Genomic DNA, 72,089 nt, shown 5'->3' with positions numbered 1-72,089 from the left:
GGCCAGAACCAACATCCACGCAGGGAGTTTTGTTAGTGCTGTGGGGAGGGTTTTAACTAGCTTGGCAGGGGAATGGGAACCTGAGAGTAGATTCAGAAGGGAGAGAAGAAAAGCTGAAAATGGAATTCAGAAAATTAGGGCAGAGGAAACAAAGGGTAGAAAATGGACAACAAGAGAGTTTGGCAGTGTTAAATGGCAGAAATTATAATGCAAGAAATCTAGGGAATAAGGCAGATGAGCTCAGAGCACAGATTGACACATAGGAGTGCAATATTATAGCTATTACTGAGACATGGATGAAAGAAGGGCAGGAATGGCAGCTCAACATTCCTGGTTACAGAGTTTTCAGACGAGATAGAGAGAGGGATAAAAAAAAGGAGGGGCCGTCTCAATGAGGAGGGATGATAAGATTGAAGGATCCTCAAATGAGGTCATAAAAGATGAACTGAAGAACAAAAATGGGGCAATCTCGCTACTGGGAATGTACAATAGACTCTGTAAGCCGGTCACACGTTTACCCCAGGTACCTTTCCCCCAAATATTGTGGAATCTTGCCTTGCTATTGAGATCAATGGCACATAACAAGGACACATAAAGTATTTGCTCTCCCAAATTACTTTATTTACCTTCTACCCAAACTATACAGATATACTCACTGTACTAGTTCAGAAGAAGGAATTTTCCTCCACACAAGATCAGGGGGCAGGTTGTTCAACCTTGCCCGTCTAAGAGGAATGTCCTCATCAGGGAGCTCCTCTCTGCTGACCATGCTGCTTTAACATCTCACACTGAAGAGTGTCTGCAGAGTCTCATCGACAGGTTTGCGGCTGCCTGCAACGAATTTGGCCTAACCATCAGCCTCAAGAAAACGAACATCATGGGACAGGACGTCAGAAATGCTCCATCCATCAATATTGGCGACCACACTCTGGAAGTGGTTCAAGAGTTCACCTACCTAGGCTCAACTATCACCAGTAACCTGTCTCTAGATGCAGAAATCAGCAAGCGCATGGGAAAGGCTTCCACTGCTATGTCCAGACTGGCCAAGAGAATGTGGGAAAATAGCATACTGACACGGAACACAAAAGTCCGAGTGTATCAAGCCTGTGTCCTCAGTACCTTGCTCTCTGGCGGCGAGGACTGGACAACGTATGTCAGCCAAGAGCGACGTCTCAATTCATTCCATCTTCGCTGCCTCCGGAGAATACTTGGCATCAGGTGGCAGGACCGTATCTCCAACACAGAAGTCCTCGAGGCGGCCAACATCCCCAGCTTATACACACTACTGAGTCAGCGGCGCTTGAGATGGCTTGGCCATGTGAGCCGCATGGAAGATGGCAGGATCCCCAAAGACACTTTGTACAGCGAGCTCGCCACTGGTATCAGACCCACCGGCCGTCCATGTCTCCGCTTTAAAGACATCTGCAAACGCGACATGAAGTCCTGTGATCACAAGTCGTGGAAGTCAGTTGCCAGCATTTGCCAGAGCTGGCGGGCAGCCAGAAAGGCAGGGCTAAAGTGTGGCGAATCGAAGAGACTTAGCAGTTGGCTGGAAAAAAGACAGAAGCGCAAGGGGAGAGCCAACTGTGTAACAGCCCCGACAAACAAATTTTTCTGCAGTACCTGTGGAAGAGCCTGTCACTCTAGAATTGGCCTTTATAGCCACTCCAGGCGCTGCTCCACACACCACTGACCACCTCCAGGTGCTTACCCATTGTCTCTTGAGATAAGGAGGCCAAAGAGAGAGACTAGTAGTTGATAACCCCACATGCAAGAGTTCGTCCTCGGGTGGTCAGTCCGCCGAACGAGTTCTCTTCATGTCTTCAGTGACTGACTAGCTCTGTAACACAGGAGTCTGTGTTCTACGGGCTCTTCCCAGGGACGCACACCGAGATAAACATCAACTGCTACTGGAGGACTATCAATTCGGTGAAAGATGCCCTTTGGTCTGCCCGAAACTTGCTGGTCTTCCAGCGCAAAGAGTTGTCCACGACCCAATGTTGCAGACTGGCACATTCCAAGGTCCAGGACTACGTGCTGAGGGACGCACTAAAGCTTGGGGCAGCCATGGCAAAGGCTCAATGGGGAAAGACCACTGTGTAAGGTCCCCCCACCAAGCTGAACTGAGGGGCTGGATCCATGGAAAACCGCTCGAACTGTATCCGGAAAATATTTGTTTGCTGTAAAATGTACATGGCATGTAAAATGAAATGGAAGGAGGCAACTCACTCCTGTATTGAAGGAAACTGATCTCCTTTGCACTGTCTGTATTGTCTGACTTGGTGCTGTTTGGAACTGTTTTGTAATGTATTTTTTTACAGATTTTTATAACTAAAGTATATTTTGGAAATAAAAAAAGATTAGGTCACTCTTCCTAGCAGCAGCAACAATGTCCTTGTGGGCTGTGGCTTCATACCCCTTTCTGACCTTGGTCCCTTGACATATTAGGTAATGTCTCAAACTGGGTCATCCAATTGGGTCTCAGTGCCTTATCAATCCCACCATAGCTCTGCAAGACCACCTGCATGTGGTTATTTCCTGCACTCTACAGGGAGGGGGGGGGGGGGGGTCTTAACTACATACCAACAATGGATATATTATCTGCTTCTTGATAAGGCAAGAAAGAAACCATTCACACATATTCCAAGAGGTCATTGTCAATGAGAGTGATTGTAGACAGACTGTCTGATGTTGTAATAGCCCAGGGCTACCACTTCAATGGCATGTCCTGACTTGTTTGTGTGTGTGTGTGTGTATCCATGTCCAGTTACATTGTCTTTATTTTTAACAAGTCTAATATGAGTCCCAGTAATGATGTCTTTGGTCAGAATTCTTTCTTTTTTCCCGATGTCCTTTGCCTCCATTTTCTTATCACCCTTTGCCAAACTCTGCCCACAAGATTACCAGGTCCCAGTTTACAGCTGCAACAAACACATTTTGCAATTTGATACACTCTTAAAACATAAACAGAAATCCAGCAAAAATGCTAAAAGCAAATAGCTGAATAAAACATTGCATAAAGAAATGTTCCCCTTACATCATCCACCCCTTAAATGCATAATTAGTTAATTACATTATTGTATTTATATTAATTGATTAATTGATCCTGTTCACCCTCTAATAAACGCATCATTCTTCTCGCTCTCCTACATCTTTGACGTTTGCAGGAGAGGTGTAATAAGTGAACAACAATTGTAAACTGTACCACAATCAAGACATGAGAGATAATGTGAATCCATGGATGGATCTAAATATTTATCCCATAATTCCAAAATGTTTCCCACCACCTTCGGTCAGGTTTAGCCTTCACATTTTCCCTGAGTTAAGCTGTTCTGCTGTTCTAAATTATAAAACACTGTCCGGGATTGTTCTATTTCCTTGTGCGATTCCTTCAGGTGTTCAGGGAGCGGAGGAATATCGTACCCCAACCTTTCTACATATTTTCGCAAATCACTTCGGAGCTCATCCTCTGGTCTCAGCACCGTCTTATTGTGATGGTAAATAGTGACTAACTCATGTGTTCCCAACCTGACTGGTCTTTCTGGGGTAAAATAGAATGTCGTCTGAGTAATGGGACACGCAGACCCATGATCATATACAAACACTTCCTTGAGTAGTGACACAATATTTTCCCTCCCCAACATAGGTATCAGCAAACTATGCTATCACAGCTTCCACGGTACAATTTACACTAGTCACATTAAATCCACAGGTTGATTACCCATGTGGCTTTATTTGTTATGGACACACCATCCGTCTACCCCTTTCCTAACATCCCTCTAAACTAACTTCCATCATATAGTCTTCCAGGTTGACCGCATAGGTTGTGATGTCCCAGTACTTATTAACATACCATCCCTAACCACCCCGATATTCTCCACCCTGTAAAGTGGTAATGATGTGGCATCAGGGGAGAGGACAGAGAAATAAGTTACCAATCCAACACCATCGAATCACTTCTTGTACAATTTACAAACACAAGATAAACTTGTGCTAAACCCCTGAGTTGGCACATGGTGATATTGTTTCAATCGTGATACAAATTTTGCAATTCTCTATCCCCAAACCATGACGGTACCTCCCCATTCACAATTTGCTGCATATTTTCTTTAGCCTGTTCAATTAACCAAGACCCATACATGACGCACACATCATTTCTCACGGCTTCTGTAGAGGCGTTCACCCCTTCCTTTATGATCTCTTGTTTATTATTATTTATTATCTTTACCGCATCAGCTGATCCACCAACTTTTGTAAGTGGATCATCATTGTCTGACTTTCCTTTAATTCTCGCCCTTGATTTCCATAGCCACCCTTTAAAATGTTCTTTAATTGACCCCTTAAATCACTCACCTGTGAAATTAAGACCCTCTAAACTGTTTCCCTAACAAGTTATCTGGCCCACACCTCCTTTACTTCCACCATCTTGGCTTGCAGATCGCTTCCTCTGATGCTTGGCACCCCCCCTCACTTCTAGTATTTGTCTGTTGGGGTGCATTCTTTTCCTGGTCCTGTTTCGTTTTTCCATGATCCCAACCCCATGGAACCCTTCACCACCATTTGGTTATCTTGATCTAAAATGGAACATCTCTATAATGGACCCTGACATTAATGCAATGCACCCACTTTCCCACTTCGAGGGCTGCCAAACAATCTTTATCATCTGAGGTGTCATTACAACACTGTCTCCCCTTGACCCACCCATCATCATCGACGGACGTACTGACCCTAGCGGGGGCGGGTCCATTGGGTTACAACATGGTTCTTCGCCGTGCCTTTTGTGTGCGCCCAAGCACATACTAGTGAATAACAGCACCAAAGTCCACATTTCCTGTAAGATACAAAAAAAACAAAACTGGCTCTGTGAGCAAAGCTAGGTCCAATTACCCTTATTCACAAGATTCATCATTTCTTTTCTTATGCATTTACAACAGTTCCCATTTTAAGCAAAATTGGGGTCCCATTTGAATTTCAGCTTCCAACCACTTTTCCTGAGTATCCCTCTGGGTCTCCTTGATGTTTTAGGTCTGGATGTTGCTAGCTGTGATGATGATGGTCCCACCATCGGTTCTTTGCCCTCTGTTTTTTGCTCCTTCTGGGTCAAGCATCACATCCAGCCATAAACCTTGAGTTTCTGTTAATAACACTGTTAGTGCTGTCAGTCACCACAACACTCTCAGTCCCCTGTTGTGGGATTGGGGAATCATCCTCCAAATCCCACACAATAGGCTTAAGTGTCATTACCTTCCCTTAAAGTTCCCCAGAATCTCTTGGAGTTATTAGTTTCATCTTATTAACATGAAACCATTTCACCCTCTACGTTGATTAGTCTCACAACCGCATTCCCCTCATAACTGCAACCCTCTCTTCAACAGTTGTCGCCTCCCGTTTGGGCTAGCTCCTTCCCTCCACTCATTGCTCTAGCCATCCCTTTGCAGCCTTAGGCCAGAAGGGACACATGTGCCAGTGACTTTGGGAATTAACACAAATGACCTCCCCTGAGGACTAGTGACTCTCAGATTGGTGGGCTTAGGATCGCCACATGTGCAACAGGGGAGCAACTGGAGCTGAGTAATCATCCATCATGGGATGTTACTACTGAGTGTTTGTAATGGTCCCTCTGGATCGCAACAACCATATACCGTTGTGGTTCAATATGCTTTGCCGCCTCCTCCAAATGCAACTATTGTTCAGATTAACTTCCATCACACTTCCTATAAAACATGAAACAAAGCAAAATTTTGCTCTGACATATTATGTTTGCTTATTACTTAAAACAGTTTCGGTCGAACTTCCTTGCTGATTTTCTTTGTACTTTCCCGCTCCTCCCTTTCAGGGTGGTGGGGGAGGGGGGTGGCGGTGGGGGTGGTCCGGGGTACCAGAGTGGTTCCCTACAGCTTTTCCTTTTTTTTGGTTTCCATTTCGACACTAGTTCCTCCACCTGCAGATCACTTGATGTTAAGATCAATTTATTTAATCCTCTTCAAATAAAACTTAACATTTTTATTTATATCCATAAAAGCCATAAAAACTATTTGTGTACATCCTTTTATTGTTTCCTTTAAATGTTTAAAATACCAAGTCATATGAAACTAATTTTATTTCAACAATTCTAGTTTCTTGTACCCAGACTCTGAATTGCCACAAAACTGTGACAAATGTCCTTAAATTCTTGAAGCTGTTGGAAATCCCATTGTTCTTGCAGTTGCCTGTAACCTGAAAAAAAAGAAACTCAAAGGATCCATTCTGCTTGTGGCTGAATGGATTAATATGTGACAACGCAAAAACTTATATTTTTTTGCAATGCCCAATATATATAAAGGTGTGTGGTTAGCTTAAGCTGCTAGAAGAAAGGGTTAATTCTCTGCTGATTTGAAAGAGGGCAGGATAAAAGCCCTCAGATGCACTAGTGATGTCATCATCTCCCCTCCTTTTTTAAAAAAAAGAACAGAACAAAGACATTGCCATGTGTTCTGGCTAGTTTGATCTGGGTCTTTGTTCCAAACAAAGAAGATAACTGAATCTTTCCTATTAGACTGATTCTTTGGAAACTCTTCTGATTTTTCCCTACAACTTCAAGCTCCCCTTTTTAAAAAAAATCAAGCAACAAATGTATTCCATGGTTAGACAAACCAGTTCAACCTGTTTTCTTCTGAATAAAGAAAGGCTTTTTAAACTTTTATCAAATTCCTTTTCCCAATGGTTCCCAAAAAGAAACTTTTAACTTTTGTGAGAAAGTCTCTAACCCAACATCAACCCTACACAAGATTAATCATAATCAATTCAAACAACCCAAATTTCAATTTACATTGTCTAATATTAAAATCACCCCATTCTAACATGTGTGAATTTGTATCTGGATTAGAATTCCCACATGTTTAATAAATCCCATTTGAGTTGGGATCCTGTCCAGCAATCCCACCTCGAATCTCATAACTTAATCGACTCCCTTCCAATTTGGCTCACAATTTTACTGTGAGTTTTCAAACTTGAAGTGCTGAAACTACTACCACAAAACCACAACTTCCAGAAGAAAAACACTGAAGCTTGAAGCACAGAAAACATCATCCACACAAAAAATCTGTTTATTCCCCACACAAGCAGAGAAAAAGAGCACATGTTTTTACTTTAAAAAATCACATTACGTGTCCTCCATCTTTAAGCTTCTGTAGTGCCTGTAATTAAAACTCCAAACAAGGTTAATTCCCAAGAAACAGCTTAAAGATTTTGTCCAAAACAAAAAGAAGCCTACTTGCACACAAAGACAAAGTGATTGCCTTTGCAGCTTGTAAAATCTGCAGACACACTGTTATGATGGTGCTTCAATATTTTTAAGGTTTTTTTTGAAGACATATTTAAATTGTGAAGACTTTATACATGCTGGACATTGTTTTTTTTTTCAAAAAGAGGTCATCGGAAGGTCTTTTGGAATTAGTTTGTAAACAACCCTTACTGGAAGTCACCTGTCTTCAGATAAGTACCCAGTGGGGACTTTTTGACCTGGGAAAGATGTTTACAGAGAACTGACGGGTCAAGAATTAAAGGGGTCAGGAGGCTTGACTCTTGAGATATTGTTTGGTTTCACTTTGGACAGGCTGTTGGGATATGGACAGTGTTTTGAAAAGGAGTTAAAAAATCAACCTGCCAAAGACAAAACCTGAATTCCGCCTTTCCCATCTCTTTGAAAAGCCTGCCAGTTCTTCCATCTCTTTGAGAACTTCCTGAGAATCAAGTTTAAGAAATAGAGAAACTGATTCTGCATTTTGCCTGAAAAGCCTGCCAGAAACCCCTTTGTCACATTTCTCCTGGAAAGCCTGCCCAAATTGATCTTCAATGTCCCCTGAAAAGAACTGTTCTAGAAAGATCCCAGTGACAGCCAGCCACGCATATTTGGGATGCCAAACCAAAAAGGGACAACTGACAGCTTTCCATATCTTCTCTTTTATCTTCAAAAATGAGCAGATATTTGGCCAAAGCATTTTTTAAAAATCTTTTTTTGTAACAGAGCTGTAAAGAGAAAATCTCTTTATTTTTCAGTTAACCAGTGTCTGTGTGTGTGTGTGAGGGGCAAAGGTAAAAAGGGAACTTCCATATTTCAATCTGTGTGTTAATGCTTTGCTTCCTTACTGGTTGTGTCTTGTTTTATAATAAACTGATAATTTTGGTGTTTATTAAAGAAATCTGGTTGGTGTATTTTATTCTGGTAGAGTAAAGAGTAGAGCATATGATTGACCACATCATTATCTGGGTAAACATTTAAATATATGTGTGACCTGTGAAGAAGTGGAACTAGAAGTGACAATGCACTCCTCCCGCCTCAGTCGTAACATATGACTGGGGGCTCTCTGCAGGTAACCCAATGCCAATGACATGCAATTATAAATGGGATAATACTAATTGAAAAGTAAAATTAAAAAAGTAAAATTTAAAAAAACAGGTTTCTTGTGCATTAGAGTAAAGTCTATCCTACTGTCTTTGTTAGTTACTACAACCTTTCTGGGGAAGGAGGATGTATCCCTGAGTGATTTAAACTTAACCAAGGTTAGACTAAAGGATTTGGCAGACATGTTGGCATTAGAGTTAAAATTAGGAGCTAAGAAAGCCAATATAACTGAAGTAACAGCACAGCATTTGCAATCAGAAGAAGAAGAAGACAAACCAGATGGCAGTACAGTTGAATTGGCTAAATTTCAGTTGCAGATGAAGCAGCTTGAACTTGAAAGGGAAAGGGAGGAAAGAGAAGAAAGGGCAAAAGAGAGAGAATTTCAAAGGGAGCTTGCAGAGCGGCAGGAGAGAGAAAGGGTAACAGAAAGAGAAGAAAATGAGAGAGAAAGGGGGATACCAGATTAGAAGGCTGGAAATAGAGAAAGAAATGGATGCCCTTGGCCCCAATGAAAATTCGGGTGAGGAAAGACCTGTCCTCAGCACAGGACCCAGTGGAGAGCTGTTTAAATTTGTACAAGCCCTTCTGAAATTTGAGGAAAGGGACATAGAGGCATTTTTCATTTCTTTTGAAAAGATAGCCAGACAGATGCAGTGGCCAAAGGAAAGCTAGACACTGCTTACGCAAAGCAGGTTGATGGGCAGAGCTCACGAAGTTTATGTCATGCTTTCTGAGGAGGCTTCTGCAGATTATGAGATAGCAAAAAAGGCTATTGTTGCTGCTTATGAGTTGGTCCCTGAAGCTTACCAGCAGAAAGTCTGGAACCTCTGGAGACAATCTGAGCAGACTTGTATAGAATTTGAGAGAGTAAAGCAAATTAATTTTGATCATTGGATACAGGCTGTAAAGGTAGAGGCAACATCTGAGAACTTTAGAGAATGAATTCTCCTGGAAGAATTTAAAAATTCACTCCCTCCATTAGTAAGAACCCATGTAGAGAACCAGAAAGTTTCAACAGCCAGACAGGCAGCAGAAATCGCTGATGATTATGAGCTTGTTTATAAGTCCAAAACCTTCATCCATCAGTCCCACAAACCAAGAAGGATAGAAGGTGGGAGGGTGAAAGGAAGGCGAGAAGCTGGGGACAGGAAGGGACAGCTGGGAAAGCCCTGGGATCTCCTTCTCAGGCCAGAAAGGAAGGTGCTAAGGATTGGTGAGGTCTGCAAGCCTAAGTGTTATCATTGTCTTTGTGCAGAATGCTGGAAGCTGCAGAGTATGAGACTTATTGGGTTACACAAAGCCAATGTACTGAGTGCTGCTGGAGGGCACAGAGTGTGAAGAAGGGAATTTGGTATATGAGTGAATTTTAAGGATTAATCTCTCTAAAGTCTAGTTTTTGTTTTGTTTACATTCAGCAATTAATTGAATTTACTGTTTGAGAGGTATGTTAGGTTTCTTACAGTTTTAAACAGGGATATACAAGTTCTCTGAGAGTAGCTGTAGTTAGTTAATTAGGTAGCTAGTTTAAACTGGTTTCTGAGCTCTAGCAGAGCTGACACAGCATTGTTTTCATAAATTCAGGGGACTCTCAGTGCTGCTTGTCTGCATTGAGTGCTGCTGGAAGGCACAGAGTGTGAAGGGAGTTTTGTAAATGAGGGAGTTCGGTAAGGTGGGGAACTACAAATTAAGAAAAAATAAATAAATTTCTCTGCACTGAGAGCTGCTTTGAGTGCACAGAGTGTAAAGTGGGAGTTGGTGCGTGAGGGAGTTCACTGAGGGAGGGGCTCCTTTCTTTCTTTTTCTACATTTTTTCAGCCTCCAGTGGCTGCTTCTCTCTTCGGTACAGGGGAAGAAGCTGATTGGTGAGTAACTGGAAAGTTATTCTACTTCTAATTGTAATAAATAGTTTTTAAAGTTACAGTATGGCAGGTCACTTTGACCAAGCGAAATGTACATCCTGCGGTATGTGGAGCGGAATGTACATCCTGTGGCATGTGGGGCGGAATGTACATCCTGTAGTATGTGGGCAGTCATGGGCACACCACGTGTCCTGGTCAAACATGTCTGCAGGAAGTGTCACCGGCTGCAGAAGTTTGAGCTCCGGGCTTCGGAACTCGAGTGGCGGCTGGAGTCACTGTGTGCAACCGCAAGGTGGAGGACTACGTGCATAGCATGTTTAGGAAGGTGGTCACACCACAGGTTAGAGGCATGCAGGCAGACACGGAATGGGTGACCACCAGGTAGTCTAAGAGAACCAGGCAGGCAGTGCAGGAGTCCCTTGAGTCTATCTTGCTTGCTAATCGGTTCTCCATTTTGGATACTTGTGAGGCGATGGTTCTTCAGGGGAATGCAGCCAGAGCAAAGTCCATGGGACCACAGGTGGCTCAGCTGCAGAGGAGGGCAGGAAGAAGAGTGGAAGAGCAATAATGATAGGGGATTCGATAGTCAGGGGATCAGACAGGCGCTTCTGCAGCAGTAAATGTGACTCCAGGGTTGTGTGTTGCCTCCCTGGTGCCAGGGTCAAGGATGTCACAGAGCAGCTGCAGGACATCCTTCTGGGGTAGGGTGAACAGCCACAGGTCGTGGTATACATTGATACCAATGACATAGATGGGTAGAGGGATGAGGTCCTGAAAGCAGATTTTAGGGAGTTAAGAAGGAAATTAAAAAGCAGGACCTCAAGAACAGTAATTTCAGGATTGTTCACTGTGCCACTTGCTAGTGAGCATAGGAATAGGAGGATTGATTGATTGAACATGTGGCTGGAGAACTGGTGTAGGAGGGAGGGCATCAGATTTCACAGGCATTGGGACCAGTTCTGGGACAGGTGGGACCTGTACAAGATGAGCGGGCTACAGCCTAACTGGACCGAAACTAATATCCTCGCAGGGAGATTTGCTAGTGCTGTTGGGGAGGGTTTAAACTAGCTTGTCGGGGGATGGGAACCTGAGAGGTAGCTCAAATTGGAAGGAAGTAAAGCTGGTAACAGGAGGTAGAAAAGTAGCAAGCGACATTAGAAGGCAGACAAAACAAAGGTGAGCATGACCTCGGCTTAGAATACAGAATAATGTCAAGAAGACAAGGTTAAGGGCACTCTACCTGAATTCATGCAGCATTTGTAACAAGGTAGATGATTTAAAGGCACAAATAGAGGTAAATGGGTATGATCTAATTGCCATTACATAAACGTAACTACAGGGTGACCAAGACTGGGAACTGAATATTCATGGATATAAGACATTTAGGAAGTACAGGCAAAAAGGAAAAGGAAGTGGTGTTGCGCTGATAATAAGGGATGGGATCAGTACATTAGTAAGGGAGGATCTCAGATCAGAAGAACAAAATGTGGAATCAGTTTGGGTGGAGCTAAAAAATAGCAAGGGGTAGCAAATATTGGTAGGAGTTGTTTATAGGCCACCAAACAGTAGTGCTAATGTGGGGCATGGTATTAATCAGGAGATTAGAGAAGCATGTAGCATGGGTAACACAGTAATCATGGGTGATTTCAATCTGCACATAGACTGGGTAAAGCTAATGAGCACTAATGCTGTGGAGGACGAGTTTCTGAAGTGCGTTAGAGATGGTTTTCTAGAGCAGTATGTTCCTATGTCCTATGTTCCAAGTAGAGAAAAGTGCCCTGACCGAGAGTATGACAGATCAAGCTGTAGCTCTGACTGCAGCTGTAAGGCCAAGTACAAAAACCACTGTGAGTGCAGGCGCATGAACAAGATACCTGAGAGTTATAGGGAATTCTTGTCAAAATGAAAAGTAAGTTCTTATCCCTCAAATGAGGTAGGTAAACCTATAGTTATAATTAGAGATACAGGAGCCACCCAAACTCTTATGCTGGGAAAAGGCATAACTTTTCCATCAGGGAGTGCATTGAATGCCAAGGTTTTAGTGAATGTTATCGGCAGGAAGTATATACCCTAACTTTTGTATTGGGTGCACTTAGAGTGTGACCTAGTCTCTGGAACAGTAAACTGTAGGAGTTTTCCATAGTTTGCCTGTAGATGGATGGTTCAACTAGATTCTGCATAGACTACAGAAAGATTAATGCAGTAACAAAGGCAGACTCCTGCCCAATACATCGCATGGAAGACTGTATTGACAGAGTGGGCAGTGCCATGTTTCTTACAAAAATAGATTTGTTACAAGGATAACTAGCAGGTTCCTTTAACACTCTCAGCTAAAGAAATATTGGCCTTTGTCACACCAGACGGTCTTTTTCAATGCCGCATGATGCCATTCAGGCTAAAGAAAATGCCCGTGCAACCTTTTGGAGATGAATGAACCAAGTGGAGCCAGTGTTCCTAACTGTGTGGTTTACCTTGATGATGTGCTGGTATACAGTGACACTTAGAAGAACCACTTGGAACAACTAGAAGTTCTGTTTAGAAAATTACAATCAGCTGATTTAGTGATAAACCTTGCCAAAAGTGAATTTGCAAAAGCCAAAGTCTCCTACCTCAGGCATACAGTTGGGAAAGGACAGGAACAGCAAAAATACAAGCATTGGTGGAGCTCCCTAGCCCCTAAGACTAAGCAGGAAATCATGAGGTTTCTGGGATGTGTGGTTTCTACCACAAGTTAGTACCAAATTTTAGTACCATAGGGGCTCCACTGACAGATTTGCTACAAAAAAAGAAAACCAAGGTAGTGTGGTCAGGGGAGATCCAAGCATCTTTTGAGAGGCTGAAAGCTATTGTTATGACCAGGTGAGAAAGGAGTCGAGGGGTTCCCTCTCAGCCTTTGCCTGTTATGACCGTAACAGGGTTTAATTTTTAAAACCCCGTGTTTTTAGCTCCCCCTCAGTGAATCCTTGTTCACTGCTCTCCAATTGTAAAGCAATAAACTAGACAGGTTTTCTTAGATTTAAACAAGAAAGGTGTAAGTTTATTAACCTTAAAACTCTAATTCGGTTAATAATACTATAAATGCGTAATGTGACCATGCTAGCATGCATACACAATAAACACATGCAGATAGAGGCAGAAAAGGAGCAAGAATAAAGGGGAAAAGTTTGAAGCAATAGCTGGAGATCATATACTGTCCTTTGAGTTCAATGTAGAGTCTTTGCAGTTAAATCTTGCTGTTTCGTTGGAGCCCAGTGCATGCTTTCAAACTTGTTTCGATGCAGGAGTCTTCTCTCTTGTGGTTTAAGTGATTTCAGTGGATCTGGAAATTCGTAAGAGAGAGAGAGACAGGGAGAGAGACCTTCCTTCACTGTTGTCTTCAAAGCAGTCTCTGACTTCAAACTGTCCTGTGAGCAAACTTAGAAGCCCGGGGCCAGCAGGTTAGTCATGTGACTATTTTTTTTTAACAAACTCTCCTGCGTTTTTGTGGATTACTTTCATTTTAGCAGATATCCGCAGTGGGTGAGGGAGGGATGGAGTGCTGGCTTGTTCCACCTTCAGTGTCTGGTGATCAAAATCCATTTGGGTTAATTGGATCAGGGAGCAGTTCCATTGTCTTTTCTGAAGCAACTGTCTCTTAGAATGCAAATGTTTCCAGCCACTGCTGATCGCTTTAAGCAATTCATCTCTTCAGTCCAGCAACAGTTTAAAATTAATGTTTCATATGACAAAATTAATATGCCTCATTCGTGGCAGGTTGGGTCTTCTTGACACCTTCAGCGAAATGAAATGCGATTTTTAGAGGAGCATTTCAGTAAAAGGGACTAGAGAGAAGAGTAGGTACAGGAAAACACACATGCCTCTCTCTCATTCATTTTCATTCATTCAGAAATCCTAAAAATTGTTACAGCCTGTCTTTTCTTGGTGGCAGTGCTGCTTTAAACTGCCCTTTTTGACATCCCAATAAACGTGTGATTTTATTTTCAGTTTGCACATTTCCATGACTGCCTAGGGTGTCTTTGTTCCTGTTGAGGTCTGCAGGGGGAAGGTTAGATTTAATTAGCCCTAGGTTGGAGTTCTGCTCATGGGCGTCGGCAGTGGGTGGATCCACTCTGAACGCAGTGCTTTGATGAGTCATGCAAGGGTTTTCACCTTATGATGGTTGGATCCCTTTGCTCCGGACTGTGGGGGAGGATTCTCTGCAAATCTTCCCTTTGTCCTCTGGGACACTCCTACTTCTAGGTATTTGTGCAGATGCTACTGCATTCCCCTGCGGCACTTCAACTAGATGAGGCATCACCCTCACAGTTTCTCTGCTCCCATGAGGACTTTCGTTGTCTCTGTAGGTTCCTGTAAATTCTGTTTCCAACTCTGATGGAGTGCTTCTAGTGTCTGCATTTACGTAGGAGGATGTGAGGTCTAATTTCGGGGTTGGCTGACCGCACAGTAGGGGTTTCCATTTGGGATTCCTCCTGGACTTCCTTCAACCTGCCCTCTTTGTTCCTTTTACCCCTTTCCTTTCTAACCTTTTGCCAGCCTTGTATCTGTCTGGTCCCTTTTCTTCTCAGCACAGGTTCCTTATAGTTCACCAGCCCTTTGCTGGAGGATCCTCCAAACACCAATATAGGACTTGGGGTGCAGATTTCACTGTAGGTTGGGGTTTCGCCTCAATCTGGCACAAGTGGCAAATCCTACAGTACTCCATCACATTTTTGTGGAGTTTTGGCCAGTTAAAATGCTGTCTTATGCGGGCTTTGGTTTTTCATATGCCGGCATGTACAGCTACTGTAATCTCATGGGCCATTCTTAATATTCCTCTCCAGTGAAGCCTGTGAAACCTGCAGCACCACTAATTGGTGAACTACTGTCCACTCCTTGCCCTCAGGTCTTTGAGCAGAACTCCACTTCCTCATCAGTACCTCATTCTTTAAATAGTGGCAATTAGGGACTCCCTCTGCTTCAATTTCAGACTGGGCAGCCTATGCTAACTCTCTCAGTACTGGGTTGGCTCGCGGAGACTCGGCTAGGGAAGATTCATTTAATTCTTTCCCTGGGTCTTCTAACTTTCCAAAGAAAGTCTCAGATAGACAGACTTCATGGTCATCTGCCTGCAGTGCCAATTCGGTCTCCTCTGGGGGGAGCTGGTTTGATCATAGCCCAATTCACTACACAAGCAGAGGAACTGCAGGGGTCCGTCTCCTGCCACTGTCCTGTCTCTCTGACCTCCTGTGGTCTCTCTTTCACAACTTGGGGGGCTATCACCTTCACCCCCACCACATCATTACCTAGGAGCAGGTCAACCCCATCCACAGGCAAACTAGGGACAATCCCTACGGTCACCGGTCCCGAAACTAGGTCACACTCCAAGTGCACCAGCTGTAAAGGTACAGGCGTACACTGCCCTCCAATACCATTCACCACCAATCTGGTGTTCATTGCACTCTCTGGGGGAAAGGTCAGGCCTTTTCCTAGTAGATTAGATTAGAGATACAGCACTGAAACTGCTGATCTAGTGGCCCCTGTGTCCCTGATAATTGCTATGGGCTTGCTTTCCCCACTCGAGGGGTATGGGGTTACTCTCCCTTCAGACACAAAATCCTGATAATCTTCAGGAATCCTATTAAATTTTCATGGACTTGCAGCAGTAGGCTTCCTGGGTCTTACTATTACTGCAGTTAAATCCACAGCTTGTTCTGCTGTGCTTCCCACCAGGGTCCCTTCTCCTTCACTGAGTGGGTGTGCCCTGATTAACCCTACAGGTTTTCCCCATAGTTTCCAGCGTCAGCTCTTAGATGACCTGCTTTATTGCAATGGAAGCACACAGGTCTCCGGGTCTCACTCCAATTTACAGCACTATCCTTTTTGGCTGGAGGAGGGCCCCCTGTGTCTCCTGCCTTTCTTTCTCTCCCAGGACTGCTTGGGCTTCTATCACCTTCCCACCCTTTCTCCTTTCCAGATTTGTGGGGGTGACAAGGAAAGGTTTTCCCCTGGGGAACCGGCTTATAGATGAAAGCAAACATCAGCCAGAACTGTGGCTTGCCTCACTCTCTGAACTTTTTGTTCCTCTACATGTGTCTTTATGGAGAGTGGGAGAGAGTTTTTAAATTCCTCTAGCAAAATTACCACTCTGAGATTTTCATAGCTGGGCTGCACTTTAAGAGCCCTCAGTCTCTGGTCAAAAGCCAGCTGCTTACTTCTCTCAAACCCCAAGTAGGTTTGATCAGCTTGCTTCCTGAGGGTTCTAAACTTTTGGTGATAGGCTTCCGGTATTAACACATACGACCCGAGGATAGCATTTTTTGTCAGTTCATAATTGGATGAACTCTCATCTGGCAACAGGGAATAAACCTCCTGGGCTCTTCCTGTTAGCTTGCTTTGTAGCAGGAAAGTCCAAACCTCAGCTGGCCACTTTAACTGCCTTGCAAGTTTTTCAAAAGATACAAAAAATTCTTCCACGTCTCCCTCATTGAATTTTGGGATCAGTTGGGAAACTTTTAACAATTCTGTACCCAGCCCTGAATTACAATCCTCCATATTGGCCATGCTTTCACTGGGGTTACTCTGTCGCCCCCTAGTTAATTCAAGCCACCTCAGCTCTCTCTCTTCTCATTCCTTCTGGAAGGCTCTCTCTTTCTCTCTCTCTACTCTCTTTTTTTTCACGTTCCTTCTGGAAGGCTCTTTCTTTCCATTGTCTTTTCTGAAGCAACTGTCTCTTAGAATGCAAATCTTTCCAGCCACTGCTAATCTCTTTAAACAATTCATCTCTTCAGTCCGACAATAGTTTAAAATTAATGTTTCATATGATGAAATTAATATGCCTCATTCGCAGCAGGTGGGGTCTTCATGACACCATTTTGAGTAATGACCCAGTGTTGGCTGCTCCAAATTTCACAAGCCCTTCAAGGTGGCAATTGATGTTAGTGACCTAGGGTTCGGTGCAGTCCTGTTACAAGACGATGAATCAGGCATAGAAAGGCCAGTTGGATACTTTTCCAGAAAAGCTAAATCGACGGCAAAAAAGATATTCAACAGTGGAAAAAGAAACTTATTACTAGCTCTTAAGCATTTTGAGGTCTATGTCCACCATGACTACAGAGAGACACTGCTATATACTGATCATAACTCCCTAGCCTTTGTGGAAAAATTCAAAAACCAGAATGTCAGACTATTCCAATGGAGTTTATTATTGTAAACCTATCACTTAAATATTATTCACATTGCAGGAAAAAATAGTGTCATTGCAGGTGCTTTGTCTAGGATTTAACTTTGCTTTGACTCAACTGAATGCAAAGATGGCAGAACTGTATGAGCTACAAGTAAAGAGTGAATGAGTATGAGTGTGAAAATCTGTTTTAAAATGTTTTGATTTTTTTCACTCTTTGTAATGAAACACATTTAAAAACAGCATTTCATTCCTCCAAGGCTGGAGGTGTTATGAAAGTGCTTCTATATTTTAAAGTTTTTTTAAGGACTTATTTTTAAATTGTGAAGATTCTTTAAATGCTGGACATTTGTTTTTCAAAAAGAAGTCATCAGAAGGTCTATTGGACTTGGTCATTGTAAACAACCCATACTGGAAGTCACCTGTATTCAGATAAGTACCCAGCAGGGACCTTTTGACCTGGGAAAGATGTTTACGGAGAAGTGACGGGTTAAGATTTATAGGGGTCAGGAGGCTTGACTCTTGAGATATTGTTTTGGTTTCCTTTGGGTATGGACAGTGTTTTGAAAAGGAGTTAAAAAAATCAACCTGCCAAGGTTAAAATCCCAACTCCACCTTTCCCATCTCTTTGAAAAGCCTGCCAGTTCTTCCATCTCTTTGAGAACTTCCTGAGAATCAAGTGTAAGAAATAGAGAAACTGATGCTGCATTTCTCCTGGAAAGCCTGCCCAAACTGATCTTCAATGTCGCTTGAAAAGAACTGTTCTAGAAAGATCCCAGTGACAGCCACCTAAGATATTTGGGATGCCAAACCAAAAAGCGACAACTGATATCTTTCCATATCGTCTCTTTTTTCTTCAAGAATTAGCAGGTATTTGACAAAAGTATTCTTTTTTGTCTTTTTTTGTAACAAAGCTCTAAAGAGAAAACCTCTTTATTTTTTGGTTAACCGGTGTGTGTGATGGGCAAAGGTAAAAAGGGAACTTCAATATTTCAATCTGTGTGTTAATGCTTTGCTTCCTTACTGGTTGTGTCTTGTTTTATAATAAAGCTGATAATTTTGCTGTTTATTTAGGAAACCTGGTTGGTGTATTTTATTCTGGGATAAAGAGTAGAGTATATGATTGACCGCATCGGTATCTGGGTAAATATTTAAATATATGTTGTGACCTGTGGAGAAGTGGAACTAGAATTGACAGTGCACTCCTCCTGCGTCGGTCATAACAACAGCTTCTTAAAGTGACGGAACACTAGAACTTCTTACATTTCACTGCAACTCTCTTCTTTTACCTGGGAAATGTAATAACACAATATACTACCAACACTAATTGCTTTCCATAGATCCACAACTTAATTTTACACAACATTAAATTGACACAGACACACTCAATAATCACATGCACACTTTTATATTTCCATGCACCCTAAAAATATGGACTCCTATCATGAGTTATAAACTCAAAGTGCCAAAGAACACATTAAAACTCACACATATATATTATTATTGGAAGCTTCCTTTGCATTCTGCATTCTTACAACATTTGTCTTGACAACTTGAAATTTAAGTCAGAACGCAAACAAAAGCAAGCAAGATAAATAAATTACATAAATGATTTTGGTTTCCCATTCCTTCAGCTGCTTTTCGCTTTCTTTTTACAGCAATCCCCGACCCAATTTTTCAGGACTTCCCTGTCATGTCTAGCCTCCGGCACAGGCACCACAGGTGAGGAACGACAGTTACCCTATTCAACATTATCATCCGAGTGTTCCTGCTCTCTCTCTTCCTTGAGCTGTGTTATTAGCCCCTTCACAACCACTTCACAATCACCAAGTTTCCTATCTCTCTCCTCAAGCTCCTGACTGAGTTTTACTACCTCGGACTCAAACCTCCTGTTCTGCTGCTGATGTGTCATCAGCCAAACTGCGGCTTCCAAGGCTCACCTACAAATGGACCCCTGTGTTCACTGTTCAGCCCCATATACTGGTTCACCACCACCTCCCCCACCCTCCCAACCCCTTCCAGGATGACCTGTACCCACCTCTGTTTAAGAAGCAATTTCCCTGCCATGCATTTCATGATGTTCTCATCTATCCCTTGTTCTGCCATTTCTTTATCTTCAGGCCTCCTGCACGGCTCGCCAATGTCAGCCGGTCACCCGTTTACCCCAGGTACCTTTCCCCAAATATTGTGGAATCCTGCCTTACTATTAATATCAATGGCACATAACAAGGACACAAAAAGTATTTGTTCTCACAAACTACTTTATTTACCTTCTACCCAAACTATACAGATATACTCACTGTACTGGTAGTCGGTAACCCCAAACAAGTTCTCTTCGCGTCTTCAGTGACTGACTAGGTCACTCTTCCTAGCGGCAGCAACAATATCCTTGTGGGCTGTGGCTTTATGCCTCTTTCTGACTCTGGCCCCTTGACATATTAGGTAATGTCTCAAATTGGGTCATCCAATTGGGTCTCAGTGCCTTATTGATCCCACCATAGCTCTGCAAGACCACCTGCATGTGGTTATTTCCTGCCCTCCACGGGGGGGGGTCTTAGCTACATACCAACAATGGATATGTTAACTGCTTCTTGATAAGGCAAGAAGGAAGCCTTTCACACATATTCCAAGAGGTCATTGTCCATGAGAGTGATTGTAGACAGACTGTCTGAATGGCATGTCCTGACTTGTGTGTGTGTATCCATGTCCAGTTACATTGTCTTTATTTTTAAAAAGTCTAATATGAGTCCCAGCAATGATGTCTTCACTCAGAATTCTTCTTCCCTTGCCCTGATGTCCTTCACCTCCATGTTCTTACCACCCTTTGCCAAACTCTGCCCATGAGATTACCACATCCCAGTTTACATCGACAACAAATACATTTCACAATTTGATACACTCTTAAAACATAAACTAAAATCCAGCAAAACTGCTAAAAGCAAATAGCTGAATGAAACACTGCATAAAGAAATGTGTTCCTTACAACCCCCAACCAGTCAGACGGAGATAGAAGAGCAAATATGTAGGCAAATCTCTGAGAAGTGCAAAAATAGGGCAGTACGAGTGGGGGATTTCAACTACCCTAATATTAACTGGGTTAGAGTTAGTGTGAATAGCACTGTTACCAGGTGAGAAAAGTGTCTAGGGTTCCCTCTCAGCCTTCACCTGGTCTTACAGTAACAGGGTTTTATTTAGCTCCCCCTTGGTGAATCCTTGTTCACTGCTTTCCAATTATAAGGCAAAGAGACCAGCACAAACAGGTTTTCTTAGGTTTAAAGAAGAAAGGTTGAAATTTATTCAACTTAAACTCTAATTCGGTTAATGCCTACAGATACACGACGCGTCCACGCTAGCATGAATGTGTGATACACACATGCAGATAGAGACAGAACAGAGCAGAAGAAATAAAGGGGAAAAGTTTGAGGCAATCTCTGAAGAAGGTTTTTGTTACGGATCTTTGAGCTCACTGTAGAGTCCTTGATTGCAGGTTGCTTTTCTTTGGGGCCCAGTATTCTTCTTAAACTTTGTTCGCTGTAGGAGACTTTTTCTCTCTTTGGGTTCAGGTGCCTTCAATGGATTTGGAATTCCATGAGAAAAGGATGGGAGCAGACAGCAGAGGCTGTGGCGAGCCAGCCAGGAGAAGTGTTTTCAGTCCAGGAGCAAACTGCTTGTACAATTCGGAAAAACTCAGGTTGCCAGGCAGGTTAGTCATGTGACTAGCTGGTCTGACCACGGTCTGTTTGTAGATTCTCTGGTCTTAGCTGACTCTGGAATGTCTCTTCTTACACACAATATCTGGTGCTCAGAGTCCATTGTGGGTTAAATTGGAGCAGGGAATAGCCCCTTTGTCCTTCCAAGCACGGGCTCTTGCATGCAAAAATGTTTTTCCAGCCAAGGACCTGGTGATTTTTTTAAACAAGTCCTTTCATCACTTCAGCAACAATTTGAAATTTAATACGGCCAAATTACTATACCTCATTCTTGCCAGCTGGGGGTCTGCTTGACACCTCCACACCCAGCAGAATGAAATGCAATTTGAGAAAAGTGCATTTCATTAAAAAGGTCAAGAGAAAATAAAAGATACAGAAAAAAACATGCATTTCTCTCATTCATTCCAATTCATTCATAAATCCTAAAACTTATTACAGCCTGTCTGGTCATAGTGGCAGTGGTGCTTTAATTGCCCCTGTATGTATTTTTTTGGGGGGGAAGTTTTTCTTCAGTTTGCCCATTTCCATGGCTGCCTCAGGTCTTTGAGATGGTTAGGTTTAATTAGCCCTGAGTTTGAATTTTTTTTTCAGGAAAGTCAGTAGTGGGCGGGGTCTACCCTGAACCCTCTTTCACTGCTTTGCTGAGTCAAGCAAAAGCTTTTGACATCAGGGGATACATGGTTCTCTTTTTTTCTGACTGTGGGGGAGGATTCTTTTTTAATCTCTCCTTTGTCCTCTAGGACACTCCTGCCTGCAGGGATTTGTGCAGACTCTACTGCACTCCCCTGTGGCACTTTGACTAGGTGAGGCAACACCCTCATGGTTTCTCTGCCCCCTAGAGGTCTTTCTTTGTCTCTGCAGGTTCCTGTAAATGCTGGTAGCAACTCTGGTGCTTCTAGTGTCTGCATTTACATAGGAGGATGTGGATCAAACTTTTCACATTTTTCAGGGTTGGCTGAGCAGACAGTAGAGGTTTTCATCTGGGATTCCTCCCAGATTCCCCTTAACCTGCTCTCTTGGTCGCTTTTTCCCCTTCCCTGTCTAACCTTTTTCCAGCCTTGTGCCTGCCTGTCCCCTTTTGATCTCGGCAGCAGTCCCTTACAGTTCACCAGCCCTCTGCTGGAGGGTCCTCCAAACACCGGTACAGGACTTGGGATGCAGGTTTCACTGTAGGTTGGGGTTTCCCCTCAACCTGGCACATGTGGCAACTCCTGCAGTATTCCACCACACCTTTGTGAAGTTTTGGCCCGTCAAACTGCTGTCTTATGCAGGCTTTGGTCTTTCATATACCGGCATGTACAGCCACTGTAGCCTCGTGGGCCCTTCTTAATATTTCTCTTCGGTACCTCTGCAGCACCACGAACTGGTGAACTACTGCCCACTTATTGCTCTCAGGTCTGTGAGGAGGACTTCATTTCCTCATCAGTACCTCATTCTTTAAATAGTAACTTTCAGAGACTCCCTCTGCTCCACTTTCAGACTGGACATCCTATGCTAACTCTCGCAATACTGGGTCGGCTCACTGAGCTTCACCTAGGGAAAATCCATTTATTTCATTCCCTCGGTCTCCTAATTTTCCAAAGAAAGTCTCAGACAGATAGACCTGGTCATCTGTCTACAGTGCCAATTCAGTCTCCTCTGAGGGAGCTGGTTTGATCATGGCCTGATTCACTACACATTCAGGGAAACTGCAGGGGACCATCTCCTGCCACTGCCCTATCTCTTTGATCCCCTGCAGTCTCTCTTTCACTACTGGGGGAGCTACCACCTTCACCCCTAGGTGAACATTACCTAGCAGCAGGTCAACCCCGTCCACAGGTAAACCAGGGACAATCAGGGGGCATAGATTTAGGGCAAGTGGTATGAGGTTTAGAGGGGATTTGATGGAAATGTTTTTCACCTGGGGGTGGTGGGGATTTGGAACTCCCTGCCTGAAAGAGTCGTAGAGGCAGAAACCCTCATAACATTTAAAAAGTACTTGGATATGCACTTGAAGTGCCTTAACCCACAAGGCTATGGACCAAGAGCTGGAAAGTGGGATTAAGCTGGATGACTATTTGTCAGAAGCAGACACAATGGGCTGAATGTCCTCCGTCTGTGCTATAAATTTCTATGATTCTGTGAGAGGCTGAAATCAGGAAGGGGAAAGAGAGGTTGTGATCAGGAGATGAGAGAGAGACAGACATTGTGGTTGGAAGGGGAAAGGGACACCACTGATCAAGAGTGGGAAGAGATCACAATCAAGAGCAGTGAGAAAGATTGCAATCGGGAGAGGGGAAGAGAGGCCACGATCGGAAGGATTGATAGAGGCTGCCATCGGAGGTGTTGTGGGGGGGGGTGCACAAGGCCTCGATTGGAAGAAAAGAAGTTGTGCATTTCTATAGCACCTTTCAAGATGTTCTAGAGTGCTTTACAGCCAATTAAGTACTTTTAAAGTGTCGTCACTATTGTGATGTAGGAAATGCAGCAGCCAATTTGCGCACAGTAAACTCCCACAAACAGTAATGTGAAAAAAAACAAATGATCTGGAGTTTTTTAGATGTTGACTGAGGGTAGCCAGGACATCATGGAGAACGTTCCTACTCTTCTTTGAAATAGTGCCATGGTAGTTTCCATCCACATCAGAGAGCAGACGGGGCCTCGGTATAACATCTCATGCACCTCTGACAGTGCAGTACTCCCTCATTACTGCATTGGAGTGTCTGTCAGCCTAGATGTTTGTGCTCCAGTCTCTACAGTAGAACTTGAACCCTTAATCTTCGGACTCAAAATTGCACTATCAACGGAGCCACAGCTGAGGTGGGAGGTGGGAGAGAGGCCACGATCAGGGCAGGGAGAGAGGCACTGATTGCCCCAAACTCCCCCACCATCAGATTCCCCCTCCCATACAAAGACCCCAGGGTTGGGGATCGAATCCCAACCCCTGGAACTCCTCCAGGGCCATGGATTGGATCCACCACCCACGACCTTGGGATCGAGTTCTGATCTACTTGGTCTTGACACCTCTTCTAGAGTGCTCCCTGCCCAATTGGAAGCCTTTCAATCAAATCCATCAAGCTGACTTCTAGGCGGGAAACCTGCCAGGGCCAAAAATTGTAAGGAAACCCAGATTTTCAAGTTTCCCTTGAGCTGCTGGACTTCCCCCTACCCACCACACCCTGCTGGGTGGGGAGGCACTCCTTGCCCACAAGCAGTGCTCTAAAAAACACTTACCTGCCACAGTCGTTAGCTCATGCCTCCCTTCAACTCCCGAGCCCTAGGAAATCCTGCTCTCCAGCATTAAATTTAAATGCTGGCACAATCTGAGGATTGGTTGTTTGAAGTCTTTCACTAAAATAATGTTCCTGCTCATACATACTTCCTAGAGCAATTTTTCCTCTTTCTTAGACTCAATGTACTGGTTTATCACATACCCTTAGTGTTAGCTTGGGTTTCACATTTGCATTTGAGTCTTAGTTTTAAATATTAATTTTTGTAACCTTTTTGTTTTAAATTTATTTTATTTCCTTCTTTTAAAGAATCTTATCAAATTTCAGTCTCCTACCACCCTTCTAGAATTAAAAAATAAATCCACTCCCAGCTGTTCCTGCTGGCCTTCTCTGTACACACTCCTAGGCTGCCGGTTCTAAACTTATTTTAATTTTAATACTGGAAAACCTTTCATGTTGTTACATATGCTAAGTCAGGGAATATAGCCTCTCTCTCTTACCTGTATCTGCTATGTTCATATTACTATTTGTCTCTTTTGTTTCTCCTCTTTTTTAATCTCTCATTATGTTACGTGGATATATTGGAGAAGCTGGAGCTGTTCTCCTTAGAGAAGGCTGACAGGAGATTTGATAGAGGTATTCAAAATCATGAGGAGACTGGACAGAGTAGATAGGGAGAAACTGCTCCCATTGGCAGAGTGTCAAGAACTAGAGATATAAGGTGGTTGGCAAAAGAACAAAAGGCGACATTAGGAAAAACTTTTGCACAGCGAGTGGTTAGGATCTGGAATGCACTGCTTGAGTGTGGCGGAGGCAGATTCAATTATGGCTTTCAATAGGGAATTGTATAATTATCTGGAGCAAAAATATGCAAGGCTGTGGGGAAAGGGTGGGGGAGGGGACTGGGTGAGTTGCTCTTGCAGAGAGCCAGCATGGACATGATGAGCCTAATGGCCTCCTTCTATGATGCTATGTTATTTTTCTCCTTCTCTTTCTCTTACTCTTCAGCTTCTCACTTTGTTTTTCTTCTTTCCTTTTGGCTGAAAGGTGGAACAATGTGGCATTGTGTGGCAGGGAATGGAACTGCCGTGACAACAGGTTGAATTTGGGCTGAGAATTGGTGTGGGGAAACATGTGACCCCCAGTTACTCCCCATTTCCTCCCCCTATCACTCATGCTTTCCCCACCTCCTTGTTGCAATTGCATCCCCATCCCTTCATCTACGTGTCCCACACCTTCATGGAGGGGTGGAAGGAGGCTTATGTGGCGCATAAACATCAGCAAGGCCTAGATGGGCTGAATGGCACGTTTCTGTGCTGTGCCTTCTGTGAGCTACAGAAATATCGGCTCATGGCGCCACCCAATGGTGCAAGCCTGCCACTGAATGTAAGTTGATACATGTGCAGCTACTGTGTAACAGGATACCTTTAACATTGAAAATGCCAATGACAGTGTATGGGGATAACAGGTATTGCAGGTATTGGCTTCTTATTCAATGTGCACCCTGAAAATTGAAAACATAGATTGATGTAGGTTTTTAATTACTACACAATGACAGTGTGTTAAATAATATACTTCTTGGCACTGTTTGAATCCCAGTGCTTCCTGTTCTGCTTGCTCCCGGTGTGACCACTTAGCTTAATCCCCACCTGCTGACAGCAATGCCACCTGCTCCCAATGCCACTTCTTCCTAGCCTACCCAACCCAATACTTCTCTTGGATTACTTTCTGAGGACAGTGAATGTGCCCTTCTCCTCACTGTCCTTCCCATTCATTCCAAGAGGGGACACTGAGGCCACCCAGTGGAAGTCAAACAAAGAAGCTGCCTGGTGATGGGTCAAAGCTCAGCAAGGTACATTCCAGCAGCAGTGAACAAGCACATACGCTCTCACCAATAAAAAAAGCCTACTTACTCATACTCTCAATTATATCAAATTAATGTGCAGCTCAGCCACAGGGGGGAACTGGTAAAATGTCAACTGTTCCCATTAATTTCCCACAGGCATAAAATAAAATGATCCCATTAATTTCCCACAGGTGTAAAGAGGTACACTATAAACTACTCTGATTATTCTATTTAATATATAATATAAAAAGTTTAATTCTATAGTGCTCCTCCCGACTTCACTGCAGTAACAAAGATTGTTGCTGCCCCCACTCAGCCCTCCCTCTCCAGAATGGTACATCACTCCTGATTTGCCCCTCCTTTCTGATCACCTCCCACCCCAGCCATCATTGCCTCCCCCAATTATTTTCCCCCCTCCCAGTCGCCCCTTACTGCTCCCGATCACCTTCCACCTCTCGCCCACTCCCTGAATCTACCTGAGGGTCCAAAGTGAAATCACCTTCGCTGGTGCACTGCCTGGGAATGGCCAGCAGATAGCTGCAGCTCACTATAAATAAGGCCCAAGACCCAATATTGAGTGGATCTTGGGTTTAACCATTCTGGTGCAATGATTGTTCCCTGTGCCCAGTTAATGTCAGGCAAACCAATTTCTAGGTCACAGAATCGACTCCCAAGTCTGGCAGCAGAGGCAAAAGCTTAGAATCATTTAACGAACAGTTGGATGTATGACTTCTGGATGGCTGAACTGAGAATGGTCAAACTACCTTTTTCACCCATATCTATCCTGACTGCACTTACCTAAAATATTCTATAACTGAACAAAGTAAGCAGCCAGTGTCAGGCAATCCCCCACCTGCCAAGACTGAGGCACACATTATTTTGCCACGTGAACAAAAACTGAAAATTGCAAGCCCTGACTGGAAGGACATTTGCATAGTACCAGACACTGTTGAAACAATGGGGACCTAGTAGTTGCTTCCCCAATACAAGGAAGTGGTCAAACCAGTTTTAGTCACATGACCAGCTGGCTGGAGTTTTTGAATTTGAACTTCCAACAAAGGTGTGCTCATGGACTGAGAACACCTCCTCTCCTGTCTGCCAGCCTCCATCTCTTTCTCACGAAACTGAATCTTGTGAAGACATGTAAAGTCAAAGAGAGAAAGGTTTCCTATGTGAACAAGGTTTTAAGAAGACTACTGGGCCCCAACAAAACACAAGACCATATCTTCAATCAAGGGCTACAGTGAACTCGAGAAACAGTAACAAGGTATTGCCTCAAACTGTTCTACTTATCTTTTCTTCTGCTCTTTTCCGTCCCTATCTGCATGTTTATATCGTGTGTGCATGCTAGCGTGGGCACGTCGTATATCTATAGGTGTGAACCGTATAAGAGTTTAAGTTTAAGGTTTAATAAATTTCATCTTTCTTCTTTAAACCAAAGAAAGCCTGCTTGTGCTCATTTTTTTGCCTTATAATTGGAAAGTTGTGAACAAGGATTCACAAAAAGGGAGCTGAAAACACAGTGTGTTTGAAATAAAACCTTGTTACAATAAAACCAGATAAAAGACCCTTAGACACATTTCTCACCTGTTCGTAACACCAGCCATTAACATTTCACCAACTGCAGTGCAGGACTCCCCACTGCACTTTAAATCATACAGAATCATAGAATGGTTACAGCACAGAAGGTGGTCATTTGGCCTGTCGTGCCTATGCCAGCTCTCTGCAACAGCAATTCACCTAGTCCCACTCCCCTGCCTTTTCCTGGTAGCCCTGCACATTCTTTCTCTTCAGATAATTATCCAATTCTCTTTTGACGGCCCTGATTGAATCTGCCTTCACCACACTCTCAGGCAGTGCATTCCTGATCCTAACCACTCACTGAAAAAAAAGTTTTTCCTCGTGTCGCTGCTGCTTCTTTTGTCAATCACCTTAAATTGGTGTCCTCTGGTTCCGGATCCTTCAGTCAGTTTCTCCCTATATACTCTGTCCAGACCCCTCATCATTTTGAACACTTCTATCAAATCCCCTCTTAATCTTTTCTTCTTCAAGAACAGACCCAGCTTCTACAACCTATCCACGTAACTTAAGTTCCTCATCCTTGGAACCATTTTTGTTAACCTTTTCTGCACCCTCTCTAATGCCTTAAAATCCTTCCAAAAGCATGGTGCCCAGAATTGAACACAATACTTCAACTGAGGCCGAACCAGTACTTTTTACAGGTTTATCATAACGTCCTATTTTTGTACTCTATGCCCCTATTTATATACATTATATTGTATGATATAGTACATTATATCATGGAACATTCACTATAACTGCATGCCACATAGTAAATGCAAATGGGCAGAATTTTCCCAGGCCTTTGGTCGAAGGTTTGGAGGTTGGGCGGGTGGGGCGAACAAAATTTGAGAAAAATGCATTGGGCCGGTTTGCCAATGCGTTCCCACGTCCAGCCACTATTCCAAGGGGTGGGCTGAGTCTAATGTCGGCAACCTGACCATCAGTCGCGGGAAGCCAACTGAGGTGGATAATTAGGCAACTAACTGCAATCTTCCACCAACATTGCAATTTTCCCAGCATTGCACATTGCCCACTGCGGTGTCAGCACCTTAGAAGTACTAACCTTTAATGGTAAAAATGGCAAGGCTATTATCTTCCACAGGCAGAGGTTTGCCATTGCATCAGGAATTCCTGGAGACTGATGTTCCCTATAATGCTGGGAGTGATGCAGTGGCAGCCACTCCTATCTGATTGATTGCACCTCGATTGCATCCCTCCTGCTCCTGTTGCATTCCTCTTAGCAGCACTCTCACCGCAGACACAGTGAAGGCTGCCGGTCCTTGCAATGGATGGCCACCAGCCAATTGGACAGTGATCTGAGAGGCAAGTTCTTAATTGGCCCCCTTCCAGAACACTGAACCGGAAGGTGCAATGCTGCTGCAAACGGGATTGGGATCTGACAATGGTCCAAATGGCCGAAGGTTTTCTAAGTCCAGAAAATTCTGCCCAATCATAGAATCGTTACAACACAGGAGGCCATTTGGCCCATCGTGTCCCTGCCGGCTCTCTGCAAGAGCAACTCACCTTATAGCTCACCCCGCCTTTTGCCCACACCCCTGCAAATGTTTTCTCTGCAGACAAATATCCAATTCCCTTTAGAAAGCCAGGATTGAATCTGCCTCTGCCACACTCTCAGGCAGTGCATTCCAGATCCTAACCACTCACTGCATGAACATTTTTCCTTAGGTTGACTTTGCTTCTTTTGCCAATCGCCTTACATTGGTGTTCTCTGGTTCTAGACCCTTCTAACAATGAGAACAGTTTCTCCCTATTAACTCCGTCCAGACCCCTCATCGTATCCCAGGGACTGCAACAGAACAAGGCTAAGATAATAAACATAGAAAATGCAAGAAACACTTTGCAGCTCAGGCAGCAACTAAGAATAAAATATAATTTGGTTCTGGGGTGAGGACGGCAGTTCCTTTTTCCAAACTTCATTCCTCTTTGTAAATGCCCATTCATGTTGGGCCCGGTTCATCCTCAATTGCTTCATCCAAGCGCCCATTCTTCATAATCAGCCATAATAATGAATGTTGCCAAGCTACTCAATAAAGAAAGATGTCAAGCTGAGTCCATCTTGTCCTGACCGAATATGCAGCAGCAGACACTGTATCAGAGCAAGAGACCCTGGCTGATTTTCCCCCTCCCTAGAATTTAGGTGTTGAGACAAATCATAGCAATTCATTTCCAGCCCAGATTATAACCTTTTATCTTCAGAGACCAGTAACTCCTGAATATAAACGATCATAGAACCACAGTAGCATAAACCCAGATTTTTGTGCATCTGAATGTTCTGTAAATAGATTCAGTCCTTCCTCTTCTGACCCAATCAATGTGCCAGAATGCTTGCAACAACACTGAATAAAGTGTAAGCACATTTATGTATTGCTCAGTATCAATTCTGGAGCCACTGTGACATTCTCAGACTCACTATTTTTGTAATGTCCTTTTTTTCTGTTTATATTGCCATTTCCCTTCTATGTCCTATACATTGACATAAGTAGGAAACTGGAACTCCATATTCTGAATTGGTCTCCAAGAAAAGTACAGGAGAGGAAAGAATAGAAGTTATCGCAGAGTAAAACATAGAGAGCATTTCAGTGTTACTCTGCCAGACCCTGGTGTATAAGGTGCATATCTATCTTTTTGATATTTGTGTTATTCTGCCACATTTAAGGGGTTTCTCCCACTGGCAGGCAAATGCATAAAGAGGGCATAGACTCAGGATTATCACTGGAAAAACAAATGAGGAAGTTAGAAACATTTTCATAAAGGGGTTATTTTTGGGAAAGGATGAAAACAGAAGCTAAGTGTTAATAAGACACACCTGTTTAAAAGTCCGGTTTTAGCCCACAATTTTGGGGCTAAATGGTGATTGCCATGAATTGCACGTGCCTGCATGCACTAAACTGGAGATCTGCGGATTTAGTACTCAAGTGCTGGTTAAACACAATTTTCATGGGTAAAATCAAGCAGAAGGGACAGAGAGTTTAATAATGGTAATAGCGCATTAGTGACTAAGGCCACATCAGGGAAAAAGAGTAAAATGTTGTTACAACCAGGTGAGGGCTCCCCATCTCAGTCTTTTCCTGGTTTGGCCATAACAGGGTTTAATTTTTAAAACACTGTGTTGTTAGCTTCCCCTCAGTGAGTCTTTACTCACTGCTCTCGAACTGCAATTGCAAAGAAATCAACCAGTCCTGAATATACTTACCAACTGAGCATTGAAAAGTCAAGTTGGAATATTTAGTTCCTAACCTTGATCACCCTGTAATCATGTCCCAGTAATGACTACTAGATCAAACCCATTTAATTCTATTTGTATCATAAATTCATTTATCTTATATCTCAAATTTAAATAAGAAAGGTGTAAGTTTATTAACCTTAAAACTCTAACTCAGTTAAAACACGCTAGCATGCATACGCGATAAACATACACACACAAATAGAGACAGAGGAAGAGAAAGAATTAAGGGGGAAAGGTCTTAAGTAATAGATGGAATTCAGTTACTGGTTCGGGGTTGGATGTAAAATCTTTGACTGAAGTTAAATCTTGCAGTTCTCGTTGGGGCCCAGTGCACACTTTCAGACTTGTTTAACTGGTACAAGAAGGCTGCAGGAGTCTTCTGTCATGAGGCTTGAGTTACTTCCATGGGTCGCTGGAACTTTGCATGAGACAGAGAGAGGGAGTGCTCTCTTGAAGTTCAATTGCAGTCTTTTCTTTCTGTGTCAGGCACAATGCAAAAAGCCCCGGTTTGGCCAGCAGGTTAGTCATGTGACTAGCTCCTTGTTTGGAACAGCCTCTCCTGGTTTGTGGATTCCTCCAAGCTTACCAGACACTCTCAGTGGAGGGATGGAATCCTGGCTCTTACACATTCAATGACTCTCAATGTCTTTTGATCATCACTAGTTACAAAACCCACCTGGCTAACTGAATCCAGGGGTACTCCCATTGACTCTCCATACCACAGTTTTTTAGAATGCAAATGTGCAGCCATATTTTCAGCCACTGTTCTGTGGTCTTTTTAAAACAAGTTATGTTCAATATCCAATAACAATTCAAAAATAATGTTTCATATGACAAAATTAATATGTTTCATTTTGGCAAGTGTGGTTTCTGTCACAAAGTTAAAATTAAAGGTGCTGTATCTGAATGCACAAAGCATTCATTATAAGATAAATGAATTTATGACACAAATAGAATTAAATGGGTTTGATCTAGTAGTCATTATTGGGACATGATTACAGGGTGATCAAGGTTAGGAACTAAATATTCCAACTTGACTTTTCAATGCTCAGTTGGTAAGTATATTCAGGACTGTGATTTATAGATTTTAGGGCACTGAGGAAATCAAGGAATTTTTAAAAATTCATTCCTGGGATCTGAGCATCACTGGCAAGGCTAGCAATTATTGTCCATTCGTTAATGCCCTTGAGAAAGTGGTGGTAAGTCACCTCTTGAATCGCTGCAGTCCACCTGGTGTAGATACATTCACAGTGCTGTTAGGGAAGGAGTTCCAAGATTTTGACATAGTGACAGTGAAGGAAGGTGGATATAGTTCCAAGTCAGGATGGTGAGTAACTTGGAGAACTTGCAGATGGTGGTACAAAGAACAAAGATAATTACAGCACAGGAACAGGCCCTTCGGCCCTCCAAGCCTGCGCCGATCCAGATCCTCTCTCTAAACATGTCGCCTATTTTCTAAGGTTCTGTATCTCTTTTCTTCCTGCCCATTCATGTATCTGTCCAGATACATCTTAAAAGACTCCATCGTGCCCGCGTCTACCACCTCCGCTGGCAACGCGTTCCAGGTGCCCACCACCCTCTGCGTAAAGAACTTTCCACGCATATCCCCCCTAAACATTTCCCCTTTCACTTTGAACTCGTGTCCTCCAGTAATTGAAACCCCCACTCTGGGAAAAAGCCTCTTGCTGTCCACCCTGTCTATACCTCTCATGATTTTGTACACCTCAATCAGGTCCCCCCTCAACCTCCGTCTTTCTAATGAAAATAATCCTAATCTGCTCAACCTCTCTTCATAGCTAGCGCCCTCCATACCAGGCAACATCCTGGTGAACCTCCTCTGCACCCTCTCCAAAGCATCCACATCCTTTTGATAATGTGGCGACCAGAACTGTACGCAGTATTCCAAATGTGGCCGAACCAAAGTCCTATACAACTGTAACATGACCTGCCAACTCTTGTACTCAATGCCCCGTCCGATGAAGGAAAGCATGCCGTATGCCTTCTTGACCACTCCATTTACCTGCGTTGCCACCTTCAGGGAACAGTGGACCTGAACACCCAAATCTCTCTGGACATCAATTTTCCCCAGGACTTTTCCATTTACTGTATAGTTCACTCTTGAATTGGATCTTCCAAAATGCATCACCTCGCATTTGCCCTGATTGAACTCCATCTGCCATTTCTCTGCCCAACTCTCTAATCTATCTATATTCTGCTGTATTCTCTGACAGTCCCCTTCACTATCTGCTACTCCACCAATCTTAGTGTCGTCTGCAAACTTGCTAATCAGTCCACCTATACTTTCCTCCAAATCATTAATGTATATCACAAACAACAGTGGTCCCAGCACGGATCCCTGTGGAACACCACTGGTCACACGTCTCCATTTTGAGAAACTCCCTTCCACTGCTACTCTCTGTCTCCTGTTGCCCAGCCAGTTCTTTATCCATCTAGCTAGTACACCTTGGACCCCAAGCGCCTTCACTTTCTCCATCAGCCTGCCATGGGGAACCTTATCAAACGCCTTACTGAAGTCCATGTATATGACGTCGACAGCCCTTCCCTCATCAATCAACTTTGTCACTTCCTCAAAGAATTCTATTAAGTTGGTAAGACATGACCTTCCCTGCACAAAACCATGTTGCCTATCACTGATGAGCCCATTTTCTTCCAAATGGGAATAGATCCTATCCCTCAGTATCTTCTCCAGCAGCTTCCCTACCACTGACGTCAGGCTCACCGGTCTATAATTACCTGGATTATCCCTGCTACCCTTCTTAAACAAGGGGACAACATTAGCAATTCTACAGTCCTCCGGGACCTCACCCGTGTTTAAGGATGCTGCAAAGATATCTGTTAAGGCCCCAGCTATTTCCTCTCTCGCTTCCCTCAGTAACCTGGGATAGATCCCATCCGGACCTGGGGACTTGTCCACCTTAATGCCCTTTGGAATACCCAACACTTCCTCCCTCCTTATGCCGACTTGACCTAGAGTAATCAAACATCTGTTCCTAACCTCAACATCCGTCATGTCCCTCTCCTCGGTGAATACCGATGCAAAGTACTCGTTTAGAATCTCACCCATTTTCTCTGAGTCCAAGCATAACATTCCTCCTTTGTCCTTGAGTGGGCCAATCCTTTCTCTAGTTACCCTCTTTCTCCTTATATATGAATAAAAGGCTTTGGGATTTTCCTTAACCCTGTTTGCTAAAGATATTTCATGACCCCTTTTAGCCCTCTTAATTCCTCGTTTCAGATTGGTCCTACATTCCCGATATTCTTTCAAAGCTTCGTCTTTCATCAGCCGCCTACACCTTATGTATGCTTCCTTTTTCCTCTTAGCTAGTCTCACAATTTCACCTGTCATCCATGGTTCCCTAATCTTGCCATTTCTATCCCTCATTTTCACAGGAACATGTCTCTCCTGAACGCTAATCAACCTCTCTTTAAAAGCCTCCCACATATCACATGTGGATTTACCTTCAAACAGCTGCTCCCAATCTACATTTCCCAGCTCCTGCCGAATTTTGGTATAGTTGGCCTTCCCCCAATTTAGCACTCTTCCTTTAGGACCACTCTCGTCTTTGTCCATGAGTATTTTAAAGCTTACGGAATTGTGATCACTATTCCCAAAGTAGTCCCCTACTGAAACTTCAACAACCTGGCCGGGCTCATTCCCCAACACCAGGTCCAGTATGGCCCCTTCCCGAGTTGGACTATTTACATACTGCTCTAGAAAACCTTCCTGGATGCTCCTTACAAATTCTGCTCCATCTGGACCTCTAACACTAAGCGAATCCCAGTCAATGTTGGGAAAATTAAAATCTCCTATCACCACCACCCTGTTGCTCCTACATCTTTCCATAATCTGTTTACATATTTGTACCTCTATCTCACGCTCGCTGTTGGGAGGCCTGTAGTACAGCCCCAACATTGTTACCGCACCCTTCCTATTTCTGAGTTCTGTCCATATTGCCTCACTGCTCGAGTCCTCCATAGTGCCCTCCTTCAGCACAGCTGTGATATCCTCTTTGACCAGTAATGCAACTCCTCCACCCCTTTTACCTCCCTCTCTATCCCGCCTGAAGCATCGATATCCTGGGATATTTAGTTGCCAATCATGCCCTTCCCTCAACCAAGTCTCAGTAATAGCAATAACATCATACTCACAGGTACTAATCCAAGCCCTAAGTTCATCTGCCTTACCTACTACACTTCTTGCATTAAAACAAATGCACCTCAGACCACCAGTCCCTTTATATTCATCATCTGCTCCCTGCCTGTTCTTCCCCTTAGTCACACTGACTTCATTATCTGGTTCCTTACAGGCTTTTGTTACTATCTCCTTACTGTCAACTGACCTCAATTGGTTCCCATCCCACTGCCACATTAGTTTAAACCCTCCCCAACAGCGTTAGCAAAAGCACCTCCAAGGACATTGGTTCCAGTCCGGCCCAGGTGTAGACCGTCCAATTTATAATAGTCCCACCTCCCCCAGAACCGGTCCCAATGTCCCAAAAATCTGAACCCCTCCTTCCTGCACCATCTCTCAAGCCACGCATTCATCCTGACTATTCTTTCATTTTTACTCTGACTATCACGTGGCACTGGTAGTAATCCTGAGATTACTACCTCTGAGGTCCTACTTTTTAACTTGGCTCCTAACTCCCTAAACTCTGCTGGTAGGACCTCATCCCGTTTTTTACCTATATCATTAGTGCCTATGTGCACAATGACAACTGGCTGTTCACCCTCCCCCTTTAGAATGTTCTGCAGCCGATCTGAGACATCCCTGACCCGTGCACCTGGGAGGCAACATACCATTCGGGAGCCTCGTTTTCGACCACAGAACCGCCTATCTACTCCCCTTACAATCGAATCCCCTACGACTATAGCCCTTCCACTCTTTTTCCCGCCCTTCTGAACAGCAGAGCCAGCCACGGTGCCATGGACCTGGCTACTGCTGCCTTCCCCTGGTGAGCCATCTCCCCCAACAGTATCCAAAACGGTATACTTGTTTTGGAGGGAGATGACCGCAGGGGACTCCTGCGCTGCCTTCCTGCTCTTTCTCTGCCTTTTGGTCACCCATTCGCTTTCTCCCTCAGCAATCCTAATCTGCGGTGTGACCAATTCACTAAACGTGCTATCCACGACCTCCTCAGCATCGCGCATGCTCCAAAGTGAGTCCATCCGCAGCTCGAGAGCCGTCATGCGGTCTAACAAGAGCTGCAGTTGGACACACTTCCTGCACGTGAAGGAGTCAGGGACATCAGCCGTGTCCCTGAGCTCCCACATTGAGCAAGAGGAGCATGACACGGGTCTGAGATCTCCTGGTGTTCCCATTCGTCTTCTGGCCTTGTCCTTCCAGGTGGTTGAGGTCGCAGGTTTAGAAGATGCTGTCAAGGGAGCTTTGCTGAGTTACTGCAGTGCATCTTGTAAATGGTACACACTGTGCGCTGGTGGTGGATGGAGTGCCCATCAAGCTGGCTGCTTTGTCTTGGATGGTGTCAAGCTTCTTGAGTGTTGTTGGAGCTGCACTCATCCAGGCAAGTGGAGAATATTCCATCACACTCCTGACTTGAGCCTTGTAGATGGTGGACAGGCTTTGGGGAGTCAGGAGGTGAGTTATTTGTGTCAAGAAAATATGTTATGTCAAATGATGATTTTTAATCCACTGGCTGGAAACCTGAATTAAATTTTAAAAAAAGAAACAGATAAATGGTGACTCTGCTGCCAACTAAAGATGGCCACCCCAATTTGCATCACTGTACTCCATATTCCAATGCATTCAGCTGGAGACAGATTGTCTGCACAGATCTATCAAGAACAATGACCTGGGGAATCTGAGTGAACTACCTATCCTGTTCCCATTAGCAAGGCATCAAGGCCATCACCTGAATATTAAATTGGTGGAGACAAACCACTCAAACCTAATCACTTGAACAATGGGACCCTGGTTGTGAGAAGGGAATTCCTAGACATGGACTGATTAAGTTGCAAGAGGGAATACACAGTGGTAACCCACCAGGCTTGAATCATTGGGTGACAGTCATGGAACACCATCTGTGTGCTTAAGCTGGTGTTTTCTCTGCAGCAACCAAACAAGCAGCTAGAGACTGACGAGAGAAGACCCAAGTGGGGTCCCTCCTTCCTCTCTCTCTCCAATCCACCTTGCAAGCTTCGATCCCTGCATGCTGACTGTGACCACCTAGGCATATCCCTACTACAGACAGAGATTCCTTGAAGGAAATCAGCCGCAATGCTGTCTCTAGGTAAACCACCGAATCAGCTGTACACATCTTCAAACTGGAAGTCTCAGGACTACGTAAGGAATGTCACACGACCACTGAATTCAGCTTGAAGCCAGCCGCAGACTGTATACTAACCTCCACAGACTGTTTACTCCTTTTATTTCTCTGGACTCTAACTTGACCAATCTTTCCTTCCCCACTCTGTAACCTATTTGTCTGTGTGTATGTGAACTTCAAGTGTATGTGTGTGTGAAAGTTGCAGTATACTTTATTATTTTACTGAGATCTGTTTAAGTACAATAAAGCTAACCTCTTTCTTACTTAAATTCAAGAAAACCTGTCTGATTGGTTATTTTTATGCTCACGACGTGTAAACAGTTAAATACTCACTGAATTGGCAAGTCTATCCACTTCAAAAAAAGAAATAAACCTGACCTGCTATTGTAGCCACAGTATTTATATGGATTGTCCAGTTAGGTTCCTGGTCAATGGTTGACAATTATATTCACTTTTGTTGGAGATGGCCATTGCCTGACAGCTTTTTTATTTGTTCGTGGGAAGTGAGCATTGCTGTCTAGGCCAGCATTTATTGCCCTTCCCTAATTGCCCTTGAGAAGGTGGTGGTGAGCTGCCTTCTTGAACCGCTGCTGTGCTTGGGGTGTAGGTACACCTGCAGTGCTGTTACGAAGTGAGTTCCAAGATTTTGACCCAGCAACAGTGAAGGAATGGCGATATAGTTCCAAGTCAGGATGGTGCATGCTTCGAGGGGAACGTGCAGGTGGTGTTCCCTTGCAGCTGCTGCCCTTGTCCTTTTAGGTGGTGGAGTCTGTGGGTTTGGAAGGTGCTGTCAAAGGAGCCTTGGTAAGTTGCTGCAGTGCAACTGTATATCTTGTATATGGTACACACTGCTGCCACTGTGCGTCAGTGGTGCAGGGACTGAATGTTGACAGCGGTGAATGGGCTGCCAATCAAGTGGGCTGCTTTGTCCTGGATGATGTCAAGCTTCATGCGTGTTGTTGAAGCTGCAGCCCTCCAGGCAAGTGGAGCATATTCCATCACACTCCTGACTTGTGTCTTGTAGATGGTGGACAGGCATTGAGGAGACAGAAGGTGAGATACTCCCTGCAGAATTCTCAGCCTCTGTCCTGCTCTTGTAGACACAGCAATTTAATGGCTGATCCAGTTCAGTTTCTGGTCAATGGTAACTCCTAGGATGTTGATAGTGGGGGATTCAGCGACACTAATGCCATTGAACGTCAAGGGGAGATGGTAAATTCTCTATTGTTTGAGATGGTCATTGCCTGGCACGAATATTACTTGCCACTTATCAGCCCAAGCCTGGATGTTGTCCAGGTCTTTCACCATCTGGACATGGGCTGCTTCAGAATGAGGAGTCGCAAATGGTGCTGAACATTGTGCAATCATCAGTGAACATCCCCACTTCTGACCTTATGATGGAGGACAGGTCATTGATGAAGCAGCTGAAGATGGTTCGGCCTAGGTCACTACCCCAAGGAACTCCTGCAATGATGTTCTGGACTGAGATGATTGACCTCCAACAACCACAACCAGCTTCCTGTGGTGTGGTACAGATGTCAATTGCCATTCCAGCTCAAGCCTGAATGTTGAGGATAGGGTGGGAAAGTGGCGTTTAGATAGTTCAGCCATGATCTTACTGAATGGCAGAGCAGGCTCAATGGGCCGTATGGCCTACCTCCGCTACTATGTAAAATAAAAACTGAATTTCTATTTCAAAATGAGTATTTTGGATGTTCAGTTACCATGTCCAACTAACTGGTCATTCCTCATTGATTTTTGTTGGAACTTTCTGTGTGCAACATGACCACGTTCGCCTACATTTCAAATAATGAGATGAAGTACATTAGGCCTTTCTCAGGTGTGATATAATTGCAAGTACCCCAGCTCCAAAGCAACTGGCTCAATGATGCCAAATGTCCGTGTGTTTGTAGCTGCCTCGATTTTCGTTTCCCCTCCCGCTGATTCCCGCTCTTCTACAATGGCGGTCACTTTTACTAGGCGACCTTGCTTGACTGACCGACCGACCGACCTCCATCACCATCCCTTCCGTTATTTCCCGCCTCCTTACCAAGCTCATTGGTACAGCTCATTCCTTTGCCAGCGACCCTGACATAACTCTACGCACTCATTGGCTAGATCCACCGTCAATCAAAGATGGGTCGGGCCCTTTTCCACCAATTGCCGGACGTGCTGCGGTGGTTTCTGGGTGGTGTAGTTCGGCAGGGGTCACGTGGCTCTGATCGCCGGGCCACAAACTCCCAGCATGCGCGGCGGCGCCGGGGGCGCATGCGTGGTAAGGTCCGGCCTGAGCCGTCAGCTGGAGGGTCTCCATTTTACTTCCAAAACATAATATCGGGAAATGCGCTGCTTGAGGGCTGACGGTGGCAGCGGACTTCCATCTTCCTTCTTTTTTATTGGCAAGGCCGGTGTTTAAATGGCAGCAGGGGCCCGAAAATGGACATCAAGACGGCAGTTTTTAACGCAGCTCGAGACGGGAAGTTGAAACTTATGCAGAAGTTGCTCAACAATCGGAGCGCGGAGGAGCTGGAGGCGGTGACACTGGAGAAGACCAACGGCGGCACCCCCCTGCTCATCGCCTCCAGGTACGGCCACTTGCAGGTGGTGGACTACCTGATGGAGCACTGCAAGGCCAAAGTGGAGCTGGGCGGTTCGGTCAATTTCGATGGGGAAACCATCGAAGGGGCCCCGCCGCTCTGGGCAGCCTCCGCCGCGGGGCACCTGTCGGTGGTCCGGAGTCTGCTGGAACATGGGGCGTCCGTCAACAACACCACCCTGACCAACTCCACCCCACTGCGGGCAGCTTGCTTCGACGGCCACCTGGAGATTGTCAAGTACCTCATCGAGCACAGAGCAGACATGGAAGTGGCCAATAGGCATGGGCATACTTGCCTCATGATCTCATGCTATAAAGGGCATAAGGAAATTGCCAAGTATTTGCTAGAGAAGGGAGCGGATGTGAATAGGAAGAGCGTGAAAGGGAACACTGCTTTGCACGATTGTGCAGAATCAGGAAGCCTGGAAATTATGAAGATGCTGCTAAAATGTGGGGCTAAGATGGAAAAGGATGGTTATGGAATGACCCCCTTACTTGCTGCCAGTGTCACAGGCCACATGAATATTGTGGAGTTTCTTATTAACCATGTGCAGACCAGGAAGGAAGACCGAATTGATGCACTTGAGCTGTTAGGAGCTACGTTTGTTGATAAGAAAAGGGACTTACTTGGAGCTATGAAGTTTTGGAAGAGAGCAATGGAGAAGAGACATAGTGACAAAAGTAAAGTAGTTAAGAAGCCGCAGGTAGGACAATTGGTGCTGGCCTATGATTATGCAAAGGAAGTAACGACTTCTGAAGAACTGGAGGCCCTAATCACTGATCCAGATGAGATGAGGATGCAAGCCTTGTTGATCCGAGAGAGAATTCTTGGTCCATCCCATCCAGACACTTCTTACTATATCCGTTACCGAGGTGCGGTCTATGCTGACTCTGGCAACTTTGAAAGGTGCATCAACTTGTGGAAGTATGCATTGGATATGCAGCAGAACAATTTAGACCCTTTGAGCCCTATGACTGCCAGTAGTTTGCTGTCATTTGCTGAACTGTTTTCTTTTGTCCTGCAAGACCGTCCAAAAGGTACCCTGGCCATGAAGGTATCTTTTAATGATCTTATGGGCATCCTGTGCAAAAGTGTTCGTGAAGTAGAGCGGGCAGTGAATCAGCGGGAGAACCCACCAGATGTTGCACAATTCACTAAAGCTTTGTCCATTATTTTGCACTTGATCTCCTTGTTAGAAAAGGTAAAATGTAGCCCTGACCAGGAGCATTACAAGAAGCAAACCATCTATCGGCTGTTGAAATTGAACCCAAGAGGAAAGGGTGGATTTACCCCATTACATCTCGCTGTTGACAAGGACACAACATCAGTTGGCCGCTATCCAGTTTGCAAGTTCCCTTCATTGCAAGTGACCTCGGTACTGCTGGAATGTGGTGCTGACGTTGACTCAAGAGATTATGAGAACAACACTCCCCTGCACATAGCTGCATTCAACAACAATCTTGATATTATGAACATGTTAATTGACACTGGTGCACATTTTGACGCTACCAATTCCTCCAAGAAAACTGCTTGGGATTTGCTGGATGAAAAGAAAATGGCCAAAAATGTGATTCAGCCCATCAACCACATCACCCTCCAGTGCCTTGCTGCTCGTGCCATTGAAAAACATAAGGTGATTTACAAAGGAGTAATTCCAGAAGAACTGGATGCTTTCATTCAACTACACTGAATGCAAAATTAAGTGTTTATGAATTTGGATGCATGCATAGTTTCTTCTCAAGGGGATTTAACAACTTTTATTAACATAAATAAGTGACAGACTTCAATGAGATTAAAATCAGTCTGCCTCCGGAAGGGCTATTTAAATGTTATAGGGCTAAGACTGTAAGGTAGAACAAACAAAACTAGTTTTGCAGAATACTCATTGGTTACTCTCTGCCTACTGTATTGTCCATTCTGGATTGTAGCAAAGGCCGAATGTTGGGATGGAGGAGGGGTTGGAAGCCAACTAGTTCATTTACAGAAAATTACTTCATAATCTGCAAATTTATTTTAATCTTGAGCTCCCTCCACTTGGCTCCCACTTCTGCAACCCTGCCTCTGGATCACAGCCCATGCCATAATGTCTTCTACATTGTTTGCAGAATTCCAGATTTCTGTCCGGCTATTACTTCACAGGCATGTGTTTAGCTGTACTTCAAAACTGCAAGAAAATCAAACTTTTAAAGTACAGGTAATCAATTCCAGTGTCCCTAATGTGTTTCAGGTGCCTTTGAGATTCAGCAAAGAATATATCCACAGTCAGTGCAACCAGGTCCAAAGATATATACAGTACTAGCGTGAGTTACACTTTCAATAGCCAGTGTGTTCCCAGAATGAACCAGATCAACAGGCTCGATAGAACACAGAGGCAAAGAATCAACTGGAGTATCTCCCCAATATTGGAAAGTAGAAAAAATCACCACAGCATCCTGGTCAACATCGGATAGGATAAGATAGGTCAGTGTGTCAGTTTATTTCAAATACTGACCAACCTATTGAGTTTCCATCATGTGCTGTCCCAATTTTAGATGAGACTTTCACGTTTCATACACAAATGTTATAATAAATGTTCAGAACTCAACCATTTTGGTACAGAATATTTGGTAAAACAAGATTTTATATTTGACATTTATTGGAAGGGCTGAGAAGTGGTGTTATACCAGTGCGCTCATTTTTCTTACAAGTGATACTGTAATATTTAAATTATTGCAGCCTAAGTACCAAATATTCACCGTCTTTTGTTTGAAACTTATCTAACAAGAAGACGTGGTGTTGGCGAATGATTCTTAATGGGTTGGGAGGAGGCGTAAAATAATGGAAAGAAGCACAAACCGTTTGGATGTCCAGTATTCAGTAAAAAAAGTAACATTGTATAATGTTTGGTGTGCATATCCCACCTAGTTTTCTTATTACAGCAGTGATTGTACTGAGACAGCAAAGATAATCACAATTCATATGATTTTCTTGTTAAACAACTGGAACTGAATTTGTTGCCTATCCTGAGGCTTATGGACTTTTTTACTGTTTACTAGGTAGTGGCAAAACTGATGGATTCCGCCCTTTTTGTCCATCAGTGATGCGCATCTCACTTATTGCTGAAACACACATCCCAAGATCCAGGAATTGATGTTAAACCAGTTTGAAGAATGGAGGCTCATTATTGTGCCTAAGTTGACCTTTCAGAAAGCATCATGCCCCATTCATCCAACCTATTACTTGAACAGTTCACATTGGACTGGATCACCTTCCATTTTTAAGAATAAACTTTTTTGCATTAACATGCTTCTGTCCGGGACAAACTGTTTTAGTAACAGAGTTTAATGCACCACTGTCCCCTTTGGCACATAAGAGAATAGCATGTGTGTGTTCTAAATCAGATATGCTTGTTTGAATTCAGTAATGCACCCAATTATCACCATGGTATTTACCCCCTGACCCAACCCATGTACTGTAAGTCTTTTAATACTTCCCTTAATAAATATATGCATACCTTTCATCTGCAGTCTGTGTTGTTACAAACAAAATGTCAAAAGGCCAACCAAAACTACATTTAAATTGTTCACTACAAATCAGAACTGACAGTCCTGAACACGTTGCTTGCTATCTCGCCATACTCCAAGCCTTTGATTTGAATTTGAGTATTTGAAAAAGGGAAGGCTGTGCAAGTTCAGCTTCTTGATTTGCTAATATGCAGTCAGATTCAGAAAAGGGAAGAGTGTTCAAAATAAACTAGTCACAACAGTAGTGAACTGCAGAAAAAAAAGCCAAAGCAAATGTTTTTCCACTGGCATACATCACTGAAATGAAACAGAGCATTTTTGAGTACTGAATGTCTTTTGGAACTTGCATGTTTGTTAACTGCTAAAAATGATTTTTCTCTACTGGAAATTATAAGTGTCATTTGAACTCTCCGCCGAGCCACAAGACTGTTTGTAAGTCAGTGTTCTCTGAAGAAGTAAAACGTAGATTTTCTTTTAAACGGTGTAAAAAAATATAACTGCAGTTCTCATGGGGTTAAAGGATGGCAGAGATTTTAAACCCTGTTGTAAATACTGGGACTGTTAAAGGCACTATGTATAGATCTAATTTGTCTTAATAGGACTTTATTTTATGGAGAAACTTGCAAACCAGCTGTGTGACTGCATGTTTTCACAGTGCACAAAATGCTAATTTTTTTTAAGCATTTCATAACTACACTTAGAAATTTAGCCTTTGGAACCTATTTATTTTAGTACATTCTTTGCCCATTCAGAGTTTACACTAGATTGTTTGGCTTAAAGTGTATTAAATGCAAATTGCTGCTGAGCTGCACTTGTGTGAATTGGGTAGCTCTTATAATAAAAGTGTATCCAAAACAAACTGATGTAGAACACTAATTATTCATCCCTTCTTTAAAAAAAATGTCTAGAAGAAGGATACTTACAGATTAAAGGAGGAAGGAAAGACCAGAGATAAGGAGATGCACAACTTTAAGATGCTAGGAAGGAATCAGAGTAGAAATTGTTGCAATCTTGATTTCAACCCAATAAAGCCGGAGCAGAGCACAGGGAACAAAAAAGTTCACAAGTAATGACCATCATAATATTAATAAAATGGAGATTAGAAAGGTTGTGACAGAGACAAGTTTTTCCTTGAGTCCCATCCAGGAGCCCAGAGGAAGTCCCAGAAGAGTGTCTCCAGATAGTGAGCAATGCTGAAATACTGAATGGACTTGAGCTTCATAGAGAGTTAACTGTTTAGGGAATAAAGATATTTGGAATGTTAGAAATACTGAACTTCTCACTGGCAACTTTAGCAATACAGGCGATACTGTAATCAGGATCATGAGGATATGAGTGTCAGTTCTCGTCCTTGTTTTTGGATCCCTCCATGGCTTTGCCCCTCCAAATCTCTGTAACCTCTTTCAGCCCCACAACCCTCCGAGATATCTGGACTCCTCTAATTCTGGCCTCTGAGCAGCCCCAATTTTAATCACTTCATTGGTGGCCTTGCCTTTAGCTGCCTAGGCCCTGTGGTCTGGAGTTCCCTCCATAAACCCTACTGCCTTTCTACCTTGCTTTCTTCAAGACACTCCTTTACAGCTACCTGTTCAGCAAGCTTTCGATCATTTGCCCTAATATCTCGTGGCTCAGTGTCATATGTTTTATAATGCCCCTGTGAAGCACCTTGAATGTCAAAGGTGCTATATACATGAGTTGTTGTAAATGAAAAACTAAGGGTTACATCAAAGGTAAGAGATGACAGTTATTGGTTGGCTTTGATAAAGAAAAGGACTTTGTACATTCATACAGCCATTTACTATAATTTTTAACCTTTCCACCAGCATGAACTCATACAGTTTTAAATTCAAGTACTCCACAAGGCTTTTAGAGGAAGTGTTCATCTCAATTGTCATTCCTGCTCTTATGGTTTAGTTGGTAATTGTATTGTATGGTGTGGAACTGAGTAATGTAGAGCAGGAAGAATCTGGGTTATATACCTGGATATATATATATATTATATATCTTAGATAGGGCAGTATAGGGTTCCTACTATTCTCCAGTGCTGGAAATATATGCAGATATAAATGTTGTATTAAGACAGGATTTGGTTTGTCTTCAATGCTGCCACAATTAATTAGCCTTCCAATAATCAATGTCAGGATTGGCCATTTGGAAAAGCTACTGGAAAGTGACTGCTGATCTTGCAATTATATTACAGCACAAGTAGCAAATTGAAGATGAAATAAAAACTGAACTCTCAACGTAAATGTTGAGAAATTGTAAACGGAGAAGAATTTTTCAATCTTTACCCACTTTATTTCCCTCCTGTAAAAATGCTGATTTAAGGCACCCTGGGAAGATATTTTGTGTACACCACTTTTCCCACTTGCTCCTCCTGCACCCAACTGACATTATAAATATTTTTCTCAATAAAGACAGACGAAAAGGGACAAGAAAACACCAGTTGGACTGCCAGCCTCTATCATTCCAAACATGGTCCTCCTGGTCCTGCAATCTCTTGGGAGGAAAACAAAATAAACCTGAGGTCAATTTAGGAAATGATTCTGGGCCTATTTCTCTCTGGCCTTTCTGACCCTCCCAGGGCAATTAAACAAGCTCCAGGAGATATCAGTAATGTAAAATTAGTCACTGGCAACTCCACCTACCCTCAATTCCAGATATCTTCCACTTGCAGAAACTCATCCAACTGCCAACTGAAGACCTGTTGCAAATCCATAAGACAAGTTCTGGCAATCTAGTCCATAGGTCAATGACCCTCCAAAAGAAAGTGCTTCCTGGAATCTAACCTAACTTTCATGCTTTGAACTGATTCCCTTTATCTTTTCCTCCTTGACAGGGCCTCAGTTTAATGCCTCATCTGAAAGAGGTTAATGTTCAAAGAAAAATGGAACTGACAAAATTACTCACATTTAAGGTAGACAAAGCATAGTTCATATTCCAAAAGAAATAGTTGAGGCTCCGACTATAATTGTTAAAAAATCTGTGTAAAGTTGTATGAGGACTGGATGGTGCCTTGATATCGTCAATAAGAAGTTCTGATGAAGGGTCACTGACCTGAAACGTTAACTCTGCTTCTCTGTCCACAGATGCTGCCAGACCTGCTGAGTATTTCCAGCATTTCTCGTTTTTATTTCAGATTTCCAGCATCTGCAGTATTTTGCTTTTATTTATTACCCTGATATCATCAAACCGCTTAGCCCGATGGGAAAAATAAACATCTTCCCCTATTTTTATCCCTTACTATCCTGAAGGCACTCACTCCAACCAGCGTTTGAGTTATATGGATGCCAGCAGCTCCATACTACCACACACAAGTTGCTATCCTTTTTTTTTCTAATCCCGTTTTTTGTTTTGAAGGTAGCGTCTATACCCCAGGCCCCCTTTTATATACATTTTAAATTGTCATACTTTATGCATGAACCCAGGCAATGACTACAGGCAGGTTTTTGGTTGTAGGGAAATCAGAGCAAAGTCCAAACTGTCCTCACATACATCAGACACTGGCCAATCATTGGGAGGAGATTTTCTACCCAATTTTGTTTTCCATACTGGTTCCTGGCATTGCATCAACCTTAGTGACTCCACTGCTGCCTTGGGTGAGATCAGATATCTTAAAAACAGACCAGAGATCAAACCCTGGTTCTTCCTGGTCTGTTTGGTGCAGTCCGAAACCTACAGGCTCAATTTTTCCATTATTACTCCGAGCCCAATCCCTCCCAGTTGTCTGCTGATTATTTTTCTTCATTTTCAAACACCACCTCCTTCTGTATTTCTTCAGTTCTGCTCCTCCAATGGTACTAACAATTGCCCTTACCAAAAAAATTCAAATAAGATCAATAAATAAGAAATAAAAGTGTTGAGTTTCTCATCTCTGCTACAACCTTCTACGGATGAAGTGGATGCAACTTAGCTTAAGGGGAAATCATTTAGACAAACGAATGGGTGAAAATCCAACAAATGTTTAAGAAAACGTTGGACACTCCAAAGTCAAGAAGTTCTTCTGATGCTCTTTGTATGAAGGAAAACTTCAAATCAGCCCTAAATTTGCCTTTCACTCATTGTAGAACAGTGCCCCCTTGTTCTAGTCACATTTTAATGTAAGGTTATGCTTATGTTTGAGTTATCCACCAATCAATGCCCCAAAATAGATCATTTGGTCATTATTACTGTTTGTGAAAGCTTGTTGTGTGCTAAATGGCTGCTGTGTGTTTCCTACAACAGTGATTACACTTAGAGTACTTCATTAACTGTAAAGTGCTTTGGGACGTCTTGAGATCATGCAAGCTGCTATAAAAATGCAAACCTTCCTTTCTATGTTTAGTGTTTATCTTTTTGATACAGTTTATATCTTGTATACCGCTAAGAGGTTTTCTCACCTTTTTTAAAAAACTTTCCTTGTAACTAAGTCCTCAGGAAAGGGTGGGTTGTGAGGGGGGGAGGGGGGGAGCGGGGGAAACCACACATTCTTTCTGGATGGATGAGCTAGGACGGCCTGAATGACTCTTCTCATCCACATCTATCTTATGATCCAGTAAATGAGTCTTGCCAACTATCACAGAATGCATTCCTCAAATTTGAAAATGAACAGAACGCCACATCCTTTAGAAAAACAACTGAAGCTTTCCCAAATAAAATCAAAGTCTCACTTTCAACAGTTTAATCACTGAAGATGTTTTACATTGTTTGCAAAATCTTGACATTACAAGAAGTCTCCATTAGTTCTCCCCATCATTTGTAAATTGCAATTATTCTGCAGCAAGTAGACAGTGAACCAGGTCTTTAACTGATATCTCTATAACCGAATAGGTAGTTTTGACAGATTGAAGATTCACAACATTAAATTGAGATAAACATTCACACTTGGGGTTTTGAAACTAGGATTTCACTTACATTCCGAGATGCAGGTTTAATAGCAGATTCAAGACATCAATGGGGATTGATGATGTAGTATGTCATCAGCATGCCTTGTATGTGTTTTACTTAGTAAAGGCAACAGTGATATCTAGTAGCAGAATACAACTACTACAGTTGTGTTTTATCATCTGGGGTTGGTGCCCAATTTCAATGGCTTGGCCCCTTTCTACATTGTTTCAAACTGCAATGTCGACTGCCAATGGACAGTAGGCCCAATGCTCACTAAGAGCGAGTGGGCAGGGGTTAATTCTAGACAGACACTCAAAGACAGGATTCACTTTTATTACAATAGCTCCACGGTAAACATCAGCAACATCATCAGGCTGGAGCAGGCAAAGATTTGAAAATGATCATAGATTAAATAAACTATCTGCAAACAGTATAATAGAAAAGTTTTATTTGTAAAAGTATCAGAAAAATGGAGACAGGAACCAAAAAACCTTTCTAGTAAACGTTTATCACTGACTGACTATGTATCAAATTCTAGACTATGAATGCAGCTACTGTTTTTATTAAATATGGAATCATTTTAATTTGCTTGAGACAGTATCCTTTTTACAGCTCATCCAGGACTGTCTAATTGTCAGACGAGGGAAATGTATGATCTGACCATTTATGCTGAATTTTTAAAAATACATTAATGAAAAATGTCAAAATACACAGGTCAATCAGCGTCTGAAAGAAAAAGATTTTGGGTGTGACTTTACATCAAGAACCTTTGTCAAACACTAACCTCTCTTTCAGATACTGATTAAGCTGCAGTATTTCTAGTTGCTTTTTTTTTTAATAACACTTCTAAAAACACATTAGCCTTGAGATTATTAGCATGCATAAACTTAATCCAATCGTCTGTAATTCCTCTCACCACTATTTTAGCACTGGTGTTAAGCTATGTTAACTGCTCATAACAACTGTCACACAACACAACTTCAAGGCCACAATTTTATTGGAAGGTCCAAACAATTAAAAATCAGGAGTTTATTGGCCTGGCCTATTTAAAAGTTGACCCACCAGATTTATTTATGTTAGACAATAAAAATTTGATGTTTCTCAAATAATTTTCAGGTGCTTTTCATCACCAACATCTAGGGGGTTTCAGTCTTTTTAATTTTGGTCAGCTGGACGTATGGACAGAAAAAACCTATCTGTAAGCATGTCCAAACTACTGAAAAATCCACTTTATGAGAGTTTCTGTTTGCCTGATCTGGAGTGCACACTCTGTGCATGTGCAGGTCCACACTCCCCACCCCACCCCACTCCACCCCCATACCTAAACCCAGGAGAATTTAGGGGCAAATTGCCACTGCTGGAGTTTAAAAAGCACAAAATACTGGTACTCCATCCACCGCTAATCAGGGCATTGATTATCTAGAATTGTGTGGAAAGAATCCCAGTGACAGGTCTACACCCTTCCAAATCTAATCAATAAGTCAGGACTAGCTGGTTAATAATCAGTGTCCTGGGATATTGCAGATCAGCCTGGCTCAGATATCATATTACAGAATCTGCCAGAGTATTGGCTCAATTCTAATCTCTCTGCACCCCAAACTATTACCAGGCCTCACTTCACCTGTTCCCCAAGGAGGGCTGAGTTTCAGTATACAGTTCATGGTGCAGTCTGCATACAGTTCCTGTTTTTCCATCAGGGAAAGATTTGCAGTTCTTTTGCTGTAAATAGACTTGAATTCTAATCGCCAAAGATTTATCAGAAGGGATGCTGTCTCTTTAAATTTGTAAGCTGAATCCAAAATGAAGTCACTCATTTTTTTTTCTTCCAATTTTACCCTTGATCTTCATCCACAGAAACAAACCATCCTTACTCCCCGATTGTCCCCTTCCTATGTGGACAGTGGGTCACACTTGATATGGATTCGGCTGAATTGTTCTCCACGGTGGGACAGACTCACTGTCAAAGCACAATATGAATAGTGGCTACTTGAGCCAGATGATCTGTATCTTCGCACTATACCTCCCTAAGGGAGTTAGCACCTTCGGCAGACAAAGGGAAAAGGCATAGCTAAGATTTTTCTGCCCTGTACAGCCCAGTACCATATCAGACAGTAGTACCTTTACCCATTGCATCATTGGGCAGCTGACTTTCAAATTTTACAAAGTCAGATAACTAGTGTCAACAATTAACAGTCCCAGCTCCACTATCTTTACAATGCTCATTTTGTTGAAGTGCGAGTTAATATTGTACGGTAATAATGAAGACTGGATACCTCAATGGAAAAAAGGCCAAGAAAATATAAAGGATTCTGTAAATCATTTTAACTAGTTGTTCTTTAGGAATCAAATAAAGCTACCGTAGTCCTCACAATGAAATCAGATGAAACTGGCAAGGTTCTTCACATCATCTAGAATCAGCCATTGTCTAGACTTTCTATTCACCCTTCCTCACTCACTCACTCACTCACATGCACTCTTTTTGTTCCCCACAATCTCTCCCTCAGTTTTTCTCTCTCCTCAGCCTCATATTCTCCCTTGTACCAGTCTCATCTGCCTCTCAGTCTCTCATACATTCCCCCCCTTGTCTCAGTCTCTCATACATTCCCCCCTTGTCTCAGTCTCTCATACATTCCCCCCTTGTCTCAGTCTCTCATACATTCCCCCCTTGTCTCAGTCTCTCATACATTCCCCCCTTGTCTCAGTCTCTCATACATTCCCCCCTTGTCTCAGTCTCTCATACATTCCCCCCTTGTCTCAGTCTCTCATACATTCCCCCCTTGTCTCAGTCTCTCATACATTCCCCCCTTGTCTCTGTCTCTCATACATTCCCCCCTTGTCTCTATCACCCAAACAGAAGCAGAAAATAGAAAACTTGCATTTATGTAGCGCTTTTCATAATCACCAGACGTCTCAAAGTGCTTTACACCCAATGAAGTACTTTTGAAGTATAGTCACTGTTCTAATGTGGGAAATGAGTCAGCCAGTCTGTGCACAGCAAGCTCCCACAAACAGCAATGTGATAATTACAATGTAATGTTGACCGATGGATAAATATGGCCAGTACACCAGGATAAATCCTTTACTCTCCTTTAAAATAGTGGTCTGGGATCTTTTACGTACACCTGAGAGGGCAGACAGGACCTTGGTTTAACGTCTCATCCAAAAGACAGCACCTCCAGTAGTGCAGCACTCTCTCAGTATTGCACTGGAGTGTCATCCTCGATTTGCATCGTGGATCCACCACAGGTGTCAGGCTGGTTTATGTTTTGGGTGCAAGACACTTCTCTGCTTTGTAAGGTGAAAGAAAAAAAGAGAAGTAAAGATAACAGATACTCAAATCAGAGAGGGGAAGTTAATAGAATGAACCACCGTATCATGGATGAAATGGGCCCTCTTGAATGCAGAAAGGGACGTGGGGGATAAGGAGGAAGAAATGTGCTCGGTAGCGGCATCATAACCATAGCAGATGATAATCTGGTGAATGAAAAGGCGCCGGGAAAGTGAAGACGAGGAATCTTCTTGATCAGAGAGGAGTGGCAGTGGTGAGGACAGAGGCACAGGAAATGAGACTGACAGTCAAGGATCCTGTCAACAACCATAAAGGGAAAACCCTGTTAGAAGAAAAAGGAGTTAATCTCAGACGTTTAGTGAGGTATATAGAGTCATCAGAGGATGATGTTACAGAATTGGAGAATCCAGGAGGAATGATCGGAGGGTAACAATAAGTGGATGGCAAGAAGCATAATCTATTGAACTGTGGGAGTAGGTGGGCTTGTAACAGATGAATGCAGAAAAACCACTGCCAGACATGGAGAGAGGTTCAGGCAGGGAAAGGAAAAATCAGAGATATCACTATATCCCGCTCAGTCTTAAATTCCATCTCTTTCCCCATTCAATCTTGCATGATCTTTCTCTCACACAGTCTTTCACTCTCCCATTCTCTTTCTTCACCCACTTCGTCTCACTCTCTCACTCATCTTCTACTCAGTCTTACAGAAAAAGTACAGCTTTATCTGAACTTCAGCTATATTAAATAGTAAAGAGGACTTGCAGCACAGACATATTGCTGTGTAACAGTATCAAGGGCAGATTCGATTTTTTTACTATAATTCACCAGGAGCTGACCCAAAAATAAGTATAGAATATCATTTAAAATAACAAAAATAAAACTGTCTAAAACCCAATATTGAGTGGAACAACGGTCACTATTCCACTTGCATTAACAAGATGTTTTATTCTCCATATTTCCCCACCCCTCTGCTGAAGTTTCTGCCTTGCACTGGTGCAGCTCTATGAATGGCATTTGTCCCATTCCTCAAGGCCAAGTGACCATTCTCCATATGTGAGCTTATAATGAGTATTTGACTATGGCGGAGGGGCAGGGCCGGGGAACAGCACCACACTACTGACTTCTATTCTTGTGCAACAGACACAGAGCCCCTGGGTGGCTATCAGGAGCAGGTACCTCGGGTTGATTTTATCCTTCAGCAACTCAGGACTGCTGAGGTCAATTGTAGCTTTCCTGCCAAAGCCTTGCAGTGATCAGAAAACTGAGTTCAGATTGGGCATTAAACAGGGAGCCAGAGAGACTCAATGCCCCATGTAATAAAAGCTAATTTGAACTACTGGCAAATCAGAATATTTCTGTACAACCAAGATAAAGAAAATTATACACTTATGGTGGTTTTCATTTTCAGATGGTGTCTTTACCAGGATCCATATTTCTGCTGGTATTTGATTTCTCCAACTTCCAAAAAATAACTTTTAATATATCTAATTGTGTTCAGTATACTCATCTTCACTATCATCTGTGCTTTCACTGCTCTCAATGGAATCTGTTATTGTCATCTGGTTGGCGTCCCCTATCTGTACATTTTTGGCATGCTGAATCTGGATTATGTTGGTGCCTTGACCTTGTTGCTGTGTAGAACTACTGACAGTTACATTTTGACCTCGCTGGCTATTGCTAGGATGGATGACCTGAGATGGCGGTTGCATAAATGGGTGGAAGGCAGGCTGCAGGTTGCAATTTGGCTGGTTTGGTGATATTGGCAGTGAAGAAGGATTAAAACCAGGGGGAAATGCAGAAAAGTCTGGATACAGAGGTGGGTTTAACACGGGCTGTGTGTGCTCATTAACTGCAATAGGTCCTTGATGGGGTGGATGTGTTAATTGGAAGAATTGATAAATGTGTTGCATCTGGGCTAGTTGATTGCAAACCTGCATACATTTACTTTGATCTGATAGATTTTTCCAGACATTTTGTAGGTCTTCTTTGGCCCGATTTGTTTTTTCTTGAATCTGATTTTGCCTTTGCTCCTGAAGCCATTTTTTTTTATGTTTCTCAAGTACTCCCTTTGTAAACATCTTTTCTACATGTCTTTCAAAGTGTTTGGAATTCTCATCAAGACTATTGATACCACTCAGTGCAAAAGGTATCTCATCTTTACGCAGCCGATTCTTCTTCGCTAGCAGTGGAATGACTGTATTGTACTTGTGCTGATTATTGATTGAATGCATCAGGACAATATTGGTCTTGTACTCTTCCCAGCAACTGTTAAAATTGTTTGTAAGGAGGAGGATTGTGAAAGCAGAGTTGTTAATCGCATCTTCAATACACTTTATTGGAGACAGCCCCGGGAGAGAGAATTCCTCAAAAAATGTTGCACCTTCCATATTGACTAAGGATTCCAGTTTAACTCGCATACTTTCTGCAATTTCCACATCCTCTGAGGCATGCAAGATAACAAAAGGGTAAAATTTGTTCTCAAAACTCTCCTCCTCTGCCTCAGGAAGTCCTCCTGAAGGGCTGAATTTACCTGATGTGCTTTCAGAACTGTTAGACTGGTCACCTGTCAGCAGTTTAGTCACTCCCAATGAAGGATTGTGTGAAATGGAATTTGCTTGTCCTTCATTCCCTGTCCCCTGGTCCTCTGACATTTTAGACGTTGAATTAATTACCAGGACGCCACTTGTTTTTCCAGTACATTCAATTGGTCTCACTTCCTTCACTTTGGTTCCTGATGAACCTTTAGTTGGATGAACTGAGGAAACATCCTTCTGTTTTGTATACTGAGCCCCAGTGCCAGGGGTCACCTTCCCTCCTCCCAAATAGTTGTCAGAAGGTAGATTCAATACAGCATTATAATTATTCAAAGGTACGCTGGTAGAATTGGTGGGGTTAACTGCATTCTCTTCAAAGTTTGCTACTGAGTTTAAGTTGTGTCTACATGAATTGGAAGTGAATGATGCAGTAGGAGATGCACTGATTTCAAAATGACTGGGTATTGTAATTTCTGAAGTGTTAAGTGAGTCAGTCGGTATTTGACCAGGTATAGTCATTGGATTGGTCCTACATGCAACAGTTGATCTCATACTCGGACTTGAATCTTCAATTGATTTCAGAGCAGATACTTCAGCATTCTCGCCCTCATCTTCAAAATCCTGAGAACCAAATTGCAACCTAAATTCTTCAATCAGTTCCCGAAGTTCCATACTGTGCTCTTGACTGTTAGACTTGAGTGCTTGGATGGCAGCTCGGCATGCTCGGTTCCTCCTGGAGGGGTTACACAGATTTTCCTCCACAAGTACCGCGAGCATCCTAGCCAGGTCTGCGAGAACACTACTATCTTCTGCAGCAAACTCTTCATTTGACGTTTTACATGCTTCCAATTCTCCCCCTGCACCACCTTCTGAACCTTGAATTTTGTTTAAAATGTACAAAGCACATCTGTTCGCCGGCATCTCATTTGACACCAAACATGCTGCTCTCTCAGCCTCATCTTTCTTTTTCAAGAAGAATGATATGATGCTATAAAGGAGTTGACGAGCCTTTGAAGCTCTCAAGTTGTCTGGATTAAACTTATACCACAGACTGAACAGTCTTTCCTCTGGGACTTCAGACAAAATGTCAAACAAATCATCAAGAGATGGAGTGCGCTCACAATCTCCTGCCATAATCACATCGAGTACCAAAATAGAGCCAGACTAACAGAACACAAAGGAAACAGCCTGTGTTTCGACATTACTTCCAATTCCATTTAGGTTGATCTGACAATGGGAGCCCACCTGTTGGACACATCATACTGGATGGGAATTTTATCAGTCTGCAAACCCTACTTGCATCTTGTAATGCCAGTGCTCAGGTTGACTGAGGTACTTCATTGGGCTCCATCAGTGCACTCTGAAAAAGGAAACACAAAAGTTATTTGTCTTGGCAACAACATTTTCAAGATTAACTCTATATGCTTTTTCTTCCCCTTTCTTTTTGTGCTGTTTGGTCATACTGGGATATATTCCATGTCCAGGTAGCATTCTTCATGTGCGAGTGTCAGTAGGTCAATTATCCATAAAGAATATCACAGGTTAGAGCTATCCTCTCTTCATGCAATGTCCATGCTCACATTACAGCAGGAGGCAATGAATAATAATCAGGAAAATCCATTTTAGTGTAACAGCCTAATGCCACTCAGGTTGAAACCAGCTGACTCAACGCAGTCTGGTGTTCAAACTCAGGACTTCGGGTCTCTATGGTTCATTGTTACATTAGATCATATCTATATCCAATGGGCCACATGTGTATCTATAGGGCCATTAGAGCATTTCTGGTTTATTCAACAGAAACCAGCACAAAAGGAATTTAATGTCTCCTCTCATCACACTGTAAATTCACGGAATCTTATCGTTCAGTTAAATAATATTTAACAACTTACTAGAGCATTTAACTTACTTTTGTACTAGCAGATCTCCTGTGACATTGCTCACAGAAAGCCAGGTGATGGACTGTTTTATAAGCACAGGGGTGTTATATCACATAAATGTATTATTCTGCTGCTGAAATCAAGATACATTTAAGATGACTTGTCCCATTTATACACGAGTCTAATTGTTGTAAGTCAACACAGGCTGAGGTCAATGAGTTTAATTGCTGCTTGGTGTTGGAAATTTCCGAGGGCGGTTCTGAAAAAAGATTGAAATGACTGCTTTTTGTTTTTTAATTTTTTTGAACTGAAGTATAATATTAGAAGAGCATTAGGGCTCTGGGAGCACTTCCATCCTTCAATAATGCAGTGAAATCTTATACAACCCCATAACCAGGCCGACTTGGTTTAACATCTCATCTGAAAGACGACACCTCAAACCATGCAGCATTTCTTCAGTTGTGCGCCAATCATCAGTCTAGACTCTCTGCTCCTCCACTAATACCTATGCTAGGAAAATCACTCCCCCACTTTCTCTCCTTGTTTCCCGCAGCAAAACAATTGGGCCTTTGAATAACGTCTCCCAATATTAAGGGGAACCGACAGGGTGGATAGAGAGAAATTATTTCTGCTGGTTGAGGAGTCTAGGACTAGGGGACATAGTCTAAAAATTAGAGCCAGACCTTTCAGGAGTGAAGTTAGGAAACGTGTCTACACACAATTCTCTTCCACAAACAGCAGTTGATGATGGGTCGATTGTTAATTTCATATCTGAGATTAATAGGTTTTTGTTATCCAAAGGTATTAAGGGATATGGGGCAAAGGCGGGTATATAGAGTTAGGTCGCAGATCAGCCATGATTGCGTTGAATGGGGGAACAGGTTCAAGGGGTGAAATAGGCTACTCCTGTTCCTATGTTTCTGACAGCACAGTCGATATTAGGAATTCATCGTGTTGGAGAATCTAGATCCACCTTAAGACAATCAAATACACCGTATCACATCTTCGGACTCCAGTAAAATGTACCTCTCAAGTGTGATACAGGTCCCGATTGAGGTATACAAAATTATGAGGGGCATTGATAGGATAGATAGGAAGAAACTTTTTCCCCTTAGCGGAGGGGTCACTAACCAGGGGGCATAGATTTAAGGTAAGGGGCAGGAGGTTGAGGCGCTTTGAGGAAAAAATTTTTCATCCAGAGGGTGGTTGGAATCTGGATCGCACTGCCTGAAGGGGTGGTATAGGTAGGAACCCTCACAACATTTAAGAAGTATTTAGATGAGCACTTGAAACGCCATAGCATACAAGGCTACGGGCCAAGTGCTGGAAAATGGGATTAGAATAGATAGGTGCTTAATGGCCGGCACAGACACGATGGGCCGAAGGGCCTGTTTCTGTGCTGTATAACTCTATGACTCTAGGAGGAGTTAAATGACATATCGGCACTAAATCTGCAGCCCCGGTGGTACAAGTGCATTGTGACATTCACACCCCCATTCATACCACTGCTGCAAAGCCTCTCCAGCAAATCAGTCACATTCCCTACACCTATCATGCTACTAAACATATTGGCCCCTCTCCTGGAGGGAGATCAATGTTTATCAACACAGCCCTAGAAAGATATCTTTAGTTGGTGTCAATTTCCCTCAAAATTACGTAGTCAAAAAACCAACACCATTAAAAACAGCAGCAAGAACGAAGTCTGCTCCAATCCTGTCAAAAGCAGTATGTGTGAAATGTTTCAAAAGGGGAATCTCATGATTCTGTTTGGTTGTGGTGCCAAGGTACAAAGAACAAACCACCCTCAGAATAATCCTCCAGTGCTAAAAGATTACAACTGGTGGCAAATCTCAGTCAGGAACATTGTGTTAGAAATTCTGTTTTGGAATGTAGATAGATGAAACTGCAACTTCATGGTGAGCATTCATATTTCACAATTCCCCCTTGCCAAGTTATGTCCCCAATGCCAGCTTTTCCTCATCCTCCCAGGCCACATGATAAATGCACCCAGAGACTGGGCAGGTAATCTGCTTTCAGGCCTTGGCCTACACTGCTTTAGAAATGGTTGTTACGACAAAAGACACTCCAAGACGGTTGTCTCTTCCCACAAGGAGAATTGTCTGGCCTTCACTCAACATCATCCCACGCAGTGACATGGGGGATACTCAGGCATTAATCGTGTCCACCCGCAGGGGGAAAGAAAATAAGTCGGTGCGGGGGGGGGGGGGGGGGGGGAAGAGAGAGAAAGAGTGACCATCACACTGTTTGGGAGGGAGAGAAACTGTGCAGGAAGACAGAGACTTGGAGAGACTGTATGAGCCCTGGGGAAGTCATACACTGCATAGGGACATAGACACTGACAACAGAGACAGAGACAGACTGAGGGGAAGTGAGTGAGTGGCAAAAGAGAGAAAAGCACTGCTGATCCTTCTCCTCCTGCCCAACTGCTATTTGACACTCTACACATCAGTCACTCTTGTTTTCTTCCACTGTGGTGGCACTGAGAGAGGAAGGAGAGAGCGGGAAGGAAACTGGCTCTGCTTCCAGTGAAGAATGTTTCCAATTTCACTATGCAATGACAGAAACTTATTGTGGAAGCAGTAAAATTATGTTACGGAATTCTTTCTACTTCATTTTCTCTGCCTTTTCTCAGAGCATTTCCCCCATTATTACAATACCATATGGCTATTCCTCAAACAAGCACGAAGCAGCTGTTTTGAAAATTTCAGGCTGGCCTGCTTGATTTTTACATCTACCAGTTTAAAGAGCTAGGAAAATCAGCCCTCTGCAAGCCCGTGATTTCTTGGCCAGTGCTTCCTGTGACGGCCGCTCCAGGTCACGATCACACAACCACAGAATGTATCCTAACATTAATTTGTGTGGTAGTGAGTATTGTAAAGATTCAATTGGTGCAGTTAATAATTTTAACTGTTGACATTAGTTATCTGAAGCCTTCAACTAGCACACAATGACTTAATAAATAAAGGCACTGCCCAGTGTGATACTGAGTTATTTTTATTCGTTCATGGAATGTGAGTGTTGCTGGCTAGGCCAGCATTTATTGCCCATCCATAATTGCCCAAGAGAAGATAGTGGTGAGCTGTCTTCTTGAATCGCTGCAGTCCTTGGGGTGCAGGTACATCCACAGTGCTGTTAGGAAGGGAGTTCCAGGATTTTGACCCAGCGACAGTGAAGGAACTGCGATATAGTTCTAAGTCAGGATGATGTGTGACTTGGAGGGGAACTTGCAAGTGGTGGTGTTCCCATACATCTGCTGCCCTTGTCCTTCTAGGTGGTAGAGGTCGCGGGTTTGGGAGGTGCTGTCGAAGAAGCTTTGGTGAGTTGTGGCACTGCATCTTGTAGATGGTACACACTGTTGCCACTGTGTGTTGGTGGTAAATGGAGTGAATATTGGAGTGTGATGGATGCGGTGCCAATCAAGCGGGCTGCTTTGTCCTGGATGGAGTTGAACTTCTTGAATGTTGTTGGAGCTGCAGCCAAATAGGCAAGTGGAGAGAATTCCATCACACTCCTGACTTGTGCCTCATAGATGGTGGACAGCCATTGGCAAGATGAGTTACTTGCTACAGAATTCTCAGCCTCTGACCTGCTCTTGTAGCCACAGTATTTATTTGGCTGGTCCAGTTCAATTTCTGGTCAATGGTAACCCCCAGGATGTTGATAGTTGGGGGGTCCAGCGATGGTAATGCCATTGGATGTTAAGGGGAGATGGTTAGATTCTCTCTTGTTTCAGATGGTCGTTTGCTTGGCACTTGTGTGATGCAAATGTTACTTGCCACTTATCAGCCCAAGCCTGGATGTTGTCCAGGTCTTGCGGCATAGGGGCATGGGATGCATCAGTATCTGAGGAGTCACAAATGGTGCTGAACATTGTGCAATCATCAGCAAACATTCCCATTTCTGACCTTATGATGGAAGGAAGGTCATTGATGAAGCAGCTGAAGATGGTTGGGCCTAGGACCACTACCCTGATAAACCCCTGCAGCGATGTCCTGGGACAAAGATGATTGACCTCCAATAACCACAACCATCTTCTTTTGTGCTAGATATGACTCCAACCAGCAAAGAATTTTCCCTGATTCCCATTGACTCCAGTTTTGCCAGAGCTCCGTGATGCCATACTCGGTCAAATAGTGCCTTGGTGTCAAGGGCAGTCACTCTCACCTCACTTCTTGAGTTCAGCTCTTTTGTCCATGTTTGGACCAAGGCTGTAATGAGGTCAGGAGCTGAGTGGCCCTGACGGAACCCAAACTGAGCATCAGTGAGCAGGTTACTGCTGAGCAAGTGCCGCTTGATAACCCTGTCAATGACCCCTTCCATCACTTTGCTGATGATTGAGAGTAGACTGATAGGTCGGTAATTGGCCATGTTTGATTTGTCCTGCTTTTTGTGGACAGGACATACCTGGACAATTTTCCACTTGCTGGGTAGATGCCAGTGTTGGCTAGGGGCACAGCTTGTTCTGGAACACAAGTCTTCAGTACTATTGCCGGAATGATGTCAGGGCCCATAGCCTTTGCAGTATCCAGTGCCTTCAGCCATTTCTTGATATCACGTGGAGTGAATTGGATTGGCTGAAAACTGGCATCTATGATGCTGGGGACCTCAGGAGGAGGCCAAGATGGATCATCCACTCGGCATTACTGGCTGAAGTTGGATGCAAATGCTTCAGCCTTGTCTTTTGCACTGATGTGCTGGGTTCCCTCATCATTGAGGATGGGGATATTTGTGAAACTTCCTCCTTCTGTCGGTTGTTTAATTGTCCACCACCATTCATGACTGGATGTGGCAGGACTGCTGAGCTTAGATCTGATCCATTGGTTGTTGGATCACTTAGCTCTGTCTATCACATGCTGTTTGGCATGCAAGTAGTCCTGGGTTGTAGCTTCTCTAGGCTGACACCTCATTTTTAGGTACGCCTGGTGCTGCTCCTGGCATGCCCTCCTGCACTCTTCATTGAACCAGGGCTGATAGGGTGAATAGGGAAAAATTATTTCCTCAGGTTAGGGAATCAGTGATAAGGGAATCATTAATTTAAATCCTTCAATAAGAGAGTGAAGGGAGTGTTTAGGAGAAATTACTTTACAGAGCAGGTTGTTGGAGTATGAAATACTTTGTGACATAGAGTGGTTGAGGCAAAAATGACAGTAGTTTTCAAGGGAAAACTCAATAAATAATTGAACCACTAGAAGATACAGGGCTATGTAACAGCATGGGGCAGTAGGATTGGTTTTGGATTGTTCGAGCAAAGAACATGCACGGACACTATTGGTCAAAATGGCCTCCTTCCATGCTGCGAACATCTATATTCAATGCAGTGATTACTGACCAAGGTCATGCATGAAGAGCAGCCACTGAGGCAAACCATCAGAGAAAAATCATCATTATGTGACCACATCCCAACATAAGCAGGCAAGTCAGTGAGAAAATTGAGCTGAAAATGAGACTGCCACTGCAAGCACAAAACCCCAGCCTAGCCCATATTAAAAGTGTTACATAGAATTTACAGTGCAGAAACAAACCATTTGGCCCAACTGGTCTATGACAGTGCTTATGCTCCACATGAGCCTCCTCCCACCACTCTTCATCTAACCCCATCAACACATTCTATACCATTCCCTCTCACGTACTTATCTAGCTTCCACTGAAATACACCTATGCTATTCACCTCAACTACTCCATGTGGTAAGAAGCAACATACCCTCTAATTTTTTTTGGAATGCGCATTCAATTTGTTTAAGTGCGCAGCCCCTTAGATTATTTGCGCACTGACTTGTGTGCAACCAGCGCGGGGACTTTCACGTTTCCGGCTGTGCAGCTTACAGGGAACATTAGTACAAAGTTTCTCCTGAATTCCTAATTAGATTTGTTGGTGGCTATCTTACATGCATAACCCCTAGTTCTTCCCACAAGTGGAAGCAGCTTCTCCATGTCAACTCTATCAAACCCCTTCATAATTTAAAAACCTGCATCAGGTCACCCCTCAGCTTTCTCTTTTCCAGAGATAAGAACCCAACCTGTTCAGTCATACCTGATAGTTAAAATTATTAAACTGTCTATATAAATTTATAATACGGGCAGGTACCAGGAGTGAGGTCACTCGGGGTTCAGTAACAGATCAAGCTTCACTCTGCAGCACATTCTGAAGGGGGAGGGGGAGCAGTCAGAGGTCGTGATACACATTGGTACCAATGACATAGGTAGAAAGAGAGATGAGGTCCTGCAACAAGAATTTAGGGAGCTAGGTAGCAGATTAAAAAGCAGGACCTCAAAGGTTGTAATCTCTAGATTACTCCCTGTGCCACGTGCTAGCGATTATAGGATTAGGAGGATACAGCAGATGAATGCATGGCGGAGGAGATGGTGCAGGAAGGAGGGCTTTACGTTCCTGGATCAATGGGTCCGTTTCTGGCAAAGGTGGGACCTGTACAAGTTGGACAGGTTGCACCTCAACCAGAACGGGACCAACATTGTTGCTGGGAGGTTTGTTAGTGCTGTTGTGGGAGGTTTAAACTAATTTAGCAGGGGGATGGGATACAGAGTGGAGGTACAGTAGGGGGTGAGGCACAGCCAAATATAGAAGAGAAACTGAGTCAGTCTGGAAGGCAGAGCAAATATAGACCTGTTAAGGCACAAGTGAAAAATACCAGGCTGGATTGCATATACTTCAATGCAAGGAGTCTTACTAATAAGGCAGATGAATTGAGGGCATTGATTAGCACATGGAATTATGATATTATTGCTATCACAACAGGGGGAGGGGCAGGACTGGCAACTCAATATTCCAGTGTATAGAATCTTCAGGCATGATAGGGGAGGGGATAAAAGAGGAGGTGGCATTGCACTGTTGATCAAGGAGTCAATTACAGCAGTAAGGAGGGATGATATCTTAGAAGGTTCCTCAAATGAGGCCATATGGGTAGAACTTAAGAACAAAAGGGGGGCAATCACTTGGCTGGGCGTCTACTACAGGCCTACAAACAAACAGTCAGGGAGAGGTAGAGGAAAAGATATGTAGGCAAATCTCAGAGAGGTGTAAAAATAATAGGGTAATAATAGTAGGGGGTTTCAACTTACCTAATATCAACTGGGATAGTCTTAGTGCAAAAGGCTTAAAAGGGGAGGAATTCTTAAACTGCATACAGGAGAGCTTATTGAGCCAGTACGTAGAAGGTCCTACAAGAAAATGGGCAGTACTGGACCTAATCCTAGGGAATGAAGCTGGACAAGTGGTAGAAGTGTCAGTGGGGGAACATTTCGGGGATAGTGGCCATAACTCTAAGATTTAAGGTAGTTATGGAAAAGGGCAAAGATGGACTGGAAATAAAGGTACTGAATTGGGGGAAGGCCGATTACAATTTGATGAAACAGGATCTGGCCAAAGTGGACTGGGAGCAGCACTGTGGGTGTACCTACCTCACATGGACTGCAGCGGTTCAAGAAGGCAGCTCACCACCACCTTTTCAAGGGCAATTAGGTTACAGCGTCATAACAAGCTATCCATTATTCTATATACAACTCCCTCTCTCCTCCAGATCAATTCGTGCAATAAACTTCCCATTTGCTTCCCAAAGCCACAGGGACAGTCGCTGCAGATACACATAGAAATGGAAAGAATCCCAGTGTGGAATGCCGGGAGTTCTCAAAACAGATTCAGAAAGGACACAACTTCACCTCCATTCCTCACTGTTCACAACAGAAGGATATACAAAGTGAAGCAGGTTATATTTCACAATCACCTGTTTATACTCTATAATGTGCATAACCCATGCAAATACAGAAAGGAAAACTAAAGGTCAGTGAGGCAACTCCCCTGCTGACGTGTTCGGGAAAATTCCTGTCTTCCCGGGCCAACCAATTTTAATTTCAGTTTGCACACCGTAACACTAAAAAAAAAATTTCAAAAATAAAATTATTCACAGGTCAAGGACAGCCTCATTAATGTATTATTGTGGTTATTGCCCGAAAGGTGGACTGATACACCGCACCAAACAACATGAAAAAAGGAAAGAAGGTACCAGCCCTTCGCTTTGCAAGCTGGAACGTCAGAACTATGTGTCCAGGCCTGTCGGAAGACCTTACACAAATCAACGATTCTCGGAAGACCGCCATCATTAACAACGAGCTCAGTAGACTCAATGTAGACATTGCAGCACTTCAGGAGACTCGCCTCCCCGCGAGTGGCTCTCTAGCAGAGCAAGACTACACCTTCTTCTGGCAGGGCAGGGATCCTGAAGAACCAAGACAGCATGGAGTGGGCTTCGCCATCAGAAACTCCTTGCTCAGCATGATAGAGCCTCCCTCAAATGGCTCGGAACGCATACTGTCCATCCGACTGCTCACCACCTCTGGTCCAGTACACCTACTCAGCATCTATGCTCCAACACTCTGCTCCGCACCTGAAGCTAAAGACCAGTTCTATGAACAACTCCATAACATCATTAGCAGCATCCCCAACACCGAACACCTATTCCTGCTGGGGGACTTTAATGCCAGGGTTGGGGCCGACCATGACTCATGGCCCTCCTGCCTTGGGCGCTATGGCGTTGGAAGGATGAATGAGAACGGGCAGAGACTGCTTGAGTTGTGTACCTATCATAACCTCTGCATCACCAACTCGTTCTTTCACACTAAACCCTGTCACCAGGTTTCATGGAGGCACCCAAGATCACATCGTTGGCACCAGCTAGACCTCATTGTCACAAGGCGAGCCGCCTTAAACAGTGTTCAAATCACACGCAGCTTCCACAGTGCGGACTGCGACACCGACCACTCCCTGGTGTGCAGCAAGGTTCGACTCAGACCAAAGAAGTTGCATCATTCCAAGCAGAAGGGCCACCCGCGCATCAACACGAGCAGAATTTCTCACCCACAGCTGTTACAAAAATTTCTAAATTCACTTGTAACAGCCCTTCAAAACACTCCCACAGGGGATGCTGAGACCAAGTGGGCCCACATCAGTGACGCCATCTATGAGTCAGCTTTGACCACCTACGGCAAAAGTGCGAAGAGAAATGCAGACTGGTTTCAATCTCATAATGAAGAGCTGGAACCTGTCATAGCCGCTAAGCGCATTGCACTTTTGAACTACAAGAAAGCCCCCAGCGATTTAACATCCGCAGCACTTAAAGCAGCCAGAAGTACTGCACAAAGAACAGCTAGGCGTTGCGCAAACGACTACTGGCAACACCTATGCAGTCATATTCAGCTGGCCTCAGACACCGGAAACATCAGAGGAATGTATGATGGCATGAAGAGAGCTCTTGGGCCAACCATCAAGAAGATCACCCCCCTCAAATCTAAATCGGGGGACATAATCACTGACCAACGCAAACAGATGGACCGCTGGGTTGAGCACTACCTAGAACTGTACTCCAGGGAGAATGCTGTCACTGAGACTGCCCTCAATGCAGCCCAGCCTCTACCAGTCATGGATGAGCTGGACATACAGCCAACCAAATCGGAACTCAGTGATGCCATTGATTCCCTAGCCAGCGGAAAAGCCCCTGGGAAGGACAGCATTACCCCAGAAATAATCAAGAGTGCCAAGCCTGCTATACTCTCAGCACTACATGAACTGCTATGCCTGTGCTGGGACGAGGGAGCAGTACCCCAGGACATGCGCGATGCCAACATCATCACCCTCTATAAAAACAAAGGTGACCGCGGTGACTGCAACAACTACCGTGGAATCTCCCTGCTCAGCATAGTGGGGAAAGTCTTTGCTCGAGTCGCTCTGAACAGGCTCCAGAAGCTGGCCGAGCGCGTCTACCCTGAGGCACAGTGTGGCTTTCGTGCAGAGAGATCGACTATTGACATGCTGTTCTCCCTTCGTCAGATACAGGAGAAATGCCGTGAACAACAGATGCCCCTCTACATTGCTTTCATTGATCTCACCAAAGCCTTTGACCTCGTCAGCAGACGTGGTCTCTTCAGACTACTAGAAAAGATCGGATGTCCACCAAAGCTACTAAGTATCATCACCTCATTCCATGACAATATGAAAGGCACAATTCAACATGGTGGCTCCTCATCAGAGCCCTTTCCTATCCTGAGTGGTGTGAAACAGGGCTGTGTTCTCGCACCCACACTTTTTGGGATTTTCTTCTCCCTGCTGCTTTCACATGCGTTCAAATCCTCTGAAGAAGGAATTTTCCTCCACACAAGATCAGGGGGCAGGTTGTTCAACCTTGCCCGTCTAAGAGCGAAGTCCAAAGTACGGAAAGTCCTCATCAGAGAACTCCTCTTTGCTGACGATGCTGCTTTAACATCTCACACTGAAGAATGCCTGCAGAGTCTCATCGACAGGTTTGCATCTGCCTGCAATGAATTTGGCCTAACCATCAGCCTCAAGAAAACGAACATCATGGGGCAGGATGTCAGAAATGCTCCATCCATCAATATTGGCGACCACGCTCTGGAAGTGGTTCAAGAGTTCACCTACCTAGGCTCAACTATCACCAGTAACCTGTCTCTAGATGCAGAAATCAACAAGCGCATGGGTAAGGCTTCCACTGCTATGTCCAGACTGGCCAAGAGAGTGTGGGAAAATGGCGCACTGACACGGAACACAAAAGTCCGAGTGTATCAGGCCTGTGTCCTCAGTACCTTGCTCTACGGCAGCGAGGCCTGGACAACGTATGCCAGCCAAGAGCGACGTCTCAATTCATTCCATCTTCGCTGCCTTCGGAGAATACTTGGCATCAGGTGGCAGGACTATATCTCCAACACAGAAGTCCTTGAAGCGGCCAACACCCCCAGCTTATACACACTACTGAGTCAGCGGCGCTTGAGATGGCTTGGCCATGTGAGCCGCATGGAAGATGGCAGGATCCCCAAAGACACATTGTACAGCGAGCTCGCCACTGGTATCAGACCCACCGGCCGTCCATGTCTCCGTTATAAAGACGTCTGCAAACGCGACATGAAATCGTGTGAAATTGATCACAAGTCGTGGGAGTCAGTTGCCAGCATTCGCCAGAGCTGGCGGGCAGCCATAAAGACAGGGCTAAATTGTGGCGAGTCGAAGAGATTTAGTAGTTGGCAGGAAAAAAGACAGAGGCGCAAGGGGAGAGCCAACTGTGCAACAGCCCCAACAAACAAATTTCTCTGCAGCACCTGTGGAAGAGCCTGTCACTCCAGAATTGGCCTTTATAGCCACTCCAGGCGCTGCTTCACAAACCACTGACCACCTCCAGGCACGTATCCATTGTCTCTCGAGACAAGGAGGCCCAAAAGAAGAAAGAAAGAAAGTCAAATTCCACTTTACTGGTGGTTGGGTATCAAATTCCACTGGTTTACATTTAGGCCCATTAATTTATGGTCAAAGTCATGTTTTTATTACACAAGATCACAGGATTTTTCATTAGATTTCGGGTAACAGTCACTGACTCATTTTATCAAGAAAACCCCAAACCAATAACTTGGAATATTCATGATTGTATTTTCCTCAAACAAAAATTTAACATAAACTTAAAAAAATGAAAAGTCCATCAATTCCTCACACTTTGATTTCCTATTACATGCAGTCCACCCTCTCTACTAAGTGCACTCCATATGCTCTGGACCTCTTATCTTCAGTCATATTAGCTCAATTAATATTTCAACTTTCTTGGTCCTTAATTCCACATCATCCTTCATCTCATCTGACAGTTGAAAGAAAAATATTCTACCTTCCAGGTAACCAACGCTGGAAACTCAAACAACCTGTTTGATGCCAGCCTCCGATTCCTCTTCCCCTTCACTTTCTTCTGATCCTCTCTCCTAACCTTACCCTTTTTGCCTGGTTTTCACCATCTCCTCTGAATCTTACCCTTTCTGACCCTGAATGATCTGTCCTGAGTAGGGGTCTCAGTTTCAACCCCTTTACCCCCATCCCAGAATAGCAAACTGAGCAGCATGCTGAGCTCTTCTGCTGCTTTCGACTCAGTGCCTTCCTTTCTGCCCAGGAGGTTAAAAATGCCTCCTCCAGTGAATCTGACCTCTTTTCCTATCTCCAACCTTCTTGATCCTCCTCCACCCCTCCCTCCAGCCATTTTCATTGAGCTGCCACTGTGATAACAGTCACCTCAGTTTTGCTACTTCCCTTACACACTCCAGTCGAGCTCCCTCTAAATGTACAGCACTCCATTGTCTCAGTTCTAATCTTGGCATCATTCCTCACCAGGAAGGCTTTCCCAGCCTTTGTATGGTCCATCTCCAACTCTTCCCTTCCCTTTCTGGATGTTTTTCTCCATAACTCTGACAATAATCTTTCCACAGGAATCTATTACAAGCCTACTCCTTGGAGTATGCTTCTTCCCACCTGCTTCCTATAAAGACTCATTCTCTCAATTTCTGTCACTGGCACATTTACTTTGATAACTGCATCTTCTGTATCTTAGCTTCCAAACAATCCTTATTCCTCAGCCAAGTTCTCACCTCAATAGTAATTAAACAGGAGTCTTCATCGTGTCTGATCCAATGTCCTATGAATCTTCTCTTAGACTCTCCACTTGCAAGCACAATATTGTCTTCACCTTTCAATTCCATTATTATTTGAAGTTACTATTTCCACCTCTTACAAAATTATGAGGTGTTTTGGTTGAGTAAATAAGGAGAAACTGTTTCCACTGGCAGAATAATCAGTAACCAGTTGACACAGTTTTAAGATAATTGGTAAAAGAGCTAAATGGGCAGTACAGTGGCGCAGTGGTTAGCACCGCAGCCTCACAGCTCCAGGGACCCGGGTTCGATTCTGGGTACTGCCTGTGCGGAGTTTGCAAATTCTCCCTGTGTCTGCGTGGGTTTTCGCCGGGTGCTCTGGTTTCCTCCCACATCCAAAGACTTGCAGGTGATAGGTAAATTGGCCGTTGTAAATTGCCCCTAGTGTAGGGAAGTGATAGGGAATATGGGATTAACTGTAGGGTTAGTATAAATGGGTGGTTGTTGGTCGGCACAGACTTGGTGGGCCGAAGGGCCTGTTTCAGTGCTGTATCAGGTTTGCGTCTGCCTGCAATGAATTTGGCCTAACCATCAGCCTCAAGAAAACGAACATCATGGGGCAGGATGTCAGAAATGCTCCATCCATCAATATTGGCGACCACGCTCTGGAAGTGGTTCAAGAGTTCACCTACCTAGGCTCAACTATCACCAGTAACCTGTCTCTAGATGCAGAAATCAACAAGCGCATGGGTAAGGCTTCCACTGCTATGTTCAGACTGGCCAAGAGAGTGTGGGAAAATGGCGCACTGACACGGAACACAAAAGTCCGAGTGTATCAGGCCTGTGTCCTCAGTACCTTGCTCTACGGCAGCGAGGCCTGGACAACGTATGCCAGCCAAGAGCGACGTCTCAATTCATTCCATCTTCGCTGCCTTCGGAGAATACTTGGCATCAAGTGGCAGGACTATATCTCCAACACAGAAGTCCTTGAAGCGGCCAACATCCCCAGCTTATACACACTACTGAGTCAGCGGCGCTTGAGATGGCTTGGCCATGTGAGCCGCATGGAAGATGGCAGGATCCCCAAAGACACATTGTACAGCGAGCTCGCCACTGGTATCAGACCCACCGGCCGTCCATGTCTCCGTTATAAAGACGTCTGCAAACGCGACATGAAATCGTGTGACATTGATCACAAGTCGTGGGAGTCAGTTGCCAGCATTCGCCAGAGCTGGCGGGCAGCCATAAAGACAGGGCTAAATTGTGGCGAGTCGAAGAGACTTAGTAGTTGGCAGGAAAAAAGACAGAGGCGCAAGGGGAGAGCCAACTGTGCAACAGCCCCAACAAACAAATTTCTCTGCAGCACCTGTGGAAGAGCCTGTTACTCCAGAATTGGCCTTTATAGCCACTCCAGGCGCTGCTTCACAAACCACTGACCACCTCCAGGCGCGTATCCATTGTCTCTCGAGATAAGGAGGCCCAAAAGGATCTCTAAATAAAATTAAAAATAAAAATAAATGTGAGATGAGATTTATTTTTACACAGCAAGTTGCTATGATCTGAAATTCACTGCCTGAAAAGGTGGTGAAAGTAGCCTTAATTATAACTTTCAAAAGGGAATTGGATACATTTGTGGGCTATAGGGAAAGAGCAGAGAAGTGGAACTAAGTGAATAGCTCTTTCAGAGAGCCAGTACAGAAATTATGGGCTGAATGGCCTCCATTTGCACTGTATGATTCTATGGTAAGATTGATTCCACCACCAAGCACATCTTCCCTTCTCTCTTTGCCTACCATTTCCTCCCACGTACCCCCATTCACCCTTCCATTACCTGGCTTCCACCTGCACTTCCTCTGTCACATTCATTCTTACTCCCAGACCATGCAGCATCTGTCCATTCACTTCCTCCCACACCATTGTCCAGGACCCCCAACATCTCCAACAGCAATCCACATGTCCTACTTCTAACCTGGGAGCTGTATTTGCTGTTCATGGTGCAGCCTCCTCTACACTGGGGACACCATACAGAGATTTGAGCACCTAATTCTGAGCACTTGAATTCCAGCCACAAGGGTGTCCCTGAGCTTCCTGTTACTTCCCACTTTAACCCCCCACCCAATTCTCACTCGGACCTGCCAGGCTGTTCCAACCAAACTCAATGCAACCTTCAGGAATAGTATCCCATCTTTTTCCAGGCACTCTGCAGCCCTCTAGTCTGAACAAGTGATTTTAGTAATCATACCTTTGCTGTATCCCACCTGACAGGACAGAGGCGAAGATATTTCCCCTCCTGGGGGAAATCTAGAACTAGGAGGCATAGTTTCAGAATAAGGGGCCACCCATTTAAAATGGAGATGAGGAGGAATTTCTTCTCTCAGAACGTTATGAATCTTTGGAATTCTTTACCCCAGAGAGTAGTGGAGGCAGTCATTGAATATATTCACGCCTGAGATAGTCAGATTCTGAATTATCAGGGAGTCAAGGGTTGTGGGGAACGTGCAGGAAAATGGAGTTGAGGCCAAGATCAGATCAGCCATGATCTTATTGAATAGCAGAGCAAGCTCATGGCCTACTTTGCTTCTATTTTTATGTTCTTATTTTTCTTTACCTGTAAGGCGATTTTTTCCCCCTAATTTGGAACTCAATATTTCCAGTTCATGCTTGAAATAGTTTGCAATGTTTCCCCTCCCTGAACTCTTCCTTTCTGATATGAAGGTATGCTTTTAAATTAGTAAGTTTGCAAGGCTACCCCTGTGGGAAGTTAGTAATTGTTGTGCATTGTCACCAGTTCACCATTGCTCCAGTGGCCCGAGAAAGATTTCCTCCTCTGTCCGGAGCTGCCTCGAAAGAGGCAAAAATAGAACTTAATCCAATGACCCGTTCAAGACACAAAGCCAGTAAGAGCAGCCGAGCCAAAGTCACTGGAACAACCTCTGCTGCGGAGCAACAAGCACTCACCTCGCCGAATCCCCCCTCCTCCCGTCATCTCCAACTCCCCTTCTCCAAACTCTTACCTCTTCACTTATTTCTTGTTAAATACGGATGCGGATCAACGTTGACAGCCACCATCGACCCGGAAACTCTCCCATCTCGCAGGTTGCTGACGAACAACCCATCAAAAACAGCCAATGACAAGGCAACAAAAAGGGGAAAAAAAACGAAAGCAGTTCCGAAGAAGGGTCACTGACCTGAAACGTTAACTCTGCTTCTCTTTCCACAGATGCTGCCAGACCTGCTGAGTGGTTCCAGCATTTCTTGTTTTTATTCCAGACTACGTCTGGCCGGGACACTGACACAGAGCCACTGTCTGGACTCTGCAGCCGTGTGCAGGGACTCGACTGCAGGGATCGCCAGATTTACACCCCTCTGGATTATATTTCCAGAAAGAATTCCACTTCGCAGAAAGACTTGCATCTCTATAGCGCCTTTCACGACTTCGGGACGTCCCAAAGCGATTGGCCATTTAAACACTTTTGCGTGTAAGCACCGTCATCATGCAGGAAACGCCACAGGCAATTTGTGCACAGCAAGATCCCACCAACAATACTGAAATAATTACCAGATCGTCTGTGTTAGAGATGTTGGTCGAGGAAAAAAATACCGGCCAGGACACCTGTGAGAAATTCCCTGTTCTTTGAAATAGTGTCATGAGATATTTATCATAGTGCCATGGAACCCCATGGTTTAGTCCCTGA

General features: G+C 43.8%; 2 protein-coding genes across 7 annotated transcripts; one reads left to right on the top strand and one right to left on the bottom strand.

Moving 5' to 3' along the window:
- Positions 1 to 39,548: 39,548 nt before the first annotated feature.
- Positions 39,549 to 63,983, top strand: LOC137351765 (protein fem-1 homolog C-like). Of its 3 annotated transcripts, none has more exons than XM_068016575.1 (2): positions 39,549 to 41,514; positions 63,941 to 63,983. In XM_068016575.1, the coding sequence occupies exons 1-2, from the start codon at positions 39,721 to 39,723 to the stop codon at positions 63,947 to 63,949; spliced, it is 1,803 nt and encodes a 600-aa protein (XP_067872676.1). In that variant the 5' UTR covers positions 39,549 to 39,720; the 3' UTR covers positions 63,950 to 63,983. The 3 variants fall into 3 exon arrangements, with proteins under 3 accessions (XP_067872676.1, XP_067872674.1, XP_067872675.1); XM_068016573.1 differs by lacking the exon at positions 63,941 to 63,983 and adding an exon at positions 42,109 to 44,243; XM_068016574.1 differs by lacking the exon at positions 63,941 to 63,983 and having other exon boundaries at positions 39,549 to 44,243.
- ticam1 (TIR domain containing adaptor molecule 1) lies at positions 48,022 to 71,507 on the bottom strand. Of its 4 annotated transcripts, XM_068016571.1 has the most exons (3): positions 71,409 to 71,493; positions 69,761 to 69,885; positions 48,022 to 55,433 (listed from the first exon to the last, which is right to left on the bottom strand). In XM_068016571.1, exon 3 carries the CDS (start codon positions 55,205 to 55,207, stop codon positions 53,024 to 53,026), a length of 2,184 nt encoding a protein of 727 aa, XP_067872672.1. In that variant the 5' UTR covers positions 55,208 to 55,433; positions 69,761 to 69,885; positions 71,409 to 71,493; the 3' UTR covers positions 48,022 to 53,023. The 4 variants fall into 4 exon arrangements, with proteins under 4 accessions (XP_067872672.1, XP_067872669.1, XP_067872671.1 ...); XM_068016568.1 differs by lacking the exon at positions 69,761 to 69,885 and having other exon boundaries at positions 71,409 to 71,507; XM_068016570.1 differs by lacking the exon at positions 69,761 to 69,885 and having other exon boundaries at positions 71,353 to 71,426.
- Positions 71,508 to 72,089: the final 582 nt, after the last annotated feature.

The sequence above is a fragment of the Heterodontus francisci genome, chromosome 36 (genome assembly GCF_036365525.1).
Source record: "Heterodontus francisci isolate sHetFra1 chromosome 36, sHetFra1.hap1, whole genome shotgun sequence".
Lineage (NCBI taxonomy): Eukaryota > Metazoa > Chordata > Chondrichthyes > Heterodontiformes > Heterodontidae > Heterodontus > Heterodontus francisci.
Note: the sequence above shows the minus strand (reverse complement) of the source record. Positions and strands in the feature narration are given on the sequence as shown.

Coding starts and splice junctions, on each gene's coding strand:
- LOC137351765 (XM_068016573.1), top strand. CDS start 39,721: ATGGACATCAAGACGGCAGTTTTTAACGCAGCTCGAGACGGGAAGTTG. Junction 41,515..42,108: donor GTGCCATTGAAAAACATAAG/GTGATTTACAAA, acceptor AATGTGTTTCAG/GTGCCTTTGAGATTCAGCAA.
- ticam1 (XM_068016568.1), bottom strand. CDS start 55,207: ATGGCAGGAGATTGTGAGCGCACTCCATCTCTTGATGATTTGTTTGAC.